Source organism: Gadus chalcogrammus, chromosome 7, assembly GCF_026213295.1.
Source record: "Gadus chalcogrammus isolate NIFS_2021 chromosome 7, NIFS_Gcha_1.0, whole genome shotgun sequence".
Classification (NCBI taxonomy): domain Eukaryota; kingdom Metazoa; phylum Chordata; class Actinopteri; order Gadiformes; family Gadidae; genus Gadus; species Gadus chalcogrammus.
Window position 1 is genome coordinate 5,502,754 of NC_079418.1, and position 72,089 is coordinate 5,574,842.

Genomic DNA, 72,089 nt, shown 5'->3' on the forward strand with positions numbered 1-72,089 from the left:
ATCACCGTAATTCATGTTAAGTAAAAGGAAAAACCTCGGACACGAGAAGTTAACGGAGGGCACTGAGCCCCAGGGGCGCTGCCAGGAATTTTGGGCCCTATGAAAGAATATTAATATTATATTATTAATTGCCATCCGCGGGCCGTGGGCCGTGCTGCGTTGGGCTGGGCCCTTAGAATCAGTACCACTTTTCCCCGCCAGGCAGCGCCCCTGCTGAGCCCTCTCGGATGCCGGGCCGAAACGACATTTGTTTCACTACGACTCCTTTCAGCTGCCCACCCCTCCTTCTCCTGCAAAAAAATAAAAAATAAAACAGCTAATAAAACGCTTGAGGTGGCGTTTTGAAAAGAGAAAATTTATATTTTCCTGTGGAGGTGACCCTGAGCGAGACGCATCACCCTGACTACTCCTGACCAGCTGGTCAGGGTGTGAATGGGTGCAAGTCACTTTGGATAAAAGCGCTGGAAAAATTGTCTAAATGTGGAGGAAGGAATAAAGAGGAAGAGGAGGAGGAGAGAGAGGAGGAAGAGGAGAATGAGGAGGATGAGGAACGAAAACATGTCTACCGTGGGTCGTACCTTAGCAAACAGATGCTTTATTTGATTTATTTTACACCTCTCTTTCTCCTCTCTCCTCCCCTCCCCTCACCTGTACAGGAAGAGGAGGAGGAGGAAGAGGGGGGTGAGGAGGAGAGGGAGAAGGAGGAAGAGGAATCAGATCAACCTGTGTAAGCAGATCTTTGACAAAGTTCGGGCAAGGTTTGGTGCCAACTCGGTCCACTAATTGCGCTATTCGTGTTACCATGGCGGCAATTCTGTCATTTCCACCTCTGACGGCTCTGCCAGAGGCTCAAGGGAGGGTTGAGTAGGACCCAGGTAGTCGCAAATAATTCACCGGATAAATAGTTCACTGGATGTTTTGGGCGGGAAACACATATCAGAGAGAGAGAGAGAGAGAGAAAGAGAGAGAGAGAGAGAGAGAGAGAGAGGGGGAGAGCAAGAGAGGGGGGAGAGAGAGATTGGGGGAGAGGGGTAGAGCGAGAGAGAGAGAGATAGAGAGAAAGAGGGGGGGGGGAGAGCAAGAGAGGGGGATAGCGAGAGAAAGGGAGAGGGGGAGAGAGAGAGAGAGGGAGGGAACAGTTCTCAGTTCTCCTTTTTTCCTCCCTGCAGCTCATTAGTCATCGAGTGAAGAGAAGAACGTGGAACATAGTTTCTTTAAGTAATGAAGGGTTTTACAAGGTTCTAGAGACAGACAGACAGACGAATATGGACGGACGGACGGGAAAATGCTTGATTGATGCTCTAGGAAATCCGCCGTTGAAAGAAACATTTACATTTTACCGGGCCGTCAACAGGGGCAGCGATTCCCCGAACGGCCACAGGGGAGCACTGTGGCGCTGCAGCCGCGCGTCTTTCCACGTTGCCCGCTTGTTGATTCCGCTCAGCGCTGGAGGTTTAAATTAAACATTAAACACTCGGGGGGGGGAGAGGGGTGGGGAGAGGAGAGAGAGGGGGGAGGAGAGGGGGGAGAGAGGAGAGAGGCATGTGGGAATGACAAGGATTGTGAATGGGAGAGGAGACGATGACGAGAAAGACGAAGAAGGAGGAGGAGGAGAAGAAGAAGAAGAATGAGATGCATTCCGTTCATGAGATGCATGAGATGCATTCCGTTCTCCTCTTCCAGGTAGAGGAGGAGGAGGAGGAGGAGGAAGAGGATGAAGAGGAGGGAGAGGAAACTCCCGTCCCGATAGGGGGGACTTCGTTAACGTGCGACTCAACACTATTGACTCAATCTCACATTAATCCCCGAACCCCCCCCCCCCCTTCCTTCCTAGCCCCCCGGAATGTCATAAGCACCCCGCCAACCCCTCGTCCGGGCGTCACGTCCCATCTCCTGAAAGCCGCTGCCAGTTTTTGAGTGACAGCCGCGTTGATGCCGTCGTGTATTGCAGCGGAAACGTCAAACCCATCAACCGCAGGGGACCAGGGATGACGACGGGGGGATGGGTGGGGGGCGGAGAGGGGAGGGAGAGGGGAGGGTGGGAGGGGGGGAGGGGGGAGGGGGAGAAAGAGGGAGGGGGGAGGGAGAGAGTACAGGGAAAGCGAGAGAGGGAGGGAGACGAGAGAGAGAGAGAGAGGGGGAGAGAGAAAGAAAGATAGAGAGTGCAGGATAGCAAGAGAGAGAGCCAGATAGAGAGAGAGAGCGAGAGGGGGGAGGGAGAGAGAAAGGGGGAGAGAGAGAAAGAGGTAGAGTGAAAGAGAGGAAGGGAGAGAGAGGGAGAGAGAGAGAGGGGGATAGAGAGGGGGAGAGAGAGAGAGAGAGAGAGAGAGAGAGAGAGAGAGAGAGAGAGAGAGAGAGAGAGGGGGGATTACTGGACCCAGAGCGATTGCCGATGGTTCCTGCTCTGTGCTATCGTGACCTTGTCAACCACCTGACACTTCACACCCACCGTCGGATGTTTGTTTGTGTGCGTGTGTCTGTATGAGTGTGCGTTTGTTTGTGTGTCCACGTGTGTGTGCGTGTCTGTGTGAGTGTGTCTGTGTCTGTGTGCGAGAGAGAGAGAGAGAGAGAGAGAGAGCGAGAGAAAGAGAGCGAGGGGAAGAGAGGGAGAAAGAGGGAGAGGAGGAGGAGGAGGAGGAAGAGGGTACTCAACCATTGACTGAATTTTTTACTATTTTCCTCGTATCTTGAAGACATCGCCACAGCGATTCAGGGGACTTCTCAAGGACGGACGTCACGTTCAGCCAAACACAAACTACCATCGCCTAAAGCCAGGAGAGGCAGCCAGGAATGGTTCATTCCGGGTCACCACACACAACAATAGTGGAGTGTTCCGGAACTCGGATAACCTCATTTTAATGATGCAATTAAAATGGCCGCACTTTCAAACCCATTTTTTCTTTCCCGCCCTTATTGGGATTTATTATTGTTATTATTATTATTATTATTATTATTTTTAAACGCCAAGGCCATTTGTTCAGTCGAACCGACGCTGTAAGCTAATGGTGGATGGTTGGGGGGGGGGGGGGGATATTATGAAAAAACTCTCCTTTGAAGTGGAGCAAAGTGAGCTTATTAAACAATTAGCATAGCTGTTAGCTCTAGCGGTAAGCACAAAGAGAGAGAGCGCTAAAATCGGTGCAAGAGGGGTTTTAAAAATAGGTTCAGCGTGTTTAAAAATGTGCCTACACAGGCCCCCTTTAATACCTGACTCCGCCCCCCTGGGGGCTGACAAGACTTACGACAAGGAAACAAGGTCCCCCTACCCCCCCAGGAAGAGGGAGAGGAGGAGGAGGGATAGGATGAGGATGAGAAAAAGGAGGAAGAGAAGGAGGAGGAGACTTCGGCCTTTGCTTGAGAAACATAACTCGAGCATTTATCACTTCTGATTCTGATGCTCTCTGAAGGAAAGTGTCACATCTATCAGAACAATAACGCTGGAGGCGGTGAAATCTGAGGGAGTGTTGTGGAGTGAGAGGGGTGTTGTTCAGTGAGGAGTGATTTATTTCACTCCTGCTCGCTCGCTGTATCCCGATAAGGGCATGTGAGCAAGGGACACGCTACGCGCACATGCTTTTGTGCGCGTAGCGTGCACGGCTGTGCACACACACAAGCGTGCGCTCTCTCTCTCTCTCTCTCTCTCTCTCTCTCTCTCTCTCTCTCTCTCTCTCTCTCTCTCTCTCTCTCTCTCTCTCTCTCTCTCTCTCTCACACACACACGCACATCTGTGTAATAACTTATAAGAGTATTTTTTATTTGTTTTACAAATTACTTTTAGTAGTCATTTGTAGTGCATTACAAGTACACATCATTTACCCCCCCTCCCCCCTTCTAATCAGTTCATTGCGATAATGCAAAGACTACCAACTATGAAATTAGCATTCATCTCAAAGAGAAAACCCCTTTCACGATTAACATCAATCTCACATTGCATCGCTTCTACTTTTATCGCGGTTGTTTTGTCGCTTCCCGAAGTTTCTCCCGAACTTGTAACCTGTCGTCTTTGTCATACCCCAGTTACAAAAAAACCGAATGCCTTTGACTTTTTCTAGCATCATGCCTGCGGGCAAGGCATGGGTTGATTGCAGACTTCCTCTCTGCTTCGTTCCTGTTTGAAATGACTGCTATAAACAGCTCTTTTCATCGTCTCGGTTTGAGAAGAACACAAACCTGTTTGCTGAGAGCAGAGAGAAACCGTCAACACTTAAAAACAAAGATGATAAAAGCAGCTTCTTCAGACGCTTTTAATCTGGTTATATTTGAGTTGAGTTCAGTTGACATTTTGTTAAGGAGAATTTCATATCCACCTCAGGCAACATTATTGGTTGACATGAATGGAAGTAATAGTCCTCGATTTTATCTTTGTTTTATTTTATTTTTTAAATGTTATTTATTAAAGTCCGATTTTTAAAGTGTCTTTGCTCAAGGACCCCTGCAGCTTCGGCTGTGGACTCTGTTGACTCTTTTGGGGTAATTCAAGTATAATTTAGTGGACCCTAGCACACACTGGCCCTCGCTAACCTCTGTTAGCACTTAAGTATTTTGGTAACCCTTCCTTTTACAGTCCCCTAATTACTAGGTATTTACCCGGTACATACATGGTAAATCATAGTGTATTACTGGGTAATTACCACTGGTAATAAGAAGGTAAATACAGAGGTATTTACCCAGCAAATACATGATAAATCATAGTGTATTACTGGGTAATTACCACTGGTAATAAGAAGGTAAATACAGAGGAATTATCCGGTAAATTATAGTGTATTACTGTGTAATTACCACTGGTATTAAGAAGGTAAATACAGAGGAATTACGGCTGAAGTACTAAGTAAAACCTCCACTATTACCCATCAACTCAACTAAGTAGCATGTAGTTGTAACTGTTTTAGGTTGGTAATAACTCCGATATTGTGTACTTCCTAGGAAATTAGGCAACCAATTCTTATAAACACCTATTATCCAAGGTTTATGTTGTTAACAGCCCAAGTTTAATGATGTGCTATCTAGAAATTAGCATAGTGCTTTCCAATAAAATACTTTTTCTTAGTTATTATTCGTAGCTGCATCCATTTTGAAAGGGTTTATTCGATTTAGCACTATGGAATAACTTACCTGGTAACAACCTCTGCAGGAACAGTTTTCCACTAGCGTTTTGGTACATCTTCTTAAATACTGGGTACAAAGCCGTTTGTTTCCATGGTATTACCAGGTTCTTACCATATAATTTATAATAGATACATTCCATTATCCATGCAGTCAAGACAAACTTGTACCATGTACGTTCTGCGACGTTACCAAGTAAAACACACCAATTTACCCAGTAATTAAGCTGAAACTGTACTGTAAAAGGAAGCCTAGTTTATTTCCATGGAATTACCAGGTTCTTACCATATCATTTGTAATACATTATTCCCTTTTCCATGCAGTCAACACAAACTTGTACCATGTACGTTCTGCGACGTTACCAAGTAAAACACGACAATTTACCCAGTAATTAAGCTGAAACTGTACTGTAAAAGGAAGCCTCGTTTATTTCCATGGTATTACCAGGTTCTTACCATATAATTTGTAATACATTATTCCCTTTTCCATGCAGTCAACACAAACTTTTACCATGTAGGTTCTGCGACGTTACCAAGTAAAACACGACAATTTACCCAGTAAGTAAGCTGAAACTGTACTGTAAAAGGAAGCCTAGTTTGTTTCCATGGTATTACCAGGCTCTTACCATATAAGTTGTAACTGGTTATTCCCTTTTCCATGCAATCAACACAAACCATATATGTTCTGCAACATCGTTCACCAGTAGTTAAGCACTTTAATTGTTGATATAAAACCCCAAACCACTGTTGATGAAAGGCATATTCAAATTAAACAAAATCAAAGGCTTATCTTTCAAACAATGCATATCTCACAAACAGGCACTGAACACTGAAGAAATCTGACAAAAAAAAGAGCCGTCCACATCAACTCCATTTAAATGTTACTGATGGTGTTTTCATAAAACACATGACATTGTTATGGCAAGTGACCACAAGGAAGACTGCTTCAACCTCTTCAATTTGAATAAGTGGTGAATGCCATGCAGCAATCTGCCTATGGGAGCATCTTTGTGGTCATTCGCAAACCAATGAGTCCACTCGATGAATGAGAGATGACTCTTTAGTGTCTTCTCTGTGAGGTATCCCTGCAGTCTCCACATCTGGGATTTGAAGGCTGACCAAGACCAGACCAGGTACCTCCAAATCTCCCCTTCCATACTGTAATAAAGAATCAGAAGACAAGAAAATAAACATTAGGACTGTCTATTAATGAACATTTCTAGAACATGTAGAACTGGGCTCCCGTCTCGTCCTTCCCGCGCTGCTCTCCACATTGGTGTCAGAAGTGGGATGTGGCCTGCGCATGCGTGTGGGGATTTGAGTTTCGCGGTCGAGCCCATGGATAACGCACCCTGCGCTATGGGAGCGCAGCACTCCCCTGTGGACATGACCGGAAGGCCCGGAGGACCGGCAGCTGCCCACCGCCCCAGGACAGCGGTTAGGCTGCCGAAGTTCACCGGGGTAACGCAGTTGGAACCATACCTGGCCCAGTTCCGGCTTGCAGCGTGGCACAATGACTGGGGTGCCGAGGAGGCGGTTGTCCACCTTTCCCTGGCGTTGGAGGGGACGGCAGCACGGGTGCTGCTCGACCTGGACCAAGTGGACCAGCGAGACCTTCAGGCCCTGATCCAAGCATTGGAGAGGCGGTTGGGTGAACGGGTTTCCAGCAACGAGAGCAAGCAGTTGCTGGCTTCTCACCACCGCAGGGAGGAGGAGAGCCTGGGCGTCTACGCTGCTGACGTCCAGCTCTTGACCCGACGCAGCTACCCGGAATTCTCCGCGGCTACACGGGAGGCCCTGGCGCTCCACGCTTTCCTGCGGGGACTGCAGCCGGAGAGTTTGGGGCAGCATGTCCGCCTCACCGCGCCCCAGACCCTCGATGCGGCTCTGGACCAGGCGGAACGGGCTGAGGTGGAGCTCTGCCGCCGTCCTGATGGTGCATCCGTGGACGCGGCTGGGGCAGCGGCCGCCCCCGGCACAAAGAACGTGGAGGTCAAGTCCAGGCAGCGGAAGGGCCGGGTCCGGACGGCCACCCTTCCCGCCACCGAGACGGCTGAGGCTTCCCGTGCACTGTGGCGGCACGACAGGGCTGACCTTGAGCCGCAGCAGTGTCGGCAGCTTAGGCTGGTCGAGGACTGCGGTTGGACGCGGCAGCGTGCCACCCACCCTCGTCCCAGCCGCCGGCGTGGCCGGCGGAAGGCCAGACGTCGGAGGGTGGCGGAGGATGGGCTGACCGAACGGCGCTCCAGAGCCCCCCTACAGCAGAACCTGGTGGGGGCCCCGAAAGAGGTGGTCCCCGACCACACCCCCAGGTCCTCTGCGGACAGTTGGAGACGGGCGTCCCAACCCGAGAGGAAGGCTGCACCGCAATGGGGCCGCTACTGGCCGGGGCCAAGGCGGCGGCGCCGCCCCCCTGAACAATCGGGACTGTGCATTGGGTGTTGGGGTCGTCGGGACGTCTGACCCCTAAGGTGGGGGCTGTGTGGCGACCCCTACCCCCGGGGAGTCTGGGTAATAGGGTAATCATAATGTTTGGGGAAAAGGGGTTTTATTGTCTTTAGATAACTTGTTCTATTATTAGGTTAAGTGGGGTTAACGGGTTTGAGTTCTTTATTGTTTGTGTGTTAATTGTGATGTGTAGTGTGATCGGGACCATTAGTGAGAGTGTTGTGTGTGTTGGTCAGGTGTGCCGTGTTTTCTGTTGTGTGTTTGAATAAAGGCAGCTCTCGGGGTCGTGCGGTGTATTGAGGCACGAGAGTTGCGCCGCCATTTAAACCTGGGCTCCCGTCTCGTCCTTCCCGCGCTGCTCGCCACAATATTGCATTATTGTTAAACGGGATGCAATTAATAATTTCAAATATAGTTTAGTCGATTTTTGTCGAATATTAAACTATTAACTGCATTATGATTAACTATATTGCAATATATTTGTGTGATAAATTTCCTGAAACAATTCCATGGTAACGTCTCTGCCACCAGTCGGTGAGTGTAATTTGTTGACGGCCCCTAAAACAGGTAGCAGTCAGAACGTAAATGACGTTGTTGCACAGACATTGATGGCGCCAACATGTGTTTGTGATTTTTCGCGATACGGTGTCCTAAACCGTCCTCAACATACTAAGCCCGTAATGTATTGCACTTATGTTGATGAATCCGATTGGGTGGTAAACCGAATATCCGGCGAATATCAAACCGGAGGCTAACTTGCACCTGTTGAGGTGGCATGCTCCGGTAGAGCTGCTCTTTAACATCGCGCTAACCGGGGCTAACAGAACCTGTCTCTTCCCGTCCTATTAACTGTACTTATGGGAGAGAGCCCGATTAAATCCGGATATTTTAATAAATTGGGTGTTATAGGTTTTAAACAACATGTCCGAGTTATTTGAATGACAGAAGCTCCGCTAGCTCGATGCTAAAGGGCTAACCGGAGCTAACAGCCTGTCCCCTCCCGTCCTATTAACTGTATTTATGGCTATTCCTTTTTCTCTTTTCAATATGACCAAACACAATGGCCAGAGGACCAGCATCCTTTCTTTATTGATAAACAAAATAATCTTTGAGTTCTACATGTTCTAGAAATGTTCATTAATTGACAGTCCTAATGTTTATTTTCTTGTCTTCTGATTCTTTATTACAGTATGGAAGGGGAGATTTGGAGGTACCTGGTCAGGTCTTGGTCAGCCTTCAAATCCCAGATGTGGAGACTGCAGGGACACCTCACAGAGAAGACACTAAAGAGTCATCTCTCATTCATTGAGTGGACTCATTGGTTTGCGAATGACCACAAAGATGAAGACCATAGGCAGATTGCTGCATGGCATTCACCACTTATTCAAATTGTAGAGGTTGAAGCAGTCTTCCTTGTGGTCACTTGCCATAACACTGTCATGTGTTTTATGAAAACACCATCAGTAACATTTAAATTGAGTTGATGTGGACGGCTCTTTTTTTGTCAGATTTCTTCAGTGTTCAGTGCCTGTTTGTGAGATATGCATTGTTTGAAAGATAAGCCTTTGATTTTGTTTAATTTTAATATGCCAGTGGTTTGGGGATTTATAACAACAATTAAAGTACTTAACTACTGGTGAACGATGTTGCAGAACATATATGGTTTGTGTTGATTGCATGGAAAAGGGAATAACCAGTTACAAATTATATGGTAAGAGCCTGGTAATACCATGGAAACAAACAAGGCTTCCTTTTACAGTACAGTTTCAGCTTAGTTACTGGGTAAATTGTCGTGTTTTACATGGTAACGTCGCAGAACGTACATGGTAAAAGTTTTTGTTGACTGCATGGAAAAGGGAATGTATTGCAAATTATATGGTAAGAACCTGGTAATACCATGGAAACAAACGAGGCTTCCTTTTACAGTACAGTTTCAGCTTAATTACTGGGTAAATTGTCGTGTTTTACTTGGTAACGTCACAGAATGTACATGGTACAAGTTTGTGTTGACTGCATGGACAATGGAATGTATCTTTTATAAATTATATGGTAAGAACCTGGTAATACCATGGAAACAAACGAGGCTTCCTTTTACAGTACAGTTTCAGCTTACTTACTGGGTAAATTGTCGTGTTTTACTTGGTAACGTCGCAGAACGTACATGGTACAAGTTTGTGTTGACTGCATGGACAATGGAATGTATCTATTATAAATTATATGGTAAGAACTTGGTAATACCATGGAAACAAACAAGGCTTCCTTTTACAGTACAGTTTCAGCTTTTTTACTGGGTAAATTGTCGTGTTTTACTTGGTAACGTCGCAGAACGTACATGGTACATGTTTGTGTTGACTGCATGGATAATGGAATGTATCTATTATAAATTATATGGTAAGAACATGGTAATACCATGGAAACAAACGGCTTCTTACCCAGTATGTAAGAAGATGTACCATGACACTAGAGGAAAACAGATTCCTGCAGAGGTTGTTACCAGGTAAGTAATTCCATAGTGGTAAATCGAATAAACCCTTTCTAAATGGGTGTAGCTATGAATAATAACTAAGAAAAAGTATTTTATTGGAAAGTACTATGCTAATTTCTAGATAGTATATCATTAAATTTGGGCTGTTACCAACATAAACCTTGGATAATAGGTGTTTCTAAGAATTGGTTGCCTAATTTCCTAGGAAGTACACAATATCTGAGTTATTACCAACCTAAAACAGTTACAACTACACGCTAGTTGAGTTGATGGGTAATAGTGGAGGTTTCACTTGGTACATCAGCTGTAATTCCTCTGTATTTACCTTATTACCAGTGGTAATTACACAGTAATACACTATCATTTACCGGGTAACTACCTCTGTATTTACCTTCTTATTACCAGTGGTAATTACCCAGTAATACACTATGATTTACCATGCATGTACCGGGTAAATACCTAGTAATTAGGGGACTGTAAAAGGAAGGGTTACCCGTTAAGCATACCCTGGCATACACCGGCCATCTCTAACCTCTGTGTGGGGGGGGACGTGCAACGTTTGGCCTGCAGGGGGAGGTAGGGGACGGTTGGGAACACACCGGATTGGCTGGGGGGGTTGGACCTGGTTGCGAGCAGGTGCCCACGATCAGGTCCAATCAGGGAATGTGTATTTATGTGCCTGCTTTGTGTTGCAGTAGGAGAGATGTTACCTGAGAGAAATGTTACCCGTGAGAGAGAGATCGACAGACATCTCTGGAACCAGGAAGCCCATGGATCGAGCGTTATGATTTAGTTTGGAGCATGTCTTTTGTTTGCTTTACAAAATAAACGAGTTCCCAACAAAGGGACGAAGGAAACTGGTCTCCCCGCGCTCCTTAACCTGCTACAGTGGCGCCCAACGTGGGGCGAGCGCATTAAAAATGGACCAGTCCCCATTGGGAAACGTGCTCGGGCACTTGGCCCAGATGGCGGAGAGACAAAGCCAGCTACACCACGCACATAACGAGATGCTTACGGAACTGGCCCAATCCTTGGCCGCCGATCGGGCCATGCTCCGGGAGCTCCTCACATCCAGCGGACGCGGCGAGGGACCCCGGGGGGCTACTCCCAACATTCACATCCCGAAAATGGGGGAGACGGATGACGCAGAGGCCTTTCTGGGGACCTTCCAGGGGGTGGCCGAGGTCTTGGGGTGGCCTCGCCAGGAGTGGGCGCACTGTCTCCTACCGCTCCTGACGGGCGAGGCGCAGCTAGCCGCCCACAGTCTGCCGGTCGGGGCTCAGCGGGACTATGACGCCATCACCGGAGCCATCCGGGATCGGCTGGGCCTTTACCCGGAGGAACATCGGCGGTGGTTCCGGGCGCTGGCCTTCGGCGAGGGGGACCGGCCCTTCGCCTTCGCCCAACAGCTAAGGGACCAGGCCAGGAGATGGCTGGTTCCAGACCGGAATACAGCGGAGGAGGTGGTAGAGCAGGTCGCCATGGAGAGATTTGTGGAGAGGCTGCCGGCGAGGACATCCGCCTGGGTCCGATATCACCGGCCCGAGAGTCTCTCCGTTGCGGTCGTCCTAGCAGAGAGCCACCTGCCTCCACCAACGGCGAGCCAGCAACCGCCGGTAGCAGGCCCACGGGCCGGTGCGGCGGCCCCGCGGCGGGACAGACCAACACCGGCACCAAGGGCGAGAGGGGGGGGTCCCGGTCCAGAGCGGGCACATGAGTTGCTTCCCCCCCCCACTCCACAGACGGGCGCTCAGACGGCAGGGGAGGGGTGCTGGCGGTGCGGGCGGCCTGGCCACCTCCGGCGGGAATGCCCTATGATGGAGGTGGGTCAGGTCGTCCGCTTTATCAGGTGAGTCGTGACACCCAGAGTGAGGAGGTTGTCACCCAGTTGCTGGTACCCAGGAGCTGCCGGGAAATGGTTTTCCAGGCGGCGCATTATAACCCAATGGCGGGCCATTTAGGGTACGACAAAACACTTAACCGGATAATGGCCCGGTTCTATTGGCCGGGGATTCGGGCAGAGGTGCGCAGGTGGTGCGCATCCTGCCCCGAGTGCCAACTGGTGAATCCCCCGGCCGTCCCTAGGGCTCCCTTACGGCCCCTTCCCCTGGTGGAAGCCCCTTTCGATCGCGTCGGCATGGACATTATCGGGCCATTAGAACGTTCTGCACACGGGTATCGATTTGTGTTAGTCCTGATCGACTACGCAACCCGGTACCCGGAAGCAATTCCGTTGCGTAACATCTCCGCGAAGAGTGTTGCGCAGGCGTTGTTTCAGGTCATATCGCGGGTGGGAATCCCGAAGGAGATTCTCACTGACCAGGGCACCAATTTCATGTCACGCACGATTAGGGAACTTATTGAGGGTTATTGAGGGTCAAAGCCATCCGCACAAGCGTCTATCACCCAGCCACGGACAGCTTTTGTGAGAGGTTTAACCGGACGTTAAAGTCCATGATCCGTAAATTCGTACACGAGGATGCTCGGAATTGGCATCAATGGCTAGACCCTCTGTTGTTTGCAGTGCGGGAAGTGCCCCAGGCTTCCACAGGGTTTTCCCCATTTGAGTTGCTTTATGGGCGCAAGCCAAGGGGCGTCCTGGACCTCATTAAAGAAAACTGGGAGGAGGGGTCCAGTGACAGCAAAAACGAAATCCAGTACGTCATGGACTTGCGTGCAAAGCTTCACTCACTAGGGGTATTGTCACGTGAGCATTTGCACCGAGCCCAGGAGAGTCAGAGACGCCTGTACGACAGGGACTAGATTACGCAATCTCACCCCGGGGGATAAGGTCCTCGTACTATTGCCCACCTCTAGCACCAAATTACTCGCAAAGTGGCAAGGGCCCTTTGTGGTCACACGGCGGGTTGGGGACGTGGATTACGAGGTAGCGCGGTCGGACAGGGGCGAAAACAAGCAGGTCTACCACATCAACCTGGAGGTGGAACGATGCGGTCCCTGTCGCGTTTGCGTCTACGTTACCGGAGAGGGAAGAGCTCGGACCGGACATCCCTAGCTCAGGCCCCACCCCCCCTGTTGGTCAGGGCGAGGGTCTCTCAGGGGGTCAGGCGCGGGACGTTGCCGGTCTGCAACTCCGGTTCGCCGACGTCTTTTCGCCCCTGCCCGGTCGCACCCCGCTAATTACTCACAACATCGAGACGCAGCCCGGGCTACCCGTCCACAAACAAGATGTGGTGCGGCGTGAATTGGCAACCATGTTGGAGTTGGCCATGGTCGAGGAGTCTCACAGTGACTGGTGCAGTCCCGTCGTGCTTGTGGGGAAGCCGGACGGGTCTGTCCGGTTCTGTGTAGACTACCGTAGAGTGAATGCGGTGTCGAAGTTTGACGCCTACCCAATGCCTCGGATCGACGAACTCGTGGACCGGCTTGGCATGGCCACCTATTACACGACCCTGGACTGCACGAAGGGCTACTGGCAGATTCCGCTGTCTCCAGCAGCCCGGGAAGAAACGGCGTTCTCCACTCCGCTCGGTCTGTACCAGTTTAAGGTGCTTCCGTTCGGGTTGTTCGGGGCCCCGGCCACGTTTCAGCGGCTGATGGACCGGGTGTTACGGCCACACGCCGCGTATGCTGCTGCCTACATTGATGACATCGTCATCTATAGTGGAACGTGGGAGCAGCATATGCGGCAGGTGGCGGCCGTTCTTCAGTCGCTGAGACAGGCGGGGCTCACGGCCAACCCGAAGAAGTGCGTGATCGGGCGGAGGGAGATCCAGTATCTGGGGTACCACCTGGGGGGGGGGAAGGTCCGGCCACAGGTAGCGAAGACCGCAGCGGTCGCCACCTCCCCTCGGCCCAGGACCAAGAAAGAGGTCAGGCGGTTCTTGGGGCTGGCAGGGTACTACCGGCAGTTTGTACCACACTTCTCCGACCTGGCCACCCCCTTGACCGACCTCACCCGTAAGAGGGCCCCAGATACAGTCCAGTGGCCGGAGCCATGTCAGGTGTCGTTTGATGCTATTAAAACAGCCCTCTGTGGAAAGTCGGTCCTGTGTGCTCCTGACTTTGATCTCCCTTTTTCCCTGCAGACGGACGCGTCGAATAGGGGGTTGGGCGCGGTCCTGACCCAGCAGGTGGAAGGGGTCGACCGCCTGGTGCTGTACCTGAGCAGAAAACTATCGGACCGGGAGGGTCGGTACAGCACAGTTGAAAAGGAGTGTCTCGCCATCCGATGGGCGGTCGCCGCCCTTCGCTACTACCTGCTGGGGCGGGCGTTCACCCTCTACTCCGACCACGCCCCCCTCCAGTGGCTCCACCGCATGAAGGATGTCAACGCAAGGATCACCCGGTGGTATCTCGCGTTGCAGCCCTTCAACTTTCGGGTTGTGCACGGGCCCGGGGCGCAGATGTTCCCAACAAAGGGACGAACGAAACTGGTCTCCCCGCGCTCCTTAACCTGCTACACTGTGATAGCACTTAAGTATTTAAGCATCGTTTAGCATACCCTAGCATACACCGGCCATCGCTAATGTCGGTTAGCACTTTAGTATTTTGAGCATCGTTTAGCATACCCTAGCATGCATTGGCCGTCGCAAACCTCTGTTGTCTCTCAAGTAATTCAGAGGCCACTATTGCTCGGCATGTTGTGCGTACCGACTCTGGATATGGCTGTAGAATTGCGTTATAGGTTTCTTAGCTTGTAAGGTGAAACGCGTTTAGCTTTAGCGGCTAATTTGATTACGTTTGCGATGCGTTTGCTGCGGAGGATTTCGGTGGCGTCTTGGGTGACTGTGCACGAAGAGGGAGGGTAGTGGCTAGGGGGGAGACTTTAAATAGCTCAGCTCCTATCTCCCCTCCTGTCCTCTCCCCTCCCCTCCTCTCCTCTCTCTCCTTGGGAAGACGAGAGAGTGTGAGGTTAGCGGTACGACAGAGGAAGGTGCAGGTGATATGATACAAGCAGGTGTGTGCGTACATACACACATTAACGCACACCCACACGCACGCACGCACACACACACACACTAACAAACCTCACATATACTGTGCACGAACACTCCCATAAACACACACAAACGCACGCCTTTTTGTGCGAACACACACTGCGCACACACACTAACAGACACACACACCCAAACACCCGCAGACACAGACTGACACTTATAGACACAAACAGTCGCACACACACTCTAACAGAAACACCTATACTGTACACACTCAACACATGCACACACTCATACACACACAGACATTGTGGAATACAAGTATACGCACACATACATATCCAATGTGCATGCATACAAACAATAACACAGAAATACTCGCACCCACACACTTATACTGTACACAACGTTAACCACACTAAATACACAATCACAAACTCCTCCCACGTGCATACATAGAAACACAAAAAAACACACGTACATACACTTTTACGTTCACGGACACTTGCACACAAAGACACACTGACAAACATATACTGTACACACACACACACACAAACACACACACGCACACAAACTCTCCCAGGCTCATACATACAAATGCACAATAACACACTTGGACACACACAAACGTATACTGTACACAAACATCAACCACATGCAAATACAAGCACACACACACATACACACACACAGACATTGTCACACAGTCACCCACACACTCATCCCACGTGCATACATACAAACGCACAGTACCACATGCACACACACAGACATTGTCACACATGCACGTACAGGCACACACATACTTTCCTCTCAGATGCATACACACACTTACACATGCACGAACGCTCGCACACAGACACATTGACACATATACACTGTACACACACACACACACATCGACACGTACACACACTTTCCTCCCACGAGTGCAAAATAACGCACTTATACATACACACACACCCACACCTGGTGACTAGCAGTCATCTAATCGCTCTCCCGACGCAACTCAGAGAGAAACGACAGAAAAAAAACCTGCTGACTAAAGAAGACGTCAGCGAAATCACTCCTCTCCTCCACTCTCCTCTTCTCTCAACTACTCTCCTCTCCTCCTCTCCTCTCCTCTCCCCTCTCCTCCCCTATCTCCTCCTCCCCTCTCCTCCCTTTCTCTCTGCCCCTCCCCTCTCCTCTTCTCTCCTCCTCTCCTCTCCTCTCCTCTCCTCTCCTCTCCTCTCCTCTCCTCTCCTCTCCCCTCCCCTCCCCTCTCCTCTCCTCTCCTCTCCTCCCCTCTCATGTCCTCTCTCCTCCCCTCTCCTCTCCTCTCCTCCCCCTCTCCTCTCTCTCATCAGCGAAAACACGTCATATTTAGATGAATCCCTTGGTTAATACTGATATATCCTTGAACCAGCAGGCCGAGGGGGGGGAGTCGGCCCCCCCGTTAGAGACCTCCTGGTCAGGGAGGGGACAGACATCAGTAGAGTCGGAGGAGGAACGAAGTGAGTGTCATTAGGGGAATTTCGATTTTCCGATGCTCCATTAGGACCGTCTTGGCAGAGAGGGATGGAGAGGTTTAAGGGAGCCAGGGTTTGGGGGAGAATCAGCGTTTTATCAAGATTATTCTGCAATAAAGATGGAGATTTAAAGAAAAATATACGTTTTTACTGTACTGCATGTGAGTGTAGTGCAGAGTGGTTGTAGTTTGTTATCATTTGGGCGTCTTTTATAATATTTTATTTGTAACTAATCCTCTCTATCTTTCTCTTGTCTCCTATTCTTTGCACTCCTCTCCTCTCCTCTCCTCTCCTCTCCTCTCCTCTCCTCTCCTCTCCTCTCCTCTCCTCTCCTCTCCACCCCTCCCCTGTCCTTCCAATCTCTCCACTCCCCTCCTCCTCCCCTCTCTCCCCTCCACCTCTCCTCCCCTCTCCTCTCCAACTTTTGAGCTTGTGCTTCCATTAATTACAACCTAATGACAATAAACTACAAATCGAAATTCTGCAAATAAAAACATCATTCCACGATGGACCAATCAGCGAATGCCTAGCTATGCTACGACCGCTACATTTGACAGAACATTTCTGGCAGGATATTTCCATTCAAAAAACCTTTGGAGCCTGTGCCTCCACTAACGAAGGCACTCCGATCCCTATTTGCGGTCAAGTATCCCTCCCTCTCCTCTTTTTTCTCTCCCTCATCACCCCCCTCCCCCCCGCTCTCTTTCCCCCCCCCCAGTGAGCCGCACAGCGAGAGCGCCGGTAATTCCCTCTCATCCATTAGTCGACTCGGAGCTCGGAGCTGACGTCCGACTGACAGTGGGGGGGGGCTTAATCTGCTGGATGTGAGACATTAACTTGCCCGCTACACCATGCCTCCCGCACTTCCCCTTCCACTGCCCTCCCCCGTCCCTCACCCCCACCCCTGTCTCCCCCATCAGTCTCCTCTCCCCTTCTCTCCCCCCCTGGCTAACGCGTGTTCAAGTTTTAAATGTACCGGTTCCAATGGAGCCGAAGTCCTGCCCCTTCCGATCTTTCGGAACCTTACTTCGGAAAATGGATATGTTCTTGTAAGAGTGTACGATATGTGGTGCGTGTGCGCATTTATATGTGCACGTGCATGTGTGTTTCTCTGCACGTGCGTGTGCGTGCGTGCATGTGTGCTGATGCAATTGTGTCAGGTACTGCCAGCTGCTCCAAAGCTCAGATCGATTGGCCCGGACGTCGTTCCGAGCCAACACAGAGAGAACACGACAAACACATGAGAAACACGCAGGAGACTGTGTGTTTCCTCACCCTTCCTTCCTCCTCTCCTCCTCTCCCCTCTCCTCTCCTCACCCTTCCTCCCTCCTCTCTCTCCCCCCTCTTCACGCCTCAGAAGAAGAAGTGCTTCAGTAATGAGTTTCCCAGGAACTAGAAAAACACAAATCTCCCCGTATACAAAAACCCTTGAACCCGGGCTCCAGTGTCCACGCGGGCGTCGATGTTTATGGTAAATCTAGTAATAACATTGTGTCTTAAGCCCAGACTGAAGGGGTTATCCAGAGATTGTCACGTACACACAAACAACCCGAAACATCCGTCGAGGATTAATAGCAAATAGGAAATGTTTTGAGGTGTTTTTTTATAGATACATGAGGAATGTAAGGAGAAAATATCAAAAGACAAATCAACCACTCCTCTCCTTCCTCTTGTCTCCTCAACTCCTCTCCTCTCTTCTTTCCTCTCCTCTCAACCTCTCCTCTTTTTCCTCCCCTCTCCCATCTTCCTCCTCCCCTCTCTTCCTCCCCTCCACCTCTCCGCAGAAACAACCCTGAAGATCTAAAGACTCTATCGAGGATTAATAAGCAATATGAAATGTTTTGAGGTGCTTTTATGAAATATAAGGAGAAAAATGCAAGTGCTGTTCTTTAGGGGGCAGTCGGCCTTGCGCTTTGAAGTCAGGGAATCTTATCAGTCGCCCAAAGTCTCTGTGCCGGAGAAACAGAATCTCTCTCAGGCGCTGAGGGCTGCATCAATATAGATGAATGCACACGCACACACACACGTAGGAAGCGCAACTACCACGTTGGTGTGTGTGTGTTTCTTCCCATCTTTGTGAATGTGTGTGTGTCTCCATGTGCATGTGTGTATGCGTCTCTCTGTGTGCATGTGTGTGTGTATGTGATGTGTGTCTGTTGTTATGTCTTTCTTCCTGTGTATGTATGTATGGATGTGTGTGTTTGTCTCTCTGTGTGCATGTGCATGTACATGTGTGTAGGTGTCTCCATGTGCATGTGTGTGTGTGTACACGTGCACATATACGCATGTGTGTGTCCACAACAAGCCGAGGGGCCCTACACCGAGGGGGGCCCTTTCTAACCGGGGAGATCTTCATGTGATGTTAATAGCCCGTAAAGGGGGGTCTCTGAGGGGGGGGGGTGGGGGGGGCTGCTGAAAACGTCTTCAGGCTAAATTAGATCTGAAAACAGATCCTAACCCGAGGCCCCGGAGGACCGCGACCCAACGCAGTTAGAGAAGAAGAAGAAGAAGAAGAAGAAGAAGAAGAAGAAGAAGAAGAAGAAGAAGAAGAACGTGATCGGTTCATCTACGAATACGAACGGAAGGAATATAGTCAACGCAGTAAAAGAAGAAGAAGGAAACTAGAATGTGTTCGGTTAATCAGAAGGAAGGAAATGGAAGGAATATAGTCACAGAGAACAGAATACTGATACAAAAGAAGAAGAATTAAGAAAAGTTGAAGATACAGAATATAGTTAGAGAAAATATTACAAAAGCCAATGGAAAAAACACATACAGATAAAATATACAAATACGAATGGAAAGAATACATCTACAGTAAACACACTACAAATACAAACATGAAATATAGTTAGAAAAAATAATATAGATACAAAAGGAAAGAACACCTTTAGAAAAGAGAGTAACATCCTTACTATATCGACGATATATATATTGTTGTTTCTCTTTCTTCTAACAAATGGACTTATTGGATAAAAGCGTCTGCTATACACCCTGAAAGTAATAAAAGATACACCCTAAAAAAATAAATGTTGTCCGGTCTGAGCAGCCTTCACCTGGTCTGAGTCTGATTGGATTCTGGGGCCGGGGAGGCTGCACACCTGTTGCTCGTTGACCAATCAGAGGGCAACAGATTAAACCGCGTTCAATGAACCGCTCTTCCAACACCTCCTCCCTGCGTTCTTTACTGGAGGAGCCAACACTTACGAATGCAAACACATTCAAACAAACACATACGCACGCACCCCACACACGCACACTCATGCGCACATCCGAACACACACACACACACACACACACACATGCACATTCAAATACAAACACACACACACAAGCACAACATGTTGTGGTCTCCACATAAAAGAGAGATGTGGAAGAGGAGGAGGAGGAGAATGAGAGGGGGAGGAGGAGAATGAGAGGGGGAGGAGGAGAGGGAGGAGGTGGAAGAGAGGGAGTTAGAGGAGTTGGAGGAAGAGGATGAAGATGAGGAGGAGGAGGATGAGAGGCAATGTAGGAGGTGGAGTAGAAGGAGGAGGTGGATTTTATTTCCATTTGCTTTTGTTGGCGTGTTGATGTGTTCCGTCTCGAGGGGAGGGGATAGGTGATGGGGGATGAGGGGGGAGGAGATGGAGGAGTCAGGTTGTTGTTTGTGTCGTGTTTGCGTTCCGTTGTTTGCTGCGATATCGAGCGACCGCCGCATCGGAATAGAAACCTGAGAAGTGTTTCTATTCCGCACACACACACACACACACACACACACACACACACACACACACACACACACACACACACACACACACACACACACACACACACACACATACATTCAAAGACGCAGACACACACATTCAAAACACACGCTCTAAGACGCAGACACACACACAAACACCCGCACGTACACACATTCAAACACACAAACACACACATTCAAAACACACACATTCAAACACGCAGACACACACACACGCACGCACATATACACATATGCACACATATTCAAAGACATGCACACGCAAAACACACACACAAATATTGAAACACACACAAACAAACACAGACACACACACATACACACAATCAGATACACACTCACACAGAAAATCAGATAGACACTCACATTCGCACAAACACACAAAGATACAATCATAGCCAGACTAAAATACACTCACAACCAAGCAATCAAATACCGAACACACACACAGACACAAACACATACATACGCAAACAAAATACTAAGATGCACACTAACAGACATACACACGTACACACACACAATCAGATCTAAATGCATCCACGTATAGAAATGCACATTAAATCACACACGCTCATACACACATTTACACACTTGCACTCACACACACACACACACACACACACACACACACACACACACACACACACACACACACACACACACACACACACACACACACACACACACACACACACACACACACACACACACACACACACACACATACAAACACACACACATGCCGGTTTGTTTATTCATAGCCAGCCGTAATGGAAACGTACAAATGAGCCTACCTCTTGGTCCTTTGGGGCCTGAGCTTCGAAAAAACACACAAAATAAAAATTACAATCTGCGAAAAAATAAACCTGGTATTTCTGGACATAGAATCAGTGTGTGTGTTTCTGAGACGCTGCCATCGCGATGTCGACTTGTTATGTTAATAATACAGATTTCATTTTCACTATTTGTCCTCGGCCTTCGAAAGGAATACATCTTTTTGTGACCCAATCCTTCTGCAGACAAAGGTTGGTCTAGTACTAAGAATGTTTGGACAGCCAGGGAATGCAGCATTCCATTTTAATTGGGCAGTGCATATTGAAGTGGTTTCAATTCCAGTCTCTGGGATAGACTCAACTGTCCAGCTTAAAGGTGATGCCAAGCAATGACTGTCAATTGTGATCTAGTGGGGTTTATTGTGGTCTGTTGAGGTCTAGTGTGGTCTAGTCTGGTCTAGTTTGGTCTATTGACAACACAAATAATTGTAAACACACACAAACACAATCAGATACACACACACACACACACACACACACACACACACACACACACACACACACACACACACACACACACACACACACACACACACACACACACACACACACATATTGGACACAAACTTACATGCTACAAAAATGAGATACACTCACACACAATCCGATACACTCACACACACACACAAAATCTTATACAAACTCACACACTAACACAATCAGACACACACAAACACACACACACGTTAAAAACCACGTCCAAGAGAAGATGCACACATCTGGGTGTCAGAGTCGGTCTCGCCAGGATGGAGAGATTAAGAAGGACTGACTGACAGACACACCAAACGAAACGGTGCCAGACAGAGGCAGAGATAACGCACACTGAGAGCATTAGTGCATAAAAAAACACAACAAACACACAAAACCAAGGAAAAACTCCTTTCAATGTGTAAGCCTCGACACATATCAATGCTTGGCATGAGGTAAATCTCAACGGATTATACCTCCTCCTCCACCTCCTCCTCCTTCTCCTCCTCTTTCTTCTCCTCCTCCTCCTCCACCTCATCCCTTCTCCACCTCCTCCGCCTCCTACTCTTACTCCTCCTCCTCATTCTCCACCTCCTCTTCCTCCTCTTTCTTCTCCTCCTGCTTCTCCTCCTCCACCTCCTCCTCCTACTCCTCCCTCTCCACCTTCTACTCCTCCTCCACCTCCTCCACCTCCTTCTCCTCCTGCTTCTCCTCCTCCACCTCCTCCTTCTACTCCTCCCTCTCCACCTTCTACTCCTCCTCCACCTCCTCCACCTCCCTCTCCTCCTCCTCCTCATCCTCCCTCTCCACCTCCTCCCTCTCCACCTTCTCTTTCTCCACCTCCTCCTCCTCCTACTCCACCTCCTCCTCCATCTCCTCCCTCTCCACCTCCCCCTCCTCCACCTCCTCCTCCTCCACTTCCTCCACCTCCTCCTATTCCTCCTCCACATCCTCCTCCTCCCTCTCCACCTCCTCTCTCTCCACCTCCTCCACCTCCTCCTACTCAACCTCCTCCTCCTTCTCCTCCACCTCCTCCGACACAAGAGGCGAAACCAGAATTAGGTCAGATTCCTCATCATCGTCTCTACATTTCAACACTTTCCTCCTCCCCCTCTCTTCCCCCTCCTTCCCCCCCTCCTCCTCCTATACCCTCTCCCTTTACAACACGGAGGGCATAATCAGGCTTGTTGAGATAAGGCTGGGGGGGTAATCTATCACTGTTGGCCCCTGGGGGCCCGCAGGTTTTTACCGGCCCCGGGGAGGGGGGGAGGAAGGGGGAGAGGGGGAAGGGTACACCCCCACGTACGCCCTGCGGGGGCGATCCATCATTTAACACACTAACATGGCCGCAGAGGGGGAAGGAGGGGGGAGAGGAGGGAGTGTGGAGGGAGGGAGGGGGGAATTAAAAAAGCTGATAATGCGAGGGGCCACTGTTAAAGAAATAAGTTGACGAAGGATTTTGTTCGGGTGTGGATGTGAGATTGGGACAGAACTATGAAAGGAACACTCAAAAAGAGAGTGCGTCATTTTTTGTCCCTTTTATTTATCGGCCCTTATGAAAGGGTAACCTTGGCGACTGCGGGGTTGCACCGCGGTTTCGTTGTGTCCAGGAGGGAAGAATATTGGGTAACACTTTACTTGAAAGTACCGTCATAAGAGTGACATGACATTGTCATAAGAGTGACATGACACAGTCATAAAAATGTCATAAACATTATGTCAATGTCATTAAACGTTTATGACTGTTGTCATTAAGTGTCATTCGATTTGGTAATGACAAGTTGACATTATTTTGGTTGTCTTCATTATGACAACTTGACATTAATCAAGGTGACATAACCAGAATTTGTCTTTGTCATGACAACTTGACATTAAATTTGTTTGCGATGTCCTTATTATGACAACGTGACATTATTCAAAGTGACATTACTAGAAAATGTCTTTGTCATGACAACTTGACATTAAATTTGTTTGAGATGTCCTTATTATGACAACGTGACATTATTCAAAGTGACATTACTAGAAAATGTCTCTGTCACGACAACCTGACATTAACGAAATATGCATCTATTTTTGTGTTTATGGCAAGTTGACAATGATAATTATAATTAGCTGTGCAAGGTTAAAGACCAATTCTAGTACTTGGTCATTGATGTTTGACAGAATACCAAAAACTGACTGTCATGACATCATTATGACAATGTAATGACAAAATTCTTTGACCTAAAGTAAAGTGGTAGCATTTTGATCTGACATTAACATATCATGAAGGATAAACTGACTGTCATGACATCATTATGACAATGTAATGACAAAATTCTTTGACCTAAAGTAAAGTGGTAGCATTTTGATCTGTCATTAACATATCATGAAGGATAAACTGACTGTCATGACATCATTATGACAATGTAATGAAGAAATTCTTTGACCTAAAGTAAAGTGGTAGCATTTTGATCTGTCATTAACATATCATGAAGGATAAACTGACTGTCATGACATCATTATGACAATGTAATGAAGAAATTCTTTGACCTAAAGTAAAGTGGTAGCATTTTGATCTGTCATTAACATATCATGAAGGATAAACTGACTGTTATGACATCATTATAACAATGTTTTTATTATAACATCATTGACAATTTTATTTTCTCATGAACATATGAACTGGCTGTCATCATCATTATCACGACACAAGGTCACAACATTATACTATACACGTTACAATGTGCTTAGAAACCTCTTCTGCTCAACACTCATGTCATGATTACTGACCATGAACATGTTGCATGTATTTCCCTTACCATTTTTACTCGAACTAATGGGTAAAAGCTGCTTTTGATCACCCTTACAGAATGCTTTGCTGCTCCTGACCAGTAGCTATCAACAATATCAAACTTAACTCAAAATCTAGAGGTCTAATGACAAATCAAACTTAACCAGCTATTGCTGGCATACATTGTGACTTCTGGGCCTGTAATAACTGCAACATTGCTACAAAACAAGCAAACACAAATACTGGAAAAAGTTTCTTAACAAAATATGAACAAAAATAAAAACTATTGACTAATTGGCTTTATGCACAGCTCCAAGACTTCCTGAAATAAGCCAGCTCGTTTATTTCATGTCTTACATTATTGGACCAACTGATTAATCCAGGTGTGCCTGACCATTGTTGTAAGGTCAGACACACCTGGATTAATCAGTTGGTCCAATAATGTAAGACATGAAATAAACGAGCTGGCTTATTTCAGGAAGTCGTGGAGCTGTGCATAAAGCCAATTGTCTAATGATTAGGTCATTTTGTAAGTGATCGGCAGTAGTTCACCTGGATTTTTTTTGTGCGTCAGTGTGCTCGCCATTTCTGCTGTTATGGCTTCCCTGCACCTCTCTGTGAAGGTGGAGATTTTGTCATGGCTATCTTTACTCAAACCCTCAAATATGTCTGGGAAAATGATGTGGACCTCAGCGATTTGGGCGGTCCTTGCTATGGTGTTCCGGTCCACCCCCAAATGCTCAAAGGCTCGCTTCATGGATCCAGTTTTTTTGAAGCTCTTGAGAGCCCTCATGTAGCGCCGCACCACGCCATCGATGGTTGTCACTTGGAAGAGAAGATGACAAAATTTGAATTAGTTATGATTGATTTCCTTAAAGGAGAAGTTTGGTGTTAGACCTAAGCCCCATTGTTCAAGCTCATCACATGTGGTCCATAGGAAAAAGAAGAAAATTTATTTGAATACTATTATTTATTCATATTTATTAATTTGAATACTATTCAAATAGTCAACTATCCAACGATTCGATTCGGAGAAGTCTGATTCGACTGAACCTCGTCAAATAGTCGCAAAATGTGGTTGTGGAAAAAAAAAAAGGATTCTGAATATATAGGGGTGCTCCCTGCTGCAGTGCTGAACATCTGATTTTACACAGAATTTATGTTTTCTTATATTATAATGAGACTGAAGTATTTGTTTATTCGGGTGTTTAAACTCTTTTTTTTCTGTAGCAGAAAGAAATGCAAATGAGATCATGAATCAATAAACATCATGAATCAACGATTAGTCGACTGAGGGCAAAATCTGACAAATCAGACTCGACTATGAAAATCTTTAGTCGAGGACAACCTTTGGTGCAACATACACTGAGTTATGGTCAGGCAGCTAAAGCTGACCTAATGGAGAGAATGGCCTTAAGTTTCAGTTTTATGCTATATGCTACATGAAGTAAGCTTTAGCTGTAACTTGATTTATGTAGTGCCAAATGTTCTTGTTCTTTTTTACTACTACTTGGTACACAGACACCTCAAACAAGAGGATAATGTTGATGAACAATTAGGTCAGGTTTCAGCTACAGTTGTGCAGGGGTGGAAAGAGTCATAAAAAATCTACTCAAGTAAAAGTACAGTGACCTAGATGAAATTTTACTCAAGTAAAAGTAAAAGTACTGGTGTAAAAATCTACTCAAGTAAAAGTAAAAAGTAGCTAATTTAAAATGTACTCAGAGTAAAAGTTACTTAGTTCTTTTTTTTTTAGCTCCTCGTGGCACAATCTTTTCGATTCTGACCTTCTGACACTGCAGTTGCCCAGAGCCATTCGAACATTCATTCGATATTCAGGAAAATTTTCAATACTCGATACCAATTTCAGTTCCACAGGGATAAAAAAATAAAATAAAGATAAAAATAGATAGCTTAAAAATCTCTCCCTCACACACACTTGCTTCTTTAGTGTATTTCCTGTCTGCTCCCAAGGAGGGGGGGGGGGGGTATTTTGGTGTAGATGGAGCTGAACGAATTTTTTACTTTGTAGCTGAAGCTATTTAAAATGTAACTAAGTACATTTCTTCCAACAATATTTACTCAAGTTATTGTACACAAAAAACTACTCTATTACAGTAACTAGAGTAAATGTAACTCATTACTTTTCACCCCTGCAGTTGTGTTACCCCCATAGATTCTTTGAGTGAAAAATGAATGGGATTCCTCTTTAAGAGCAAAACCTGTTAAGCCAATAGCTCCACTTACTCCTTGAGTGACTGTGTGGCTCTAAGGTTTTCATTGGCTTCTTGGTCTTCCTCTTCTTCTTTTTCTCCTTTACCTTAACCTCTTCTTCCTCTGAGAAGAATGACTCATCAGAGGATGAGGCTGAGGGTGTTTCAGAGGAGGTAGAGATGACTTCTTTCTTTGCACTCTTGTGAGAAGGACCTGTGGAAATTAACATGTCGAGAGACTATAGAGTAAGCAAAGTAAATAATATACTGTTTGTGTGTGGGTGTATATGACATACTGTATACACACACACACACACACACACACACACACACACACACACACACACACACACACACACACACACACACACACACACACACACACAATATATATTATATGTATATATGTAGTATACATTTACTGTATGCTATGGTCTTTGAAGTGTGTGTGTGTGGTGGGGGGTTAATGGAATTGTACCTGGCTTCTCGTCAAATCTACTAAGCAGAAAATCTTTGTCCTTTTTTAGATCAATGTTAGCCTCTTCCAGGTGCTTCACCCGCTCCTCCAGGTGTTGTATTTTCATCTTAGCCAATTTGTTCTCCTCTTTCAATTTTGTGATTAATGATGCTCCCGTTGGTGACACTGCATAATTTGAGAGAAAATAAATGTTAAAATAAACAGAAAAAGTTTAGAAAGCCTTTCCTAAACATGGTTAAATAATAGAGGTTATAGGTTGAATATGGATAATCTTTATTAAAAGCCATATTATTTTAAAAATACCTACAGAGCATTTAGAGGGATGCAGAATAAAAGTATTGCTTTTCCATTAAAAAAATAGATTTACTCTGAATTCATTATTTGAAAAAGATTTACTGGGTTCGACAATAACTTTCTGTTGTCGCCATTTTGGCTCACTTCTCCGCTGTTTTCCTGAGCCTGCTCCTGGTCGCTTGCTTTCAACAAAGCCTTTTTAATAATCAATCGGTGGATTGATGGATTATCGCATGTTACAATGTCTGTATTTGTGTAGTGAAAAGAGAGATAGACACACACATCGGTCAGTGTATGTTTCGTTAGTTTGATTTTTTCTTCAAACCGAACTGTCCGAAAACTATTGAATCCGTAATCCGTGTATCATTCATTCATTCTATTTTCGATTGGAAATCAAAAATCAAAAAACTAAAAAGTGACAGCTTATTTTGTTTTTTGTTTTTGAATCCAACACAAAAAACGAAAAAATGTCTGGTTTTTCATATTTCAGATCAAGAATACGAAATGAAAAAACAGGCAGCAGGACTGAATTTGATTTTAATATTTAATTGGTCGGGTTTACGTGACCCGGAAGTTTGGCGATATCAAAGAGATGCAGTCCCAAACATCAATAGTGACAGCAACCATCCGTGGAGCTGGAGGGTAAACCATCAGTTCAGCGACAAGACCGGACACTATACACTCTTTATTACTGTACAGAGTAGACAGTATGATTTGCTTGTTAAAAAAAACCTCACTGTAGCCTATATTCGTGCAGGAGCAGAGACACAGCCATTGCGCATGGAGGGGAATGAACGGACATTCATGCCCGGTGTACGGAGATATTCCTCCTGCACGACGGGGCACGGGGATGTACACCAGGCATGAACGGCGTTCATTCCCCTGCAACGGCTGTGTCTCCACTCCTGCACGAATATAGGCTACAGTGAGTTTTTTTTTTACTTGTCGCTGAACTGATGTTTTACCCTCCAGCTCCTCGGATGTTCACTGCCACTATGAATGATCTTTGTGACTGCGTCTCTTTGATATCGCCAAACTTCCGGGTCATGTAAACCCGACCAATTAAATATTAAAATCAAAATCAGTCCTGCTGCCTGTTTTTCAATTTTGTATTTTTGATCTGAGCCTAAAATTGAAATATGAAAAACCAGACATGTTTTTGTTTTTTGTGTTGGATTTAAAAACAAAATAAGCTGTCACTTTTTCATTTTTGGATTTTTGATTTACAATTGAAAATAGAATGAACGAATGATACACGGATTACTTTCGTTTTCTGACAGTTCGGTTTGAAGGAAAAATCAAACTAACGAAACGTACACGGACCCACATCCCCAACAATCTCTCAAAAACTAGGTGCTGGACCGCCAAGAAAGGAACAGGTAAAGTAAAAACAGAGACCGCACACTAGTAGTCTGCTCCTGTGACAGTTTAATGTCACTCACATGTGACGTTTTGGGCCTTGGCCCTTCATCAGACAAGTCTGATGTTTAATGAAGGGCCAAGGCCCGAAACGTTTTTTTTTTTCACCGAGACGAGAGCTGTAACACCAGTGACTCTGAGCGCAAATTTGGTTTTCAGCCACAATGTGGAAGGAGCCTCCACTATCCCTGTAACAAGTTACAAGTCATCCAAAGCTGTTTAATGAAGGTAAAAACGAAACACAAGGTAAATATTCTGCATAGTTCTCCTCCTCTGTGTCTTCTGATCAGAGCAGCGTCCTTAGCAATGGTGTGTTTTACCTAGCAACAGTCTGGCAACCGACAGCAGGAATTATTTTTATGTTGTTGTTGCCTATCTTGATCAATAGATGGCGGTATTCTGGTAATTCTCCCTATTCTATCTTTGACTATACACTGACAGTGAAAGACAGACAGACAACATTTCACCATGCTAGTCTGCTAGTCTAGACTAGGGGAAGGTATTGTCTTTAATAACTTTTCACTTACATAATTTTTGGGGGGAACTGCGACGTTTGGCCTTTTTGGTCTTCGGCTGCATGACAACTTCATCTTCAGATAGAGAATCCTGAATTTTTACTACCAACAGACACAGAAACAACATTTAGTCAAACTCCTAACTGGGCTTCAGGCTGAATATGAAATTTCACCCATAAATTTAGAGACGCATTACTGTTTCACTTACACAAACTTGCATATTATGCACAATAGAGGGTATGAGTTTACATCACGTTGCCCTGGGCAACGCCCCGAATCGTTCGGACTGAGTGGCAAAACAAACCTCCCTAACATGGTGAAGGATAGCGGTGGACGCAGAGAAACCAGGTAAAATGTGTAGTATCAATCCAAACTGAGGTCAGAAGGACTCAACAGTGATCCGTACCAGCGCCCCCCCCACCTGAAACTGTAAACACAGCTGATCGATCGGAAAATACCGCTGGAGTGAATTTACTTTATAGGCTACTCATTGAAGCAGGTTCTTGAATGTAACTCGGTCAAAGTGAGACGTATCCTCAAGATTTTTTGCAGTCCAGTTAGCTCATGCCTGTTGTACATGCTGACAAAGTCAGACATGTCAGACTTGTATGGGCTCGGAGAAAAATCGCCCCCTTTCTTTCATTGATTTAAAATTTTACCGCGTCTGCCACTCACCTTTGCCACTCAGTGCGAGTTCCACAGCGACCGTGACGTCATGTGCATACCCTCTATACAGACTTACGTGATTCCTTCTGGGAAGAACCAACTGCAGCCTTTTCGGTCTTCGGCTGCATGCCAACTTCATCTTCATATTGAGAATCCTGAATTTTTACTACCAACAGACACAGAAACAACAATTAGTCAAACTCCTAATTGGGCTTCAGGCTGAATATGAAATTTTCCCCATAAATTTAGGGACGCATTACTGTTTTACTTACACAAACTTCCATAGTATGCACAATATAGACTTACGTGATTCCTTCGGGGAAGAAACAACTGCGGCCTTTTTGGTCTTCGGCTGCATGCCAACTTCATCTTCAGATAGAGAATCCTGAATTTTTACTACCAACAGACACAGAAACAACAATTAGTCAAACTCCTAACTGGGCTTCAGGCAGAATATGAAATTTCCCCCATAAATTTAGAGACGCATTACTGTTTCACTTACACAAACTTCCATAGTATGCACAAGATTTACGTGATTCCTTCAGGGAACAACCAACTGTGGCCTTTTTGGTCTTCGGTTGCATGCCAACCTCATCTACAGATTGATCATCCTGAGGTGGCACTACCAACAGAATGACATTTAGTCAAATCTCCTAGCTAGGAATTTAAAGATAACCCAAGATTTTGAGATACATTACTCCAAATCCCTCTGTCTTTTGGCCTAAGTCATGTAAAAATCAATTTATTGAGAATACTATATATTTATTCAATGATTTCTAATGTTTTTAAACTCACCAGTCATAGAGGAACACAGGTTAGGGTTGGATGGTCTTTTAGTCTTGCTGCTCCCTTCACCTCTCTTCTTGCCACGAGTTTCCATCTAGACCAGCATAAAAAAGAGGGAAAAAGCCATTTACATCTCACAACCTCTCTTAAAATCTAGAATAGGCTATAAAATAAGTTTGCATTCTAGCTAACTGGAAGTTCTCTCTTCAGGACTGCTGAATGAAAGACGTTTTGTAACATCAGTTGATAAAACGCAGCAGGGCAACATTTACTCATTGCACCGTTATCACCTTTGTTTAATTGAAGCTCTTACTATAATGTTACAGTTAACATTACCTGTCTGAGGATTAAGGTTAAGGTTGTTATGCTGACATCACGTGGCGCTATTTTCATTCGTTTTTCGGTCTTTGCTGTTTTGTTTTTTTTCTGCGCAGGTTCCAGCCTCACATGATATAGATTTACTATTTAGCCAGCCTCTGTGTTTGTTTCCTCAAACTTATTACCGTATGTTAGTTTGTCTTTTTTTCTCTCTCTCTCTCTCTCTCTCTCTCTCTCTCTCTCTCTCTCTAACGTTAGCGGTTGGTACAGAGAGAGCTACAGATGTGTTCAGGGTCAAAGTCAGACAGTCGGACACAGCAGTTGCGGCCAGACTCCGGCAGTAAGCACCGCTGCAGACGTTGGTTGAATAACATAAGGTTACACCACTGTAAATTTGTGGGGAATCCCCGCATTATTTAACATTATTAATTTGCAGGAATCAATTAAATTGTGCACAATAAGTTACACCCCACGCAGAAATTCAGGCCCTGTCCTTACCTAGCTAATGTTAGCTAACGTTAACATAGTGAGCAATGAACTACCAAATACTGACCAAGGAAGACAGCTGCCAGAGATATAACGTGTATTTACAAAAAAATAAGTTATAATATGCTTTGTTTGAATTACCTCTCTTTCGAACTTCGCTTTAGTCGTAGTAGTTCTTTTCCCTCTTGTCGACTCGTCTTCAACAAGCGTCCTGTGGAACCGTCCGGAACTTCTGCTGAGTAGTGCCTGTTACCGTAAAGCAGGTAATAGACCAATACCTGCAGTGCAGTGCACTGAAGACTTAACGCATTCATGTACAACTTTAAAACAAACTATGCATCCAGATAAGAGAAGCAAAAGAGGAAATTATTCAAATGATGCATGGCTTGTTATCGTGTCACTTTCTAAAATTTCTTCAACAAGTGATATATATATATTATTTTTTTGCGACAGTATTGGTGTAATTACGGTAAATTCAAGATTGCCGCCTAATTTTAAGCGCTATTCTGTGCTGTGGGTAGAAAGGAGACATCGAGGCAGTAAAGCACGATGACAAGATTATTACGAGGACTTTTGAGAAACAGTCGGCGCCCCGACACTACAGAAAACAAAAGAAAAGCTGTGAAATGGATGTGTAAATGGGAACTATTGAAAAGCAATATAACCTGCGCAAGATGCAATGGCAAGATGCATCTGAAGAAATCTAGATGCAGCGATGGATTTCGCAGGTAAGATGGGCTCTATTAAAATATCATAATGGCTCACATCATACCTCACAAACAGGCAACAGTTCATCTCCCTCTCCGGTCACTCATCCACCCTCTCCCCAGTTACGCAGGGGGTCCCCCAGGGATCAGTCCTCGGCCCCCTCCTCTTCATCTGCTACCTCTTCCCCCTTGGTCACATCCTCCGCCAACTCACCCTGGACTTCCACTGCTACGCCGATGACACCCAGATATACGTCACCACCAAATCCCCCCAAAATCCTCCCCTCAACCACATCGAAACTTGCATCTCCACAATAAAAACTTGGCTAACTCACAACTTCCTCAAACTGAACAGTGACAAAACTGAGCTCCTCCTCATTGGCACCAAATCCACTCTCAATAAAACTGGTCCCATTTCACTCACCATCGACTCCTCGACCATCACCCCCTCCACCCTGGTACGCAATCTCGGTGTCATCATGGACCCCACCCTTACCTTCACTCCCCATGTCAGCCACATCGTCAAGACCTCATATTTCCACCTCCGCCGCATCGCCAAAATCAGACACTGCCTCCCCCCCCCTGCTGCTGAATCCCTCATCCATGCCTTCATCTCCTCTCGCCTCGACTACTGCAACTCCCTCCTTACTGGCATCTCCTCCCATTCCCTCCATAGACTCCAAATGGTCCAAAACTCTGCTGCCCGCCTCCTCACCCACACCCGGTCCCGTGAACACATCACTCCCGTTCTCCACTCTCTCCACTGGCTCCCCATCAAGCAGCGCATCAACTTCAAAATACTCCTCCTCACCTTCAAAGCTCTTCACCACCTAGCCCCCCCCTACCTGTCTGACCTCCTCCTCCCCCACCGCCCCTCCCGAGCTACCCGTTCCTCCTCCACTCTCACCCTGACTACACCAACATCCCGATTAAAAACTTTTGGCGACAGAGCATTCTCACGCACAGCACCCCGACTCTGGAATTCCCTCCCCCAATCTGTTCGCCACTCTCCCTCACTCACAACATTCAAGTCCAGCCTCAAAACATACCTCTTCACCCAAGCCTATGATCTTCCCTATCCCTAGCCACCATTACCCAACTGCCTACACTTCTACCCCCTGTTACATCTCAATAACTCTGTTATTTTTTTTTCTGCCTGTGCTGTGTATGCTTGTGTTGTCCCCCCTGTCTGTAATACCCCCCCCCCCCTTCTTTGCCTGTAAATGTAAATGTGTCCTGCTTGTACTGTCCCCCTGTCTGTAATATCCCCCCCCCCCTCTATGACTTTGTAATCTGCGACTTTGGGTATCTGAAAAGCGCAATATAAAATAAAGATATTATTATTATTATTATTATTATTATTATTATTATAATCAGTAACGTTACTGACTAGTCAAGGCTATAATTGGTGATCATTTTTTCCTTCTTTAGGGTCTGTAATTGTCATAAAAACTACCTGCTGTCAGTACGACATGGAACAATATTCTCAAAATCCCACATTCCTTTGGCAAAATGGCTCGAATTCATACACAGGTAGGCACGAAATTAATATGTGCGCTCTGACTCTGTTATCTCATTCTGTGTTAATGCATGTAAAAAAATAAAAAAATTAAAGTCACCCTGGTTAAAAGATATCCCTAGGAACTTTCATGTTTTGATGGAATGAAGACTTTTTTGTGAATAGTTTTAGGCAAATTACTTTAGAAATGTATTTAAAATCCTTCCGTTTTTTGTTTTGATATAGGCCTAGGCTAGCTGTCATTTTCATAGGCTAAATAATGAGCAGTGATATTTGCTAAGGTGGAAGAAGGGGAAAATGTACAGAATTTTTATTAAATCTTGTTGCTGATTTTCTGTCTGAATTTTCAAACTACCAAGTATATTCTAAATGCTTTGCTCTTCCTGAGAGGAATAGTATACTGTAACTAAAAACTTAAATATCTGCTTTAGCAATTAGGCTGCGGGCCAGAAGAGTCCGTAGTGCACCTTAATTTCCAACTAAACCAACTTTATTTTCAAATTTCAACCATGCTGAATTTGAATGTCAAGAAAGATTGAACATTTTGGGATGTGCTCCCTGTTTCAGCCCCATGTGTATATTACTTAATTACCTATGTATTAGTTCACAGTATGTCTTCAATATAATTTACTTTTCTTAAGGTTGGCACAAGGTTTGCGGTTGAAACAACTGGACATGATCTGTGATGGTATAGCAGCAAGCTCAAGGACATTGTCCAGAATGACCCAAAAACTCAGAGAGGTTGGTGAATGATGCAATATTGATTCAAACAAGTCAGAGACCACAAGACTTACAGTACAGAATTAATACTATATTTTACTTATTCAGTGGCTGATAGCTGATACATAAATAAAAAAAGGATTGTTGGGAATAGCGCCGTTTAAAAGAACGGCGTTATGTAACGCCGTTATTATTTCAGTAACGGGGTATACTAAGTAATTACTATTTCCGTCGTTACAACGCCGTTACCGTTACTGTACGAAAAATGCAGTGCGTTACTATGAATTGATTGAATAAACTGTGTAATCCGAACGCATCCCTGGCTCCAAACACAAACTGCTAGTGAGGAGACCGGGTGGTTTAACAACGAGATAAGCGATTATGATTGGCTAAGGCAGAGTCATGTTTCATGGTGGCCAATCGGAGCCAGTGTTTTTACACACAAGCCAGGACACGCGCGCCACACACACGCAAACGCACACACCAAACCGAATCGATGAAGCAGCAGAAATGGCGAGTACGGAGCAATCAGATGAAAAGTTGGAATTTTCTGTAGTATCTGGCAGATGTTCCACAGCCTTTGCAACCAAGCAAATTGAAATCCAGGCCCCATCCACACTAACCCGGGTAAATGTAAAAACGCCCATCCACAATGAAAAAGATCACCGTCCACACTATCGTTTTCATATCGTTTTCACAATGTTTTGCATCCACGTTCCACACAGAAATCATTTTGATAAACAGTTGTTGTCATGGTTACGTTACTCCGCCACCCCTCTCTGTTAAGATTACAGGCGCACGATCAGATGATATTCACAGTTGATCAGCTGGTTAATCATTTTCGACCCGGTCTTGTCCAGAAACGCCGCTCCAAGTAGGCGACGGTTTGAACTGTCGTCTTTCGTTTTTTTATACCATCACTTAAGAACATTAAGTACAGCGCTCGCCTCCGGCGTTGGAGCAACGATTATGTTTGACTCAATATGTCGAGTTGTTTCTGGAGATAAATTAGTACAATGTACAGAGAGATCCTCATTTGCATTTCACCTGCCATTCTTTTGATGAGCTTCTCGGTCTATAGCGCAAGCTTGTGGCAGTGTCATGGCAGTGTCATGGCAATCGAACGTCATCGTTCCTGAAAGCCTCCGTCTGTCCACACTACAACGCGAACCCATCGGTTTCACATTTATCCACCTCAGCGATCGTTTTCGAAAAGCATCGTTTTCAGAGTCGGAATTCTCTGTTTTAGTTTGGACGGAAGGACTAAACGGATGAATATTGATGCATTTGTAGATTTACCCGTGTTAGTGTGGACGGGGCCTCAGTTGGAAGCATATCAGGGCCTTGAATGGGCAGTTCAACCATTTAACACATTCAGGCCAAGTGAAAACTGCTCAGAAAAATCCAAATCTTTCACATATAGGAACTTTGTTTTTTTTAAAGTAACGCAAATAGTTACTTTCCCTGGTAACTAGTTACTTTTATTATAGAGTAATTCAGTTACTAACTCAGTTACTTTTTGGAACAAGTAGTGAGTAACTATAACTAATTACTTTTTTAAAGTAACGTTCCCAACACTGCGTATTATACACATAGAACTCCATTCATAAGTACTACTTCAATTTAACATATTTGGAAAAGATTTTTCAATTACGTTGTAGTATATTGATTTTTTACTTCTGTTTTCACAGGTTTGCGTGGCTGCCGTCAAACGCCTCAGGAAGTGAGGGATGAGGATTGGAGGTCGCCATCGATTTGTTGCGATTGATGAAATCAAATTTGTTCACAATCGAAAGGTACAGTAGATAGTGTGTTTGTTCACAACCCACCCCATCCTACTTTCCTTTTCCATTTTGGTGCAAAAGATTACCATCCTAAATGAAATCACATGGGACGATACTTTCGATACAATGGACCCTAGTTTGGTAGATCAAGGCGCGCCGAGATGGGAGTGGCGGCGCAGGAGGGGGAAGTGTCACATATTAAGTAGGTTTCCACAGCTTCAGTTCAGGCCCGTTCTAATGGAATAAATAATCACAACAACCACTATTCAATGCAACGATCTTAATCAGCACATACATTATATCTATATTGATTGTCCCGTCACATCTGATGTCAGATCAAATTGCAATGTTTTGCATTAGTATTTCTTAAAGGAGCATGAGGGTTACATAACCACATAGTCAAAACAACAAAGAACATTATGGGCCCTATTTTAACGGTCTGAAACGCTGAAAGTGGGAAGCGCAAAGCGCAAGTAGCGTTGTGGGCGGTTCTACGGCGCTATCGCTATTTTACAGGCGGATAAATGACGCTTGCGCTGCGGCGCAAGTGTTAAAAGGGTTGGTCTGAAGCAGCCTAATTACCCGTAGGTGTGGTTTGGGCGTAACGTGCAACAAACCAATTAGAGTGCCAGCTCCCATCCCCTTTAAGAGCCATGAGCGCATTTGAATCGGACGAGTTGATATTTTGACAGCGCGTCTGCAGTCTCCGATGAGACAGATGCACATGAATTTCAAACTGCAAATGGCTTAGTTTATTGCCAAATAATATGGCCTAATTCACACATGGAATAAGGGGGTTTCTTTCACAACTTCAGAAATACTGAGTCCTCAAATAAATTTCGGCAAAGAAAACGTATGATAGGCTATAACATATGATATGCGGTAACTGTGGTTCTATTTAATGATATACGCAATACATTATAAACATTGTTTCTTATCAGTATTGTATGCTATCCTAATATGCATGTGTCCCCGCGGTAATAGACATTGCCATTGATTGTATTATGCGTTACGTGTTTAGTTTGCCCAAGTGAAGGAGTTCAAGTACCTCGGGGTCTTGTTCGCGAGTGAGGGAACTATGGAGCGTGAGATTGGCCGGAGAATCGGAGCAGCGGGGGCGGTATTGTGTTCGCTTTACCGCACCGTTGTTACGAAAAGAGAGCTGAGCCGCAAGGCAAAGCTCTCGATCTACCGGTCGATCTTCGTTCCTATCCTCACCTATGGTCATGAGGGTTGGGTGATGACCGAAAGGACGAGATCGCGGGTACAAGCGGCCGAGATGAGTTTTCTCAGAAGGGTGGCTGGCGTCTCCCTTAGGGATAGGGTGAGAAGCTCAGCCATCCGTGAGGAACTCGGATTAGAGCCGCTGCTCCTTTACTTAGAAAGGAGTCAGCTGAGGTGGTTCGGGCATCTGGTAACGATGCCCACTGGGCGCCTTCCTTGGGAGGTGTTTCAGGCACGTCCAGTGGGGAGGAGACCTCGGGGAAGACCCAGGACTAGGTGGAGAGATTATATCTCAACACTGGCCTGGGAACGCCTCGGGATCCCCCCGTCAGAGCTGGTAAATGTGGCCCGGGAAAGGGAAGTCTGGGGCCCCCTGCTTGAGCTGCTCCCCCCGCGACCCGACCCTGGATAAGCGGACGAAGATGAGATGATGATGAGAGTGTTTAGTTTGCGTGTGTTTAAACAGAGCACACACGCGCGCCCGCATTCACTCATTCTTTTTAACACTCACTCACGGTAAAACAATGTTTTTCACGATCAAATAGGCCTACTCATCAATCCTAAAAGTTATGGGCATGTAGGCCTACACGATGTCTGTGTCAAGAAAATATGTGTTTGCTGTACGCTGTTTGCAGATGCATTGATTTAAAAGTACAACTTATTACCGCTGCATCAGCTGTTCTTTCCCAAATAATTTACCAAGAATGTGCGGCTAGGTAGATGAGAGAAGCAAAGTGTATGCGCGAGGTGCACAAGCAATCCGTATGCATCGCATGCGCATGTATGCATGCGCCCTTAAAATAGCATCTGAACAACGCGCCACTGACTTTAAACCAGGTATTTCCTGGTCAGTAGCGCAATGGTATTCAGAGACGGCAAAATACCGTTTGCGCCAGAACACGCCTCCTCCTTCCGCCGAACCGCCCCTTGGGGCGCATGATCAATCCCTAATTTACCGGTGAGTGGCGCTGGTGGGAAAAGAACGCTCTCCGCCAGTTGTACACTAGCAACGACACATGCGCCAGTGACTAAGTCACTTGCGCCGGATGCAAGATAGGGCCCTATGTCACATTGTATTTGTTTTGTTTTTTTGTTTGTAGTATCATCGTGGCCGTTGCGGCAACACTTGGAGGCGTTCTCACACCTGGGTCTTTGGGATGTTGGAAGTGGAGGAGGAATCGGACACCCATCCTGAAACTAGTGAGGAACCGCCGCGGGACAACCCTCTTGCGCCAAATCCGAAGGCATGTCAGGAGGAATGCCAACATTGTCTCTGATGAGTGGCGCGCTTACAAGGACCGCCTTGCCCAGTATGGGTACAAACAATTTAGTGTTTGCCATAAGCAGAATTTTGTGAACCCACAAACTGGAGCCCATACCCAGCACATAGAGCGGGCATGGCAGACATACAAACAACAAATATGGCGCCTGAGAGGTAATAGAACAAAAGAATCACTCAAAATACACCTACAGATGATTGAGTGGTATTACTGGCTGGCGATTCGACATCACGGTGGCGTTTTGGGTCGACTGGTGCATGACATAAAGAAGGCACAAAAGTAATCACTTTTGACAGTCAGTCATGACAGACATGTTTCTTCCATTTTATTTATATTTTTCATAAATAGTTACTGTCTGTTCTTTATTGAATGTCATTATGCATGAGCATGCATGTTATGAATATTATGGTATTGTTTAGTTCCTGAGTGGGTGGGTGTTGGGCAGAAGAGGTCCTGTTTCTAAGCACATTATAACGTGTATGATGTTGTGACAACCAGTTCATATGTTTGAGAAAATAAAATTGTCAATGTTAATGATAATAAAAACATTGTCATAATGATGTCATAACAGTCAGTTTATCCTTCATGATATGTTAATGACAGATCAAAATGCTACCACTTTACTTTAGGTCAAAGAATTTCTTCATTACATTGTCATAATGATGTCATGACAGTCAGTTTATCCTTCATGATATGTTAATGACAGATCAAAATGCTACCACTTTACTTTAGGTCAAAGAATTTCTTCATTACATTGTCATAATGATGTCATGACAGTCAGTTTATCCTTCATGATATGTTAATGACAGATCAAAATGCTACCACTTTACTTTAGGTCAAAGCATTTTGTCATTACATTGTCATAATGATGTCATGACAGTCAGTTTATCCTTCATGATATGTTAATGACAGATCAAAATGCTACCACTTTACTTTAGGTCAAAGAATTTTGTCATTACATTGTCATAATGATGTCATGACAGTCAGTTTTTGGTATTCTGTCAAACATCAATGACCAAGTGCTAGAATTGGTCTTTAACCTTGCACAGCTAATTATAATAATCATTGTCAACTTGCCATAAACACAAAAATAGATGCATATTTCGTTAATGTCAGGTTGTCGTGACAGAGACATTTTCTAGTAATGTCACTTTGAATAATGTCACGTTGTCATAATAAGGACATCTCAAACAAATTTAATGTCAAGTTGTCATGACAGACATTTTCTAGTAATGTCACTTTGAATAATGTCACGTTGTCATAATAAGGACATCGCAAACAAATTTAATGTCAAGTTGTCATGACAAAGACAAATTCTGGTTATGTCACCTTGATTAATGTCAAGTTGTCATAATGAAGACAACCAAAATAATGTCAACTTGTCATTACCAAATCCAATGACACTTAATGACAACAGTCATAAACGTTTAATGACATTGACATAATGTTTATGACATTTTTATGACTGTGTCATGTCACTCTTATGACAATGTCATGTCACTCTTATGACGGTACCTTCAAGTAAAGTGTTACCGAATATTGTTGCAAACGTTTCTGACGCAGACACCGCAAGATATTAATCTTATTTGGAGTCCACCTCCTCCACCTCATATGTCTCCTCCTCCTCCTCCCCCTCCTCCTCTCCTCCACCTCCTGCGTCTCCTCCTCCTCCTCTCCCTCCCTCTCTCTCCCTCCCTCTCTCCACCCACTCTCTCTCCCTCCACCCACTCTCTCTCCCTCCATCCCCCTCTCTCTTTCCCTCTCCCTCACCCCCTCTCTCTCCCTCTCTCTCACTCTGCCCCTCCCTCCCTCCCCCTCTCTCCCCTCCCCCTCCTTCGCCCCCTCTTTCGCTCCCTCCCTCCTCTCTCCCTTCCCTCTCTCCCCCCTCTTTCGCTCTCTCTCTCTCTCTCTCTCTCTCTCTCTCTCTCTCTCCCTGTCTCTCTCTCTCCCATTCTCCCACCCTCCCTCCCTCACCCTCTTTCTCTCTCTCTCTCTCTCTCTCTCTCTCTCTCTCTCTCTCTCTCTCTCTCCCTGTCTCTCTCTCTCCCATTCTCCCACCCCTCCCTCCCTCACCCTCTTTCTCTCTCTCTCTCTCTCTCTCTCTCTCTCTCTCTCTCTCTCCCATTCTCCCACCCTCCCTCTCTCTCCCTCTCTCACACCTTCCCTCCCTCCATCACCCCCTTTATCTCTCTGTCTCTCTCTGTCTCTCGCTCTCTCTCTCTCTCTTTCTCTCTCTCTCTCTCTCTCTCTCTCTCTCTCTCTCTCTCTCTCTCTCTCTCTCTCTCTCTCTCTCTCTCTCACCCTCCCTCCCTCACCCCCTTTCTCTCTCCCTCTTTCTCTCCCTCTCTTTTCCCTGAACCACAAAAAGTAGTTTAAATTTTTGTTTATTTTGTTTTGTCATGGACAATATAAAAAAATGGCGCCCATTCATTCCTATGAAAACTGCTCAATAGCGCAGGGCAACATCAAAGAGAGATTTGCTTCCGCATCATGGGAGCCTAGCCAATCCCTACTGCATGAAATGCTGGATGGAGAAATATTCTCGTTAACTAGCCTTGTGGCATCATAAACGAGAGGTCTAAGCGAGCACAGTCACATTGTTAACCGACATGGAAGTATAAGTTAATAACCCCCCCGATGATTCTCTATTTGTGATCTTAAAATTACACTCCTGCCATCTGGACAACAATTATTAGTTAACAATTATTATGCCAGGCCGAAAGAACATTTGTTTCCCTACGACTCCTTTCAGCTGCCCACCCCTCCTTCTCCTGCAAAAAACACAGAAATAAAATAAAAAGCTTAAGGTGGTGTTTTGAAAAGAGAAAACTTACATTTTATTAGTATATGGTATAAAGATAATTATGAGTCTTTGATCGATATCCAGATTTTTTTTGCGGAGACACATTCCTGTTCCCCACTTGTATTGGAGTGAACGGGGATATCTACTTCTGGGAATCCATGAATCGAGGGACCCATCCACAGCCCACTAAAACAGCTGCAATACCAGGCTTGGCCGCTGAGCACTGGTGGATTGCAGAAGTATGTCACTGCTCCTGGGGGCTTGGAATCTCTCTCTCACTGCTCTCTCTCTGTCTCTCTCTCTCCCTCCCTCCACCCTCTCTCTCTCCCTCCCCCCTCTCTCTCTCTCTCTCTCCCTCACCCTTCAAAAGTAGAAAAAGTAAAATCATCTCCGTGGAGAAAGATCCCAAGAAACACGTCTTTCCATCCGCCCCCCCCCCCCCTCCCCCCCAAGGTCAGGGTGCCAAAGGAGCATATACATCCCCCCCCGCTCCCACCCCCACCCCCCCGTCATCTGATCCATATTCCTGACCGGTGGCGCGCTTTATATAGAACGGGAAAGCAGCCTTTGTGTAAATCTACCTGCCCCACTTTCCCTTATAAACTTCCCATCACTGAGAGCTCTGGGATGAGAGGGAGGAGAAGAAGGAAAGGGAGGAGAAGGAGGGTGAGGAGGAGAAGGAGGAGGAGGAGGAGGGGGTGGAGGTGGATTTGGAGGAGGAGGGGAGGGAGTACAGGGAGGAGTTTGCGGAGAGGGAGGAAGAGAGTGAGGAGGGGAGTGAGGACAAGGGGGAGGAGGAGACGGAAGGGAAGGGAATTGAACCAGAGCGTTCCCCCATTCAGTCTAAATCTATCCCGTCGTCCGGTCGGAGTCAGGGCGTCGCGGTGTTAGCCACGTGTCGGCTCTTACACGCTCACTGCAGCATTTAGGGGCCAAACACGGTCAAATTGGACTCTACGACCCAAACAATAGCCTTCCTGTCTCCTCAACCTCGCCCCGGCCTCCGAGGTTGCTTCTCAACAATCCTCTTACTCCCTCTCCTCCCTCTCCCCCTCTTCCTGTTGTCCTACTCCCCCCTCCTCCTTCTCCTCCTCCCCCTCCTCCTCCTCCTCCCCTCCACCGCCTCCCTTTCTTCTTCCTCCCCTCCACCTCTTCCCTCTCTTCCTCCTCCACCTTTTCCTCCTCCTCCTCCTCCCCTCCACCACCTCCCTCTCTTCCTCCTCCTGCTCCTCCTTCCTCCCCCTCCCTCTCCTTGCCTCTCCACCGTCTCCTCATTAGCGGTGAAACCCGAGGAGCTCCTGGCTTTCACCTCCTCGGGACAGGAGGCAGCGGTATTCTATTAACCAGCTCAGCGCGGTGGCGCATTAGCAACCGACTGACGGAACAAGCAAGCTGAGAAGAATGAGAGGGGGGGGGGGGGCCGGGGGGGGGTGACAGAGGAGGGAGGAGTGAGAGAGGGAGGGAGCGAGAGGGGGGAGGGAGAAAGGGAATGGAGGGAGAGAGGGTGAGGGGAGGGGGAGAGAGAGAAAGAAAGAGGGGGGGAGATAGAGGAGGGGGGGAGTGGGAGGGAGAGAGAGAGAGAGGGAGAAAAACCTCAGCTGCTCTGCGCGGCGCCGTGGCACTGCATTAGCAACCGACAGACGGAACGAGCTAGCTCAGTTCTCCGTTCTCCGGTGTGGAGAAGTCGATTAATTTTGTCATTTTCTCCCAGAGTTTTCTGAGTGAAATAACGCGGCAAAGGGATTTAAGGAGTAAGACTTCTCCGTGAGAACGCAAAGATAAGCGTGGAGCTAGCCAATTAGCGCACCCTTTTAACACTTTTTGAAGTTTTTAGCTCGAGAGGTCCGGGCAGGGCCTAAGGGGGAGGGGGGGAGGGAGGCGAGGCGAGGTTTTATTTTCAGAGTGAGAAATTACATCTCTCTCTGAATAAGTAGTTAAACTAAACTAGTAATCGGGGGGCCGGGGGGGGGGGGGGGGGGGAGAAGAGGAGAGAGGGGGGGGGGGAGGGTGGTGGGACGGCGGGAGAGAGAGAGAGAGAGGGAGAGAGAGAGAGAGAGAGAGAGAGAGAGAGAGAGAGAGAGAGAGAGAGAGAGAGAGAGGGGGATGGCGGACACCTTGCTGGTGGGGGAGAGAGAGTCCTGGGGGGCAGGAGGGAGAGGGGGGGAGGGAGAGAGAGGGGTAGGGTAGAAGGGAGAAGGAGAGAGAGAGAGGGAGAGAGACAGAGAGAGAGAGTCGGAGAGAGAGAGAGAGAGAGAGAGGCAGAGAGAGAGAGAGAGAGAGAGAGAGAGAGAGAGAGAGAGAGAGAGAGGGGGATGGCGGACACCTTGCTGGTGGGGGAGAGAGAGTCCTGGGAGAGGGGGGGAGGGAGAGAGAGGGGTAGGGTAGAAGGGAGAAGGAGAGAGAGAGAGAGAGAGAGAGAGAGAGAGAGAGAGGCAGAGAGAGAGAGAGAGAGAGAGAGAGAGAGAGAGAGAGAAGAGAGAGAGAGGGGATGGCGGACACCTTTGCTGGTGGGGGAGAGAGAGTCCTGGGGGGCAGGAGGGAGAGGGGGGGAGGGAGAGAGAGGGGTAGGGTAGAAGGGAGAAGGAGAGAGAGAGAGGGAGAGAGACAGAGAGAGAGAGAGAGAGAGGCAGAGAGAGGCAGAGAGAGAGAGAGAGAGAGAGAGAGAGAGAGAGAGAGAGAGAGAGAGAGGGGGATGGCGGACACCTTGCTGGTCAGACTTTGCTTTACATTAGATGCTACGATTCTTTTTCTGTTTGTTTGGCTCAACAGCCCCACAATCCGAATGAACCCTTGATCCAATAACCTCGTGGCTCATGGATTATAAACGGTGAAGCACTTCTACACTTCAGGGAAGGGAGGGATCAAGACAGCATTTTAAATCAAAACGCGGTCACCACACCTCCTCCCCTTCCTCCTCCTCTAACACCTCCTCCTCCCTCTCCACCTCCTCCTTCTCCACCTCCTCCTCCACCTCTCAACCCCCAGACACTTCAGGGAAGGAACAGGGATCAAGGCAGCATTTGATATCAAAGTGTGAGCGATGCTATGCGTTGAAATTATAACCCTTGTGTCTAATGTTGTGATCATCGCGTGATGACTCGTTGATCAGACACCGACTGATTGAGTCTGCCCAAGCCTCTCTCCATCTCGTGATTAGCGACGATTGTGAAAATGTAATTACAGTCGAGAAATTTTATGAAGCAGCGCTTCTCACAATATAACGTCACGCAGGATTTTTGGGATGAGGGGTTGTATGTTGATATTTGAATAGAAATGCAACCATTGCATGTAGATTGCATAGAGCTTAAACACTAACCTGTAATTCACAGAATCCACATCCGTATTCTTGAATACGCATACACACCTGAGTCAGGTTATTCTGATCTATCCGAATGCTAATTTTAAGGCAGTATGGCTCTAGCAGAGGCTACAGAAATAGTTTCTGAAAGCCTTGACTGCAATTTGATAATCCTTTATTATATTTCACTAAGGTCCTTCAGAAATAAACTTTTTTTTTATTATGGAAACAGAACACAGTGGACGATGATAGCCTCCACAAGGTCAGCACTGCAAGTACAGTCCATGTCTTAGCCAACATTTACTTCTCCTCCCCCTCTTCTGCCTCCCTCTCTGCCTCCCTCTCCCCTTCCGCCTCCTCTACATCCTCCCCCTCCAACTCCTCCACCCGCTCCTCCTCCTCCTACTTCTCCTACTCCTCCTCCGTTTCTTCCTCCTCCTCCACCTCCTTCTCCTCCTCCTAACCCACCTCTACATCCCTCTCCACCGTCTCCTCCTCCTCCCTCTACCTCCCCCTCTTCCACCTCCTCCTTCTCTTCTTCCTTCTCCTACTTCTCCTCCTCTCCCTCTTCCTTCTCTTCTACCTCCTCCTCCTCTTCCCTTTCTTCCTACTCCACCTCCACATCCTTCTCCTCCGCTTCCACCACATCCGACAGGTGCCGTGACCAGTTTTGCCAGATTAGGCCCAATATCCAGCCCAATCTGGCAACACTGTCTGAAGTACTCTGAAGCCAGTGTTGCCAGATTGGGGTGTAAATCTTACCAAATCTGGCAACAAGCAGTGCCCTGACGTGGATGAATGCACTGGGTTTGGAGGGAAGGTTACCGGTGACAGTTATGATGCATTCCGTTCCATCGAAGGGTTGGTCTAGTCTCGGCCTCCTAAGGTCAAACGGAGAAACTCTACAGAGAGAAGGGGGGGAAATCGACGAGGAGGGTTTAGGACCATGGAGAACACAGGTTCTACAGTTGAGGGTGGTGGTTGTTCTCGCTCTCCCTCTGTCTCTCTCTCTCTCTCCCTCACTCTCACTGTTTCTCACCCCCTCTCTCTCTCTCCCCCTTCTCTCTCCCTTTCTCCCTCCCACCTCTCTCCCTTCTCCCTCTCTCCCACCTTCTCTCTCTGTCTCTCTCTCTCCAACTCTTTCTCTCCCTCCCCCTTCTCCCTCTTCTACCCCCTCTCTCCCCCCCTCTCCCTCTCCCCCTCTCTCTACCCCTCCCTCTCTATCCCTCCCCCTAACTCTCCCCTCCTTCTTTCTGAGGTGACTTCAAGACCATGGAGTACACCGGTCCTACTGTTGCATGACGGTTGTTTGTGTGAGAGAACGTAGTTGATGCCATTCTCTTTGGGTGAGAGTAGTCTCTCTCTCTCTCTCTCTCTCTCTCTCTCTCTCTCTCTCTCTCTCTCTCTCTCTCTCTCTCTCTCTCTCAATTCAATTGAAAAAAGCTTCATTGGCATTAGAAATATGCATTTGCATTGCCAAAGCAGGTGAACAATAAAATAAACAGCGTTATTAAAAAAAAGTAAAAAGGTAAGGTTAGGGATGGGAATTGATAAGAATTTCACGATTCCGATTCCGATTCCGATTCTGCTTATCGATCCGATTCCTTATCGATTCTCTTATCGATTCTCATTGGGTGAGAAAATAAGTATAAATGTGTTTGTTTGCATTACATCTCTTTAATATCTGATCAGAAGTGCTTCTAGTATTAGGAAATTGTACATTTTCAAATCAATTGGTCTAGAAGAAAAAATATATGTTTCGCTTTTTAAGCCCAAATGCCATCATTATGTGCCATACAACTAAAAACACAGACTGAAAACAGCCAAGTAAGAGCTTGTGCCTTTTGGAATTCTAACAGTGCTCATTTGCATTCAACTTGTAACAAAATTAAACTGACATAAACAAAATGAAGCATTGATTAGACAGAGATTTATTAGATGGGCCTACCTAATAAACCGTTGGAACACATAAGACCGGAAACCATAGCAATGCCGGTAAACAAACCCCGAGAAGCCCAATCCCTATGAGAGCTCCCCACGCTACGGCCATCCGGATGCGACAGAGCTGTTGGCCGTGATATTATATATACAATTATAATATAGTATATAATATATTATATACTATTATATATAGAGCTCCGGGAGTCGCAAACTGCAACAATCACTTTCTCCTCCATTCCGCGGTTCACCCGGACTGCTGCACTGAGTTTGACGGCTGAACGCGGATTGGCAGTTACGTTACACATGTCACTCAGTTATCACGCTGTTGAACGCTGATTGGCTGTCATCACGACAAAAACTTGTCATCGGTTTTCTCCCGCGAAAAACTCGCCCTTATACTCTACGTTCACTTTGTATGGGATCTTGTCGCCCCGTCGCGTTTGGTGTGAACGCACAATGCGATTCTTCCTCGGCGGCGACATGTTTGCTGCGTTCTGAACCAAATCAAAGCAGCGTGTATGTGACGTCACGACGCATTTACCGCGACCGGAACCGATAAGCGGAATCGTTTAGCAGGCTTGCTAACGATTCCAAGGAATCGTTGACTTGGAACCGGTTCTGAACAAGAACCGGTTCTCGATTCCCATCCCTAGGTAAGGTATATATTATAATAATAAGCATGAACCCTTGAGTACAAATATCTAAACATATCAAATGTTACACTATAAAAGTACTTTAAAATGTAAAATGTGCGATATTATAAAATTACAAAAATGACAGTATCTCGTATAAACAGATAAGTTTAAGATACACTCTAAACACACAGTATTTACATTACGGAGGATTAGTGCAATTATTGTGTGCAGAGTGAGTCCAGCAGGTGACGAATCTTGCTGCTGCGTTTGCACATTGTTGTATTTCTCCCAACAGGTATGGCAGCTTGTGAACATCTGGAGTGTCTTTGAAGTCCTTGCATGCCTTTGTAATCCGTGATAAGTGTGTATTCCTGTTGTCTTCGTATGACTGGCAGGAAGTCAGGAAGTGCAGTTCTCTCTCTTGTTGGTTGTGTGTGCAGTGGGAGCACATTCTGTCTTCTCTTGGGAGCCAGGTCTGTCTGTGGCATCCCTTCTCGATGGCCAGGCTGTGTTCGCTGAGTCTGTATCTGGTCAAGGATTTCCTCAGTTTTGGGTCGGTCACGGTGGTCAGGTATTCTGCCACGGTGTATACTCTGGTTTTTGGTGGACTCTTTCCAATATGCCAAATACTTTTCCTTGTGTTTTCTTATGTGTTCGTTGTTGTGTGTTGGACAGATTCCCAGGACAAGCTGGTCAAGGGAACACTTTTCTGGGTGTAACTCTCTGTGGGTAAGAGCCTTGTTGTGGAGTGTGTTGCTGTCGCTTTCCTTAAGGTGGTTAATTGTTGCAGGGCTCTCTTCTGAATTTTAATTACGATTGCATGCATTATTTGGTGCCTTTCTTGGGACTATCACTGTGTCAAATATTTGTAGCCAGATCTTAATTGGGATGTCTAGTTTGATATTTATTTTTATGGCATAAAATGCCCTCCTTGCCTTGTCTCTCAGGTCATTAACAGATTTGTTGAAATTTCCTGTGGCGTTCATGTTTATGCCGAGGTAGGTATAGCTTTTTTGTTTGCTCTAGAACAGAGGTCTTCAACAGGGGGTCCGTGACCCCTAGCGGGTCCGTGGAGGTACTGCAGGGGGGTCGCAAAGGTTTTGGTTGATTAGACATTTTTTTATATTCCCCCCACAATTTTTTCACAATTTGAAATGTTTTTAAATACACATTAACATGAATCCAACACACTGGCCGCGTTTACATGGACACTTTTGATCCGATATCTAATCAGAATAGATCTATTCCTATCATGCGATCCGAATGTACTAAGGCATTTACAAAAGTGGTAAGCGTACGTTCGTACGTACGTACGGTCTCTCGCACACACCTGACACATCTGGACTGGCTGCAACATTTTCATGTATTTGATTTTAATGAAAGCCCAGCAGGAGAGAGCTTTTCTCTGCCTGCTCCTTCAATTACGAAGGACAGCACAGCAACGTCAGTTTCTCGTCTCGTCCATGGCACCATAGGACCAGTTTAATATAAAACACGATTTTATCCAATATATAAGTAGGGGGTCCCCGCTCCATGTCTCCATTAGTTTGGGGGTCCTTGGCTTGGAAAACGTTGAAGACCCCTGCTCTAGAGTAACAGTGTCTAGGTGGAATGTGTATTTGTTGAGGCTGCGTCTTTTTTCAAATATCATCATTTTGGTTTTCCTATGGTTCACTGTTAGGGCCCAGGTTTGAGAGAAGCTATGCAGAAAATCTAGGTGCTGCTGTAGGCCTTCTTGGTTGGGGACAGCAGCAGGAGGTCATCTGCAAATAGCATACATTTGATTTCGGTGTCTACCAGTGTTATGCCAGGGGCTGCAGACTGTTCTAATGTCCTTGCTAGTTGGTTAATGTATATATTGAACAGGGTTGGACTCAAGCTGCATCCCTGTCTCACACCCTGGCTTTGTTGAAAGAAGTCTGTGTGTTTCTTTCCTTTCTTAACTGCACATTTGTTGTTTGTGCACATGGACTTTATGCTGTCGTAAGTTTTTCCTCCAACATTACTTTCTATTAATTGAAGTAACGATCTCTCTCTCCCCCTCTCTCTCTCTGAGGTGACTTTAGGACCGTGGAGTACCAGGTCCTAGTGTTGCACGGATGTTGTCTCACTCTCGCTGTGTCTCTAACTCTCTCTCTCCATCTCCCCCTCTCTCTCCCCTCTCTCTTTCTCTCCCCCCTTCTCTCTGAAGTGGCTTTAGGGCAATAGAGTACAAGGTCCTACTGTTGCACGGCAGTTGTTTGTGTGAGAGAACATTTTAATGCCATTCTCTTTGGGTGAGAGTAGACGGGCAGTCGGAGGAGAAGATCCACAGTGACTCAGGAAAGTGGGGAGTGAGGAAAGTCTTGGAAGTTGAGATGAAAGCGGGAGAGAGGGAGGGATCGTATCCCAAGAGTTACGGAGAGAGGGAGATTCTCTCTGATTTGTATCCAAGATAAGATCTGTGGTCGGACAACAGCTCTCCCGGAAAGCTTGGAGGGGGGAGGGAGGGGGGAGGGGGAGGAGAGACAGAGGGAGGGAGAGAGATGGAGAGAAACAACTCTCGTCCTGGATGGCCTGGGGGAGAGGGGGGAGGAGAGTGAGAGAGAGGAGAGGGAGAGAGAGAGGGGGAGAGAGAAACAGCCCTCGTCCTGGATGGCCATCAGTGAGACCGGCGAGGGATAGAGTTGGGGTGGGGTGAGAGGAGAGAGAGGGTTAGGGGGGAGGGAAAGAGGGAGAGGGGGGAGAGACTGGGGGGGAAGGAGAGAGAGAGGGAGAGGGGAGGAGAGAGAGCGGGGGGGGGAGAGAGAGAGAGAGAGGGAGGGAGGAGAGAGAGACAGGAGAGAGAGAGAACAAACTCATGAAGACTGGACTGCAGATTTTGACGATTCTTTTTTACGTTAACTTAACATGCTAGAGAATCAAACACATTGTTCTTTAAACAATTCAGCACCGCCCCTAACAAGCATCCTTGGGGCACCTGACCAATTACAAGACAGGAAATAAACACAGAGTGACAGAGAGAGTCATGGCTGCCCCCGGGGATGGAGGGAGGGAGAGGAGGGGGAAGTGAGGGGGGGAGGGAGAGAGAGGGGAAATGTGGGGGGAGGGAGAGAGAGGGGGGAGAAGGAGGAGAGAGAGACAGAGAGTGGGAGAAAGAGAGAGAGAGAGAGAGAGAGAGAGAGAGAGAGAGAGAGAGAGAGAGAGAGAGAGAGATGGAGCAAGGAGAGAATATAGAAAATAGAGAGGAGATAAACAGAATTGAGGAGGTGGACGGAGAGAGAGAGGGAGAGAGATAGAGGTAGGAGAGGAAGCGAGAGGGGAAAAGGAGAGAAAATACACACTGAGAAAGAGAGAGGATGGAGAGAGAGAGAGAGAGAGAGAGAGAGAGAGAGAGAGAGAGGGGGGAGTGAGGGAGAAAGGAGAGAGAGAGAGACAGCGTGAGAGAGGGGGATCTCAGTGGTTAGAGGGTAAAAAACAGAACAAGGTTCCTTATTAATCCCTCCCAAAAGACTGGGTTTGCGTTGTGTCAGATTTGTTGGAAACAACCTCTTTTGTGTCTCGTCCCGGGGAAAGAAACACAGATGCTTGGCCGCCTCCGATGAACCAACCGACTCATCGCCGCGGCAACGTCCGTACGAGTAATTAAAACACAGAGCCGTGAAGCGACAAATTTTCAACCAACCAACCAACAACCACCCGAGCGGCCAATCAGCCGGCTGCGTTTAATGTCACTTAACGTGCGATTAACCGCCACATAGCGACCACGCCCGACCGCGTTTGATGCTAGCGGACGACGTGGATGGTTGCCGAGGGAAACGCATAAAGTGGCGGCAAGGGAGGGGAGGTCGGTGGGGGAGACAGTGAGAGATTAAGAGAGACAGAGAGAGAGAGAGAGAGAGAGAGAGAGAGAGAGAGAGAGGTGTGGGATGGAGAGAGAGAGTGAGAGTAAGGGGGTGGGGTCGTTAGGAAAAGGTTTTGCTTTTTTTGTGCCCTTTTGGTGGTTTTGTGTGGCGGTAATGGCGATGGTGCCGCATCCCCCTCCCCCCTGCCATCTGGCACAGCTTCTCTTGGGGGCTTGTTGATGGACCGTTCAACAAGTGTGTGTGTTGGGGGGGGGGGGGGGGGGGGGGGAAAGAGAGATAAGAAGGGAGTAAGGGGAGAGATAGAGAGAGAGAGAGAGAGAGAGAGAAAGAGAGAGAGAGAGAGAGAGGGATGGAGAGAGGTGTGGGATGGAGAGAGAGTGGGGAGGGAGGGAGATATAAGGGAGAGAGAGGGATAGAAAGAGAGAGAGAGAGAGAGAGAGAGAGAGAGAGGAGAGATGAGCCTCCTGCCAAAACAAGGCAGAGTAACTAAACCTAAAAATAAAACATGACGATACCGCTGTTAAAATAAAACACAGGAGCAGTAGAAGATAAAAAAGAGAGAACGAGGCCCAACTAAAAGACTAATTAATGGCCCTGTGTCAGGAGAGAGCACACACACTCTGCATTATTAATGAGGAGCAGAGGGGTAGAGAGACAGAGAGAGAGAGAGAGAGAGAGAGAGAGAGAGAGAGAGAGAGAGAGAGAGAGAGAGAGAGAGAGAGAGAGAGAGAGAGAGAGAGAGGAAAGAGAGAGAGAGAGACTGATTTTTAAACATACTTTTATTTCAACACTCGGCCATGTGTTACCTCAAAAAGCATACATCATCTTTCAACTTTTGTTGAGTCAAACCATAAGGAAACAAAAAATAAAAACATTGTCTTAAAACTGAAAAGAGATCCTTCAGTGGAATCCACTAAGCATATGACACCACCAATGCACTGGTTGAAACACGCTGGTTGAAACACAAAAACTCAGTCATTTTATAGCATGCAAAATCAGCTGCCATCCTGATCCTGACCATCACTTTAAACACCCCCACTAAATCCTTCCCTTTGCCCTCCTCCCTCTCAGTCTTGTGGGTTCTGATGACTAGCGTTGCCTGACCGAAAAGGAAATTTGCCAGTGCACATTTTCCTTTTTTCTCCTTACTGTACCATACTGAAAATATTAACAAATTCTGATTAAACAGAAACCCAAGTTTCCCCAAAAATGTCTGCAGAAGAGAAAACAAAGGCAACAATCTGGGCAGAAAGGGCAGGTTGGCATGACGTCAGGGTTGAATCTTGAGACAAATCCATTACGTGGGATGGCCAAGTGAAGGACGCGCCACTGCAAGTCCCCCACTCTTTTGGAGATGGGAGGCTCTTACAGCAACCGCATGTGTGAGAGAGGTTTGGCGGAACCTGTCCATGTTGCCGCTACTTGGTGGGGACGTGTCACGGGTCAGGTCCGCACGGGGATTTGAACCAGGGTCCACGGAGTGAAAGGTGGCGATCATTCCCCTGTACCACCCTCGGGTGTAAATAAAAGGACCAAAATGCAGAGGAATCTGATTCAGGGTTCTCTTTACTGAGTATCAAAAAACAGGCAAGCAAACAGAAGTCTTTGTGGCAAAAAATTCAAAAACTTAGAGCAAGGAACACAGTCCTTATAAACAGGCCAGACAAAAATATGCAAAGTCCAAAAACTCCTTGAAAGGTAAAAGGTAACCAAAGTCTTCAACACGTAGGAAGAACTGGGGTACACTAGGCACAGGTGGTGCAACGGAGAACTCAGCAAAGTCACGAGCACACACATGCTCTTTAAATACCCTGACTAATTACAATCAAACAGGTGTCATCACTCAATCACGTGAGCAGAACAAATCAGGGGTCTCATTTAAACTGTGCGTGGGATCGTTACTAAAAGTGTACGTACGCCCAAAAGCCAAGTTTTGCGTGCGCCAAAAAATATTCAGATTTATAAAACCCTGTGTACGCACAACGTACGCAATCTTTGCTTTACAAATCACAGAGTGCCTACAAGTGTGCGCAGCTGAATCAGCTTCACGTTCCGCCCTGTACACGCCCCTTTTTAACCATAAATGGTCAATGCAAATGACCTCATGAATGCGATCTGCATATAAAACAGACTCAGATGCAAGTATTATGTCTTGTCGGAAACAATGGCAGAAGTACTGAGAAAATGGAAAAAGCGAAATTTCACGGAGGTTGAAGTGGAGACACTTGTGGGTGAGATGGAGGCCCGAAAAGTAGTTTTGTTCGGCGGTCAAGGGATTGGGATCGCCAACAACAAAAAGCAGAGTGAGTGGCAACATGTTGCTGCAGCAGTGAACTCTGTCAGTAGCACGGAGCGCACAGTCCCAGAATTAAAAAAGGTCTGACATAAATGTACATATTTTTATGTAGCCTACCAATAAATCGTTATGGTCCATAAAGACCCTCTCCCTCCGAATCCTGCCATTTGCATGGTCCGCCAGAAGTGCCATATGGTGCAGCATTACCACGGCGCTCACCTCTGTATTTATAGGGTTACGGTAATAAGACTGACTGAGAACACCTTGGATAATCAGTTTGTTAGCTATCCCCGACTCTCCTGGATGGGCATGAAAAATTAAAGAAAAAGGGGCTCTTCTGTACCATAATGTTCATCTGGTTGTCTTGACACAGTTAATAATAATAATAATAATACATTTTATTTATAATGCACTTTATATTCAAGAATCTCAAAGTGCTTCAGAGAAAAAAATACCAAAAAACTATTAAAAAGGGGGAACCTCAAAGAAAGTTTAGCTAAATGCTCTTTTAAAGAGATGGGTTTTGAGGTTCCGTTTAAAAAGAGCTGTAGTCTGTGGAGCCCTCAGATGGTCAGGGAGGGCATTCCATAGTCTAGGGGCAGCAGCAGAAAAGGCCCGATCACCCATGGTGCACAGCTTCGTATGTCGGGTTTGGAGGGTGTGAGTGGATCCTGAACGGAGTGTACGTGAGTTTGTCGGGGGGGTGAGGAGTTCCTGAAGGTAGAGGGGGGCAAGTCCGTGAAGGCACTGGTGGGTGAGGAGGGAGACCTTGTACTCAATTCTGAGTGAGACAGGGAGCCAGTGCAGTGATTTCAGGATGGGGGTGATGTGGTCATGCTTGCGCAGGACCCTGGCAGCACTGTTTTGAATGTATTGGAGCCTCTGGATGCTCTTGCCAGGGATCCCAATGAGGAGTGCATTGCAGTAGTCCAACCTGGAGGAGACAAAGGCATGGACGAGCTTCTCTGCATCAGCTAGGGTGAGTGATTGGCGGAGTTTGGCGATGTTCCTGAGGTGGTATAAAGCTGTCTTACAGAGGTGTTTGATGTGGGTGTCAAAATTAAGTTGTGGGTCCATTTTAACACCGAGGTTGGTGAAGGATGTGGAAAGGGGGATGTTTTTGCCAGAGAAGGTGATATTGGTGATGGTGGGGGAGCGGAGCTGATGTGGCGTGCCAATAAGGATGGCTTCCGTTTTATGGCTGTTAAGTTGTAGGAAGTTGAGCTTCATCCACGCCTCTATCTCCTCCAGGCAGGTGGTCAGTGTGGATGTTGGCAGAGGGGCAGAAGAAGTGGGGGTTGTCCTGATGTAGAGCTGTGTATCATCAGCATAGCAGTGGTAAGTCAAGCCATGCCTGCTAATGACACTACCCAGGGGGAGCATGTACAGTGAGAACAGTGTGGGGCCCAACACCGAGCCCTGGGGGACACCGCAGGTGACGTTGTTGGTGTGTGATTTTGCTTTGCCCAGGGCAACGTGCTCAGTTCTGTCAGTGAGGTACGAGGTGAACCAGTTCTTTACATTTCCTGATAGTCCAATGGTGTATTGCAGGCGGTGAAGGAGAATATTGTGGTCAACCGTATCAAAAGCAGCTGTTAAGTCCAGGAGGATGAGGAGAGATGGGGAGCCGGTGTCTGCTGCCATCAGGAGGTAATTTGTGACCCTGACCAGTTAGTATATTCCATGCTTCCAGGACAGATTTATAGAAAAAAGGGAGATGAAACCCTTGTATCCATAGATTGTTCGACATGTCTGTCCAGGGAAAAAGCCCCAATGCCATGCATGACTGACCGCGCAAAGGAAACCCAAAGCACACTGTCGGGCGCATAGAGGAGACATTGGGCCGTCTGTAGTCTTCTAGAAGCGACCTTACTTTCTAGGTGAATCAGTCCCTGCCCTCCTTCAGCCACGGGCAGGCACAAAACCCCCGGGGCCAGCCAATGATATCCATCCCAATATAAATTTACAAAAAATCTTCTGGAGACTACCTTCACATCCTCCTGCAACTGCAGAATCACAGTTACATCATCCGCATAGGCTGTAAGTGACACGGTAGGGGCCTGTGGAAACCCAACCCTAACAAAAAGTTAAGAACACTCATTAAGAAGTACCATGGATTTAAACCGACTACTTAATTCAACCCTTACTTTACTCTACAGTTTCTTGATGTGGAAACGCTTCTGTATAGTAAGCTCAGTCATAGTGGCATTCCTTAAAGCCGCAGTAGAGGAGAGGAGAAACAGATTATAGTCAGGGAAGAAAGATGCAAGACTTTTCTTACGCTGACCCTTTGTGTCGTCAAGGAATTTGTTGAGTCTGGTAATAGTATCGAGTATACATACTTGCTTACCCTTGCGAACAAACTTCCACAGAGCATCCAAACTTTCCCCCTCTACAGGCTGCTGCACATTCTCCATGGTTACTTCCTGGTATTCATTCAAATCGATTTCAGATTCATCTTCAGAAACCGCCCCACTTCTCTCCAAAGAGCGCGTTCTGCGCCCTGTTTGCGCCCCCGCCTGGCCCGCACTGCTCTTCGCTTTGCGTTTGCCACTGCTCCGCTCTGGTTGGCTGGCTGGTTTTGGCTGCTGTAGATCCGCCATTTGGTGCGCGTCCTCCTCAGCATCGGCCTCCAGCGAAGCGGCGATCTTGGTCGGTGGCTGCTGAGGTGTTGGGGAAAACTGTTGTTCCTGCCACCTGAAAGACCCCTGTGCTCCAGCATTAGAAGGACCGGGTGTCTGGGAGTCCACAAAAGGTCCCGATGTTGTTGGTGCGGGACCGGGTGTCTGTAAATCTGAAACAGGTCCCGGTGGTGTTGTTGCAGGACCAGGTGTCCGTAAAACCGCAACAGGTGCCGGTGGTTTTGGTGCGGGGCCAGTTATGCGCTCACCCTGAGTCATATTCGGGCATGATCTACTGAAATGTCTGTGTTCTCCACATGCAAAACATTTCATGGTGTTTGAGGAAATGTATATTACATAGTCCTTCCCCGCCTACACCAGTTTGACAGCCACGTCCACGTCCTGATGCTGTTCATTCAAAATCATGAACGTTTGCATCCTGAAACTCTCTACATGAACCAATGTCGGTTTTTTAAAGCCGGTGCCGTTTGTTCCAGTAGGGCCGAGATCGTTTATTGGCCTGTGGCATGTGCCACCGCGACCACTGACATACCATGGCATATGCCGTTCTGGAACGGTAACTGCCGTTCTGAAACGGTAACTGCCGTTCTGAAACGGTAACTGCCGTCGCGACCAATGACATACCATGGCATATGCCGTTCTGGAACGGTAACTGCCGTTCTGAAACGGTAACTGCCGTTCTGAAACGGTAACTACCGTTCTGAAACGGTAACTGCCGTTCTGAAACGGTAATGCCATGGCATATGCCTTTCTGGAACGGTAACTCCCGTTCTGAAACGGTAACTGCCGTTCAGGTGGAACGGTAACTGCAGTTCCCAACAATGGTATGTGACACCAGCATAACTCCTCCGTATAATTTCAAGACAGGTATTGCCATAAATGTAAAGGTATATATATTTGGTATTTATTGACACATTATCACAACATAACGCCGTAAATAAAGGGATTTACACGTTTCTCTCGTCCGTGCTGTGGTTAGGATATTTCCGATCTGTTTGTTGTTGCTTTTGTAATGACAGATGCTTTTGAAAACAGCCGGACTTGCTCCGGTGACGGTAGTTATAGCCTAGCCTTCTAGGTGACCATAGAGCTATAGTCTATTGCTTTGTTCCAATATCCATACTATCCGCAGTCATTATACTTTATTTTAGTATGACTTCTTTTTTATATAGTTTGAGTACGTAGTGCGTTGCAATTAAGATCAGGGCGAAAGGAAGTGTAGTGAAAGGACCCGGATGGTATACTCAAAACGGTCAAACCGATGAGTGTGGATTGATGTACACCTTTCGTGCTCCACGGCAGCGATCTTAGCTACGTAGCTGAAGAGGCGGAGCCAGGCTGAGCCAACGTCGGCGCATTTTCTTTAATAGGTCCATGCATTTTCCACGTATCCTGCATTAATGGAGTCATTTTGTTGTTTTAATAGCTTTATAACTACTATGTGTAAAGAGTTCACCGTTCAAAGCGAGATGTTTATTGCGGTTGCGATCGTAGTTTCCGGTTAGTGCACCAGAGCCAGGTCCCTATAGGGGTGGCACTGTAGGCTATGGCTAGACAGTCATCCATTTTTCCACTCGTGTTTTATCAAGATGTTCTAGTAGCGTAGCCTATAATAAAGCCTACTGTATGACTGCTTCAGCTCATAACTATTCAATAGGCCAAATATTAAGTTTTGCATTTGTTCTTATTGGTGTTTAACCAAATAATTTAAGCAGGCCTATAGGTTCCTATCATTTAACCCTGATCCAGTGTCATAAACCTTTCTATATCGACATGATCCAGTGGTATCATGGCATACAGGCCAAAAGTTTTTCCGCTGGCAAGCCAATTATGTTAATCGGAAGTTCCATTTCCTACTGGAACCACCGTTTTTCCGCTGGCATGCCACTCATGTAAAATGGTATTACCAGTTTCTACTGGCACCTACCGTTTTTCCCCTGGCAAGCCACTCATGGAAAATGGTAATTACCAGTTTCTACTGGCACCTACCGTTTTTCCGCTGGCATGCCACTCATGGAAAATGGTAATTACCAGTTTCTACTGGCACCTACCGTTTTTCCACTGGCATCCCACACCTTTCCTGTGGTATTTGCCCGTTCATACACACATACCACTCATGATTCACAACTACACAATCATTCTTATGACAACATATATACGATTTTTTGTTTGGCATACATGATGGAAACTTAAATTAACTATGGCAAGTCAAATAAGCAAGAAACAATTGAATAAAGAAGTGTGTAAACCGATCTGTGTTTATTTATGGAGGATGGTTGGGAGTAGAGGGGGCAATGGTAAATGTGGCGGGCAGGCTGGGTCTAGGCTGGGTTTTCTTTAGTGAGTCGGAAAATCTATGGTGATGAGAAACAACACATTACTATGTCTGAATTTACTTATAAGAAATTAGAAAGACATTTATTTGGCCATATAAACACGTGTCTAGTTCACGTCATGCAGGCTGTGTTCAGTAAAATAAATGGCGATGTTTTAATAATTTTGATTGATTTCATACAAATCAACAAGCCTCTCCCTGTGTCATTGTGCGTGAATCCGAGGTGCGTGTGTGCGTGCGTGCGTGGGGGTTCTTGATTGACCGATTTTCGAATATTATTCGAATACTTCTCAGCGAATATTGAAAAGTATTTTTTGCCAGAAATACACATCCCTAGTACTTACCATTTTAAATGAATAGCATGCCAGCGGAAAAACGGTAGGTGCAGTAGAAACTGGTAATTACCATTTTCCATGAGTGGCATGCCAGCGGAAAAACGGTAGGTGCCAGTAGAAACTGGTAATTACCATTTTCCATGAGTGGCATGCCAGCGGAAAAACGGTAGATGCCAGTAGAAACTGGTAATTACCATTTTCCATGAGTGGCATGCCAGCAGAAAAACGGTAGGTGCCAGTAGAAACTGGTAATACCATTTTACATGAGTGGCATGCCAGCGGAAAAACGGTGGTTCCAGTAGGAAATGGAACTTCCGATTAACATAATTGGCTTGCCAGCGGAAAAACTTTTGGCCTGTATGCCATGATACCACTGGATCATGTCGATATAGAAAGGTTTATGACACTGGATCAGGGTTAAATGATAGGAACCTATAGGCCTGCTTAAATTATTTGGTTAAACACCAATAAGAACAAATGCAAAACTTAATATTTGGCCTATTGAATAGTTATGAGCTGAAGCAGTCATACAGTAGGCTTTATTATAGGCTACGCTACTAGAACATCTTGATAAAACACGAGTGGAAAAATGGATGACTGTCTAGCCATAGCCTACAGTGCCACCCCTATATAGGCTAGTGACAATGCCCCCCAAATTCTGAGATACCCCTAGCGGAGGTAGAACTAAACCCAACAATGTTTTTCCTCATCTCTAAGGTCTCCCATACATGAAAGTGATTCTTGGCTAAAATATTTTTACTGCTAAGATTGTGAAATTGACAGATATTGTTATATACCTCCAAACAAAAAAAGGCCTAAAATATAGCCTGTCCGTATGGGAGTTAAGACATATAAACTAATGCAGAATGATAAACCAAGCTCTGAGAGCTTTGAGACTTGGCAAGTTTGTAGCCAGGGAGTCAATGCACCTACTGGAAAAACCTGGATGTGAATATCTTGATGTATGAAGTAGATGGAGACCTATAAACACATACCTAAAATAAGCGGACAGTGAAAAAAATTATTTCTATGCAGAATGTTATCATTTACTTTGTAGTTGCTTTGCCAGGCATTATCATAGGAACACATAAGATGGCTTGTTGGAAAGGTGGGATTGTGCTGAATCCAGCAATACCAAATATGTATATATGGTATGAACAATAAAGATGGTATTTCACTCAATGTATGAGGTGTCCAAAATGAAAGAAAATGAAACTCTGATATAAAAGTCCAAAGCTGCAAATTGCAAATTAAGTAAGAGGTTAGTGCTGCTCTATACTACACATTTAATAATGACACAAATAATATAGCACATTGTATATATACTGTATATATCTATACAGTTCATATGGAAACAAAGACTGAAATTGAAAGATGACACGTTTACAGTGACTACTTGTACTGTCCTCGAAACTCATAAAATGGCTTGTTGGAAGGATGTCATTGCGCTAAATCCAGCCAACCAAATATAAAAATATAATATAAATATATTATATATATATATAATATAAAATAAACCATGCAACCATTCATAATTAGATGTTTTAGCTGTCCCAAATGAAAGAACTCATTGCATTGCAATGTGCTGTAGTGTCCTATCTGAGGCGAGTCTAGTTATGGCTTAGGGCCTGGCAATAGCACACACAGGAGACCAGGAGTCAGGATTGCAGTTTGGCATTGATGAGCCTTTTAATAAAACTATTACTTAAACTATAACATTTCATTGTCACTCATCCACATCATCATCAGTGACAAAATGAGTCACATTTGGACAGTCTGGAAAAGAGCAAGAGCAAAACTCAGTGCAAGTCAATCCCACTGCAAGACACTGGCATTTGGTGGTATCATTGCATTTTCCATCTTTACAGTACATATGGGTGATGTCTCTGACTTCTTTAGGTGCTGGTTCCTTCTGGAACATCACAGGTTCAATGGACCCATCTTCTCTGAGCTTCCATCCTCTACCAACTGGGTTCCAGAGATGAGGCCTGGCCAGGTGGCTGTGACGCCACACTGCTGTTTGATACAAGGCTCTCAACACATGTTGCTGGAAGGCATCTTCTGTTGGAGGTAGATTTGCTGCAGATGCATCTGTGGTAGATGCAAGTGTGTACCTCAGCTCATCCAGATTGGTGCAAAGATGTCCATCCACCCTTTTCTTTTGGCCATACAGGAGCAGGGCATATTTTCTTGCCACAGGCAAAGCTTCTTGCAGGCTTCCAGAAAGTCCAAACTTAGTCATTTCCTTCAGCTCACTCAGATGGGACTTCAGTCTTGTGAAGGCAGTGGTCTTCCCAATTCTGTATAAGCTGCTTGTTGTATCGCAACCTGTGAGGGCATGGCATGCAGGCAAACAATCACAAAGAACCGGTCCAAGCTTCTGAGTGATTGAACAGACTGGGATGAATCTTTCCTTCAGGCCATGTCCAGAGTGCATGAAAACTGCAGAGGATCCAAACATTCCTTTGCTTGTATAGTAGATCAGCAAAACCAGCACATCTGTGTCATCACATTTGACTATTAGACGAGAATGTGACCTTGCAAGGTGTATTGCATGTAACACCAGTCTCGTATCTGCCTCCTCCTGGTCACTGTAAAGCTCTGTCAAATTGTCGATGCCTGACTTCCTAACCCTCTTTACTTCCTCACCATTATCAAATCCACCAGCCAAGATAACTGTGTTCTCTGAAGAGAGTCTCATCGGCCCAGTACTTGTGATGTAGTTACTCACAAAGCTACATAGAGCAGCCTTGTTTCCACTTATCTTAAGGTATTTCCTATAGTTTGGAACACTTGCTTGTCCTGTGATGATATGTGTTCGTGTGGTTTGAATGGTGCCTCTTCTTTGCCTCTCTAGATCTTTGACTGAGTGTTGATGGTCATATCTGTCAAACACTACAACAACACAGCTGATGCCTTCCTTTCCCATTAACATTGTGATCTTTTTCCAGACACACTCGGCCAGGTCGTTGAATGTTTGAAAGGCTGAATCATGGAGAGTCTGTATAAGAGCCATGCCATCGATGATGTATGCTGATGGTACGTCAACATTTGGCAGCTGCTGTGACTCTTCAACAACAGCCTCCAGTTTCTTGGCATGGTCAGCTTTAGTTGTCTTCCTCATGCTTCCATCATCATAAAACAAAGAGGGCGGGACAGCTGCGAGTTCATGAGACATCACAGTTTCCATGGACACCTCTCGCTGCTTGGAAACAGCCAGTAACCTTCGAAAGAGCACATCTGAGTCCATGTGAACCTGTCTAGACTGGACTCCAACTGATGTTTTCATATCCTTGAAGGTTGCACACTGGTTTCTTTTCTCAGGCTCCCAGAAGCTCTTTGTTCTTTTTGATTTGCCAGACGTTCTTCAATAAAGACGGCATTCTGCTTTGCACCATCTTGGAGGAAGCTTGAGAGCCCTTTTGCAACCTTCTCAGATGCAACCTGACCACTTACAATATTGATCAATTCCTCAGGAATGCTTTCAAGATCAAAAGGATTCTGTCTCTGCTCCACAGCTTCCATTATCTTCTGTATGTCTCTCTCGTCTCTTTCCGTTCTGGATGCTCCATGCTCCTGGTGTACTTTTTGGCCCTTTGCATCAGTGTCACAAAGCTCTTTCATGGCATCCACATATGCTGTGGTCACATGTCTTGTCATCAGCCATCTTGTGAGAGCTCCCTTTCGCAATGTAAAACCAACAACTCCACCCTGACTCTTGCCTTCACGATTAATGGTTTCCTCCAGTGCCTGATCAGATGCCACACAGTTGAAGCTTCGATGCTCAGACCGGCGAACAACAAACCCACCTTGATGCATGAATGTGTATGCTTCTGGTTGTTCATGTTCAAGAGCTTTCATTTCTGCAACATAGACAGGCATGTACTTGGAATAATTGGTCCTTCCAGCAGCTCTGAACCAAGGCATAACTTCACACATGCAATTCAGGTGAAGTTGAAAGTCAGCTTTGCGTTCTGAGCGAAGGATCCGTAGCAACAGATCAGCACCATTTAGGAACATTATCCAGTATCCAAATGTTGCTGATTGCTTAACTCCCTCATTTGTGAACTTCTGGATTTTCTTCTGAATCTCATGGAGTTCAGTCTCCACCTCACCGATGAACTGTTGAGCAGTGGCCTTGTCATTACCATGAAATGCATGCTGTACATCTCGTAGGAGTTGCTCTTGTTCTTCAGTCATTGCACATTGGCCTTGTTTTTCAAGCCATGATTGCATAGCTTTCCAGAAGAGCCTGAACAGAGCCTCAGAGGCTAGCTTTATGCTCCTTACTCCTCTTGCCAGCTGTTTCCCTTGAAGCATCTGTCGAGCTGTTCCCTCTGCATACACCTCTGACTCAGTAAGTATGTCAAAGAGTCCACCATCGCCATACAGCTTTCCGATGCTTGCCAGGTAAGCCATCGTGATATGCATACCTCCCAGTCTCATTGTGATCTTTCCTTGTAAAGGAAGTGGTTTGCTCCACATTATCTGTTGTGCTTTACTATAAATAGCAAGGTCTGCAGTCACAAGAATATGGTCCTGTCCCAGGTCTGCAGCAAGCTGTACAAGTCTTATCAAAGATGTATAGATGGTGGACAATTCTGAGGGTGATTCTCTTATGAAGGGCATGTAGAGTACACTGGCTACTGAACAAGCAGTGTCTGACGTGAAGGCATTGAATGCAGACCATGAAGGGACATGCTGCTGATTCTCAATTACATTTCGGGACAGCTTCCATACCAGATCCCTTTCTTCAGCTGCTTTAGAGACTGTTGTGTTTGTGTTTAGTAACTCAGGAAGTTCAGGTGGTTCTGGTCGCTTTGTTGATTTGATGTATCTGTCAATTGAAATGAGAGGATAATCTTGTGATCATATGCATTGAATATTATATCACTTTAAAACTTCACAGCATACATTCACTTCACTATTAAACATTTCATCCACCCATTATATTTTTAGCAGTGCATGTGAATAAGTGGATACCATAACATTAAAACATAAAAATTGATTTAAAAAAAATGTCAATGTCAAAAATAAGTACCTGTGAAGTGTATCTCCATTCAGGTCGAATGTGTTTAAGGTGGTGAGGGACCTCTCTGGAACCCGTGCTAGGCATGTAGCTGCTGTGGAGACTTGGCCTCTTCGGAACACAACAGAAGCCATAGCATGAGTTGTATGCTTCCCATCCAGGGTATCTTCATTTTGGTCAAAGTTGTTGATGGCTGCATCAACAATTCCATGTTCAGCGACTCCAGTGAGGCCTGTTGGGATGTAGACACCTCTTTCTGTCCTTGATATCTGGTCTGCTGCCACAGATGTGAGGAAATGCCTAACCTCTGTATAGGAAACACAGTGCCCCATTGCACTGAGCTCATCGATGAGTGTCTTACTACCAAACTCATGATGAATCAAAATGGCGAGTCCCAGTGTGATTGGCGTATGGATGTGACGGCTCTGCCCAATGAGATCATGACAGATTGCTATCACACACAGATTGTCCTTCAAAGATGGGTCATCATCACATGTTTGGTAACCTCTGTGGGCACGTGAATCAACACACCAGTTCACAAAATCATACAGGGTGTTTGGTACATACTTGCTGCATTGACAACGTGATAGACGATCACTGCTGACATATGATTTACTGTCATGCTCTACCTGCTCCATGCTTTTCCTCAATATGTCTGCAGCCCTGTGTAATAATTGAGTTTCAGAAAGACTCTGACTTGTCTCTGGAAGTGTTGTCTCATAGTCTTCTGTATGTTCTTCAGTCTTTTCTCTGAGTTGAGCAGCTTCCCTCAGTGCACAACCTACAGTCATAGTCTCCGAACACACCAGATCTGACTTTCCTGGACGTGGAACAAATACCAGCCTGTCTTTGTAATGCTGCATCAACTTTCCCTTTAGTTTCCAGGATCTGTATTTCTTGTGTTGGACCGTGGACACATCTTCCTCAGAAATGCTCATTAGTATGTCATCGTAGCTATCAGTCAAATAGTTGAGAGTTCGAACTTTCATATCCTTGGACAACACTGTTTTATCAATTTCTTCAGTTAGCTTGATAAAGGCTTTGTCATAGACATTTGTCTGCTTCTTTTCAGATTCTTTTCTTCGTCTGGCAGCTGCTATATTTCGTTCAGAGATGTAGTGTGCAAGACACTTTTTATGGTATTTAGCATCATATGCAAAGAGATCTGGGCATGAAAGAATCCGAAGATGTACATCTTCATCAAGCCTTTCAGAAGCTGCATGAAGTACCTTTTCTCTGGTACTCGTGCCTGTACCAGTTGAAATGCCTGTCAGAGGTTCTGGTCTAGTGCTGGCCTTCTCACAAATGAAACAATCTCTCCGTATGTTAAATGATGCTGTATCAGACCTACTCAGCCTTCTTGGCACAGATGTGCTCTCACTCTCAACATCTGCAACTTGCTGCTCACTGTTTTTTTTCTTGCAGTAGTTTGCTCTACATGATACATGATATGACACTTTAATTTTGGCTGAAAGTATGTCATCTCTATATGGAGCAAAGTTTTTATGGACATCATCATCTCTCTGCTGAGCAAGAGTAAGTATGCGTTGGAGGCCTTCTACTGTGGGGTTTTGGACATAGGGATCTTTTTTCTTGCCCTTTTCCAAATGATTCCCACAAATGATACAAAGATTTGGATCCAATGTCTGTAAGACATCCTCCATAATTCAACTGACTAGGAAAAAGGGAAAATAATATACATTTTAGAATTAGAATTTTTATCATAAAATGTTAAATTACACATTCACTCAAGGGCTGAACGATTTCAGGAAAAGATCTAATTGCGATTTTTCTGGTAGATATTGCACATCTATTCTATAAACAAGGGGTGTCAAACTCAAGGGGGGGGGGGGAGTTGACGCGCCAGGGTTACCGCGTCAAGACGCACGCCAACGCGTTAACGCTGAAATGCGATATGCCGGCGGGCCAATTGCTTTACATTAATTGGGGACATTACATTATAACAGGGTCCGCGGTCGGAATTGTTGACGGGGGGAGACTTTTCCGTCATGCACTCCTCGTGCAAATGCTTGTGGTGATTTCTCAAGTGCCGGTATAAATAGTTGACAACATATCTCGGGTCAGTCAGGAACACGGAAGAAACCGCGGCTTTGGCGATCACGAGATCGCGTTGTCTGAAATCGCAATTTCGACCAGAAAACGATAAATCGTTCAGCCCTAAAATATAATAACATAATAATATAACAACATAATATAAACATAAACATAATAAAAACATAACATAACATAATAATATAATTCACTCTACAGTTTTGTTGCTAGCAGAAAGAATGGTGCTAATTCAGAGGGCTAAGCACTTTCTTAGCTAGGCTATTGTTAAATAGCCTAGCTAAGAAAGTGCTTAGCCCTCTGAATTACAGAGGGCTAAGCACTAATTTACTTGTATGATTCTAGGTCAGCCTTTTGACATGAAATGTAATGATTGTAATGCAATGATTTACCTGTCAGTTTAGGAAAATCCATGAAGACAATGATGTAGCTAGCTTCATCATTGGTCACATCAAAGGTCAAATCAAAGGTCACATCAAGGGGGTAGTGGGTTCTACTGCCCACTTCTGGTCTGGAGAGACCAAAGCTGCCAACATTATTTCCCATTATTCAGTAATTACTTGACTACAAAGAAATTCAAGTGGATGTAAATATTTTGATATAGGTGTTCTTTTCAATTATAACCTGATTCAATTGGATCTTTCTTTCTGTATGAACTATATAATACAATGTGCCATATTAAAAATATAATCATTAAATGTATTATAATATACAGCAGCACTTACCTCATGTAAGTTAATTTGCAGTATTATTGAATTTATCAACATTCCTCTGACCACTGATATTGGGCATTGGACTGGTTTCATTTTCTTTCATTTTGGACACCTCATACATTGAGTGACATACCATTTTCATTGTTCATACCATATATAGATGTTTGGTATTGCTGGATTCAGCACAATCCCACCTTTCCAACAAGCCATCTTATGTGTTCCTATGATAATGCCTGGCAAAGCAACTACAAAGTAAATGATAACATTCTGCATAGAAATCATTTCTTTCACTGTCCGCTTATTTTAGGTATGTGTTTATAGGTCTCCATCTACTTCATGCATCAAGATATTCACATCCAGGTTTTTCCAGTAGGTGAAGTGACTCCCTGGCTACAAACTTGCCAAGTCTCAAAGCTCTCAGAGCTTGTGTTATCATTCTGCATTAGTTTATCTGTCTTAACTCCCATACGGACAGGCTATATTTTAGGCCTTTTTTTGTTTGGAGGTATATAACAATATCTGTCAATTTCACAATCTTAGCAGTAAAAATATTTTAGCCAAGAATCACTTTCATGTATGGGAGACCTTAGAGATGAGGAAAAACATTGTTGGGTTTAGTTCTACCTCCGGTAGGGGTATCTCAAAAACTAAAGCCCTTTCTGACTGTTTGTCACTAGCCTATATAGGGACCTGGCTCTGGTGCACTAACCGGAAACTACGATCGCAACCGCAATAAACATCTCGCTTTGAACGGTGAACTCTTTACACATAGTAGTTATAAAGCTATTAAAACAACAAAATGACTCCATTAATGCAGGATACGTGGAAAATGCATGGACCTATCAAAGAAAATGCGCCGACGTTGGCTCAGCCTGGCTCCGCCTCTTCAGCTACGTAGCTAAGATCGCTGCCGTGGAGCACGAAAGGTGGACATCAATCCACACTCATCGGTTTGACCGTTTTGAGTATACCATCCGGGTCCTTTCACTACACTTCCTTTTGCCCTGATCTTAATTGCAACGCACTACGTACTCAAACTATATAAAAAAGAAGTCATACTAAAATAAAGTATAATGACTGCGGATAGTATGGATATTGGAACAAAGCAATAGACTATAGCTCTATGGTCACCTAGAAGGCTAGGCTATAACTACCGTCACCGGAGCAAGTCCGGCTGTTTTCAAAAGCATCTGTCATTACAAAAGCAACAACAAACAGATCGGAAATATCCTAACAACAGCACGGACGAGAGAAACGTGTAAATCCCTTTATTTACGGCGTTATGTTGTGATAATGTGTCAATAAATACCAAATATATATACCTTTACATTTATGGCAATACCTGTGTTGAAATTATACGGAGGAGTTATGCTGGTGTCACATACCATTGTTGGGAACTGCAGTTACCGTTCCACCTGAACGGCAGTTACCGTTTCAGAACGGTAGTTACCGTTCCAGAAAGGCATATGCCATGGCATTACCGTTTCAGAACGGTAGTTACCGTTCCAGAACGGCATATGCCATGGTATGTCAGTGGTCACGGTGGTGGACCGTGGTAAAGTTAGTTTTATATTGGACGTTGGATATTCGACACATTCGAAAAATCAATTTAGCACTGGCTTCGATGGACGAATTTGTGTCAAACCAACTTAGATGTGTTAATACAAGGCCTACCTATGTAAAACAAAGCTTATTTCTTTAAAAAAAAAACACCATTTGATTTTATAAAAAAATGTAATGTTAAAAAAGGCTATAAATCTATTATGCGGCTTGACCTTTTGACCTACACATATCAAAACACATCTGGTGAACTCAGCTAACTGCCCCACACATAACACAAAGCTTATTTTCTCAAAACACCTACTCTTTGATTTTATATATATTTTTTACTCAGAAAATGCTATAAATCTATTATGCAGCTTGACCTTTTGACCTACCCATATCAAAACACATCTGGTGAACTCAGCTAACTGCCCCACACATAACACAAAGCTTCTTTTTTCCAAAATCCCACCTTTTGATTTTATACATATTTTTTTCTCAGAAAAAGCTATAAATCTATTATGCGGCTTGACCTTTTGACCTACCCATATCAAAACACATCTGGTGAACTCAGCTAACTGCCACACACATAACACAAAGCTTATTTTTTCCAAAATCCCACCTTTTGATTTTATACTATTTTTTTAATGTTAAAAAGGCTATAAATCTATTATGCGGCTTGACCTTTTAACCTACCCATATCAAAACACATCTGGTGAACTCAGCTAACTGCCACACACATAACACAAACCTTATTTTTTTCAAAATCCCACCTTTTGATTTTATACTATTTTTTTAATGTTAAAAAGGCTATAAATCTATTATGCGGCTTGACCTTTTGACCTACCCATATCAAAACACATCTGGTGTAATCAACTAACTGCCCCACACATAACACAAAGCTTATTTTCTCAAAATACCTACCCTGTGATTTTATATATATTTTTTACTCTCAGAAAATGCTATAAATCTATTATGCGGCTTCACCTTTTGACCTACCCATATCAAAACACATCTGGTGAACTCAGCTAACTGCCACACACATAATACAAAGCTTATTTTTTCCAAAAACTCACCTTTTGATTTTATACTATTTTTTTAATGTTAAAAAAGGCTATAAATCTATTATGCGGCTTGACCTTTTGACCTACCCATATAAAAACACATCTGGTGAACTCAGCTAACTGCCACACACATAACACAAAGCTTATTTTTTCCAAAATCCCACCTTTTGATTTTATACTATTTTTTTAATGTTAAAAAGGCTATAAATCTATTATGCGGCTTGACCTTTTGACCTACCCATATCAAAACACATCTGGTGTAATCAACTAACTGCCCCACACATAACACAAAGATTATTTTCTCAAAATACCTACCCTGTGATTTTATATATATTTTTTACTCTCAGAAAATGCTATAAATCTATTATGCGGCTTAACCTTTTGACCTACCCATATCAAAACACATCTGGTGAACTCAGCTAACTGCCCCACACATAACACAAAGCTTATTTTTTCCAAAAACTAACCTTTTGATTTTATACTATTTTTTTAATGTTAAAAAAGCCATAAATCTATTATGCGGCTTGACCTTTTGACCTACCCATTTCAAAACACATCTGGTGAACTCAACTAACTGCCCCACACATAACACAAAGCTTATTTTTTCCAAAAACTCACCTTTTGATTTTATACTATTTTTTTTTATGTTAAAAAAGGCTATAATCTATTATGCGGCTTGACCTTTTGACCTACCCATTTCAAAACACATCTGGTGAACTCAACTAACTGCCCCACACATAACACAAAGCTTCTTTTCTCAAAATACCTACCCTTTGATTTTATATATATTTTTTACTCAGAAAAAGCTATAAATCTATTATGCGGCTTGACCTTTTGACCTACCCATATCAAAACACATCTGGTGTAATCAACTAACTGCCCCACACATAACACAAAGCTTCTTTTCTCAAAAAACCCACCTTTTGATTTGATACATGCGCACTGACCAACTTGAGTAACTGTTGCGACAGGCCTGCTATTATAGTAGTAAGATTATGTGAAACAAGCAGCATGTTTATCAAACATGTGCCCAAAAGGAACAGACAAGGTAGGTCAAAAGGTCAAGCCGCATAATAGATTTATAGCCTTTTTTAACATTAAAAAAATAGTATAAAATCAAAAGGTGGGATTTTGGAAAAAATAAGCTTTGTGTTATGTGTGGGGAAGTTAGCTGAGTTCACCAGATGTGTTTTGATATGGGTAGATCAAAAGGTGAAGCCGCATAATAGATTTATAGCATTTTCTGAGAGTAAAAAATATATATAAAATCACAGGGTAGGTATTTTGAGAAAATAAGCTTTGTGTTATGTGTGGGGCAGTTAGTTGAGTTCACCAGATGTGTTTTGAAATGGGTAGGTTAAAAGGTCAAGCCGCATAATAGATTTATAGCCTTTTTTAACATAAAAAAAATAGTATAAAATCAAAAGGTGGGATTTTGGAAAAAATAAGCTTTGTGTTATGTGTGGGGCAGTTAGTTGATTACACCAGATGTGTTTTGATATGTGTAGGTCAAAAGGTCAAGCCGCATAATAGATTTATAGCTTTTTCTGAGATTAAAAAATATATATAAAATCAAAGGGTTGGTGTTTTGAGAAAAGAAGCTTTGTGTTATGTGTGGGGCAGTTAGTTGATTACACCAGATGTGTTTTGATATGTGTAGGTCAAAAGGTCAAGCCGCATAATAGATTTATAGCTTTTTCTGAGATTAAAAAATATATATAAAATCAAAGGGTAGGTGTTTTGAGAAAAGAAGCTTTGTGTTATGTGTGGGGCAGTTAGTTGATTACACCAGATGTGTTTTGATATGTGTAGGTCAAAAGGTCAAGCCGCATAATAGATTTATAGCCATTTTTAACATTATTTTTTTTTTATAAAATCAAAGGGTAGGTGTTTTGAGAAAAGAAGCTTTGTGTTATGTGTAGGGCTGTTAGTTGAATACACCAGATGTGTTTTGATATGTGTAGGTCAAAAGGTCAAGCCGCATAATAGATTTATAGCCATTTTTAACATTAAAAAATTTGTATAAAATCAAAGGGTAGGTGTTTTGAGAAAAGAAGCTTTGTGTTATGTGTGGGGCAGTTAGTTGAATACACCAGATGTGTTTTGATATGTGTAGGTCAAAAGGTCAAGCCGCATAATAGATTTATAGCCATTTTTAACATTAAAAAAATTGTATAAAATCAAAGGGTAGGTGTTTTGAGAAAATAAGCTTTGTGTTATGTGTGGGGCAGTTAGTTTAATACACCAGATGTGTTTTGATATGTGTAGGTCAAAAGGTCAAGCCGCATAATAGATTTATAGCTTTTTCTGAGATTAAAAAATATCTATAAAATCAAAGGGTAGGTGTTTTGAGAAAATAAGCTTTGTGTTATGTGTGGGGCAGTTAGCTGAGTTCACCAGATGTGTTTTGATATGTGTAGGTCAAAAGGTCAAGCCGCATAATAGATTTATAGCCATTTTTAACATTATTTTTTTTTTATAAAATCAAAGGGTAGGTGTTTTGAGAAAAGAAGCTTTGTGTTATGTGTGGGGCAGTTAGTTGAATACACCAGATGTGTTTTGATATGTGTAGGTCAAAAGGTCAAGCCGCATAATAGATTTATAGCTTTTTCTGAGATTAAAAAATATATATAAAATCAAAGGGTAGGTGTTTTGAGAAAAGAAGCTTTGTGTTATGTGTGGGGCAGTTAGTTGATTACACCAGATGCGTTTTGATATGGGTAGGTCAAAAGGTCAAGCCGCATAATAGATTTATAGCATTTTATGAGAGTAAAAAATATAAAATCAAAGGGTAGGTGTTTTGAGAAAAGAAGCTTTGTGTTATGTGTGGGGCAGTTAGCTGAGTTCACCAGAT

General features: G+C 45.1%; 1 protein-coding gene and 2 long non-coding RNA genes across 3 annotated transcripts; all 3 read right to left on the reverse strand.

Moving 5' to 3' along the window:
- Positions 1–24,755: 24,755 nt before the first annotated feature.
- LOC130386685 (coiled-coil domain-containing protein 106-like) lies at positions 24,756–27,208 on the reverse strand. The gene is made up of 3 exons (XM_056595708.1): positions 26,970–27,208; positions 26,526–26,705; positions 24,756–25,103 (listed from the first exon to the last, which is right to left on the reverse strand). Exons 1-3 carry the CDS (start codon positions 27,073–27,075, stop codon positions 24,796–24,798), a joined length of 594 nt encoding a protein of 197 aa, XP_056451683.1. The 5' UTR covers positions 27,076–27,208; the 3' UTR covers positions 24,756–24,795.
- A 1,745-nt stretch (positions 27,209–28,953) lies between these two features.
- LOC130386692 (uncharacterized) lies at positions 28,954–30,223 on the reverse strand. The gene is made up of 3 exons (XR_008896166.1): positions 30,170–30,223; positions 29,940–30,029; positions 28,954–29,299 (listed from the first exon to the last, which is right to left on the reverse strand). It is a non-coding gene; the product is annotated as an uncharacterized LOC130386692 (long non-coding RNA).
- Positions 30,224–30,338: 115 nt separating this feature from the next.
- On the reverse strand, positions 30,339–31,647 carry LOC130386691 (uncharacterized). Its single transcript, XR_008896165.1, has 3 exons — positions 31,595–31,647; positions 30,659–30,743; positions 30,339–30,485 (listed from the first exon to the last, which is right to left on the reverse strand). It is a non-coding gene; the product is annotated as an uncharacterized LOC130386691 (long non-coding RNA).
- Positions 31,648–72,089: the final 40,442 nt, after the last annotated feature.

Excerpts from the sequence above, each read along its gene's own strand:
- LOC130386685 (XM_056595708.1), bottom strand. The coding sequence starts at position 27,075 with ATGAAAATACAACACCTGGAGGAGCGGGTGAAGCACCTGGAAGAGGCT. Across the intron at positions 26,706-26,969 it reads TAGATTTGACGAGAAGCCAG|GTCCTTCTCACAAGAGTGCA; the intron begins GTACAATTCCAT and ends TAATTTCCACAG. Across the intron at positions 25,104-26,525 it reads GCCACACAGTCACTCAAGGA|TGACAACCATCGATGGCGTG; the intron begins GTAAGTGGAGCT and ends TTCTCTTCCAAG.